The 72089-nt window shown below is 35.7% G+C and overlaps 3 protein-coding genes across 3 annotated transcripts; 1 reads left to right on the top strand and 2 right to left on the bottom strand.

Moving 5' to 3' along the window:
* The first annotated feature begins 35877 nt into the window (after positions 1 to 35877).
* On the top strand, positions 35878 to 38372 carry LOC141666467 (uncharacterized). The gene is made up of 7 exons (XM_074472501.1): positions 35878 to 36010; positions 36417 to 36439; positions 36529 to 36621; positions 36706 to 36817; positions 36929 to 37078; positions 37468 to 37531; positions 37626 to 38372. The coding sequence occupies exons 2-7, from the start codon at positions 36417 to 36419 to the stop codon at positions 38153 to 38155; spliced, it is 972 nt and encodes a 323-aa protein (XP_074328602.1). The 5' UTR covers positions 35878 to 36010; the 3' UTR covers positions 38156 to 38372.
* Positions 38373 to 39036: 664 nt separating this feature from the next.
* Positions 39037 to 52419, bottom strand: LOC141666466 (alpha-glucan phosphorylase, H isozyme). The gene is made up of 15 exons (XM_074472500.1): positions 52057 to 52419; positions 51765 to 51944; positions 44785 to 44961; positions 44611 to 44696; positions 44288 to 44477; positions 44092 to 44184; positions 43279 to 43460; positions 43000 to 43117; positions 42783 to 42911; positions 42250 to 42468; positions 41943 to 42146; positions 41358 to 41516; positions 40874 to 41137; positions 39955 to 40145; positions 39037 to 39399 (listed from the first exon to the last, which is right to left on the bottom strand). Exons 1-15 carry the CDS (start codon positions 52255 to 52257, stop codon positions 39273 to 39275), a joined length of 2520 nt encoding a protein of 839 aa, XP_074328601.1. The 5' UTR covers positions 52258 to 52419; the 3' UTR covers positions 39037 to 39272.
* An 8444-nt stretch (positions 52420 to 60863) lies between these two features.
* LOC141667588 (calmodulin-binding receptor-like cytoplasmic kinase 2) lies at positions 60864 to 66832 on the bottom strand. Its single transcript, XM_074474136.1, has 6 exons — positions 66499 to 66832; positions 65703 to 65938; positions 65302 to 65473; positions 64839 to 64928; positions 64395 to 64693; positions 60864 to 61429 (listed from the first exon to the last, which is right to left on the bottom strand). Exons 1-6 carry the CDS (start codon positions 66719 to 66721, stop codon positions 61106 to 61108), a joined length of 1344 nt encoding a protein of 447 aa, XP_074330237.1. The 5' UTR covers positions 66722 to 66832; the 3' UTR covers positions 60864 to 61105.
* Positions 66833 to 72089: the final 5257 nt, after the last annotated feature.

Raw genomic sequence — 72089 nt, 5'->3', positions numbered from 1 at the left:
TAATTGAACTTGTCGTAAGTTATAAAAATAAATATAAAGATGTTGAACAAAGGTTTCATTTGTTATGGTCCGAGAAGATGAAAATTGAGGAAATTCATCATACTCAAAATAAAGAATATACTCGGATGTTGGACTCAAAAGTCCAAGATGAGAATGAGATTACATCTCTAAAAGATCAAAACCATCTCATCAAGATTGAGGTAAATAAACTTCAAGAAAATATACTCAATCTTGAAATGGAGAATATATCATTAATTCTCAAAGACGAAGAGATGGAACGTGAAAAGATACAATTGAATGACAATATTTGTAAACTTCACGTTGATCTATTGAACTTAAAGATTCTAAATGAATCAAATGTTCAAGATATAGAAACATCTTATAAAAAAAATCTTGATAATGAAAAAGAGCTATTAGAAACCAATGAGCTTAAAAGTGAAGCTCTAAGGTTAAAAGAAGAAAATTATAAACTCATAGCTCAAGTTAAGGATCAAGAAAGAATCCTTAATAACAAGATTGATGCCTTAAAGAAAGAAAATGAAAATCTTGAAAATATCATTCAAAGATTTACAAAAGGCAATAAGATGTTGGATCCAATGGTGCATACAAAAACCTCATATAATCATGAAGGTTTGGGATATAATAAGAATTCTCCTCCTAAAGGAAATACTCGGAGATTTGTATCACCAATAAAGACTTCACCCGAATCACCATCTTATAAATGTTCTAATTGCAATAAAATGGGACATACCATTCAATATTGTAAATTCAAGAATGGTGAAATTAAGGGGAAGCATGTATGGATTCGCAAGGAATCATACAAGAAAGATGATAAACGTGTGCCTCACAAAAATATGGAATATAAAAATCCAAGGAAACAATGGTCTCATCAACCAACTATGTTTCAAAATAGAAACACACAATATCATGTAAATGGTAGTGCATTTAGAAGGCAACAACCTCTTAGTAGAAATGCTTATGCTAATTACCATGCTAATAATAGATATAATGTTTATCATGCTCCATCAAGATTTAATGATAGCTCTAGGTATTATCTACCTCAAACTAGGCATTATGCATCTAGAAATATTTACATGCCTAATGATAATTATACCATGCCTAGCTTCTTTCATAAATCAAATGTTATATATGATGTACTAACCCCGGGACCCTCAAGACAAAGGGGTACCTATAAATTTAACTAATCATGTATGTAGGTGTGTCTTGCCACAAAACAAGACATATGGTACCTTGATAGTGGATGTTCAAGACATATGACCAGTAATAAGTCACTCTTGAACAACATTAAAAAGGTTACCGCGGGGAGCGTAACATTTGGTGATAGTAGTAAAGGAAACATTGTCAGCATCGGAGATATCAGAAATGAGAAAGTTAAAATTTCCGACGTTCAATTGGTCAACGGGTTAAGGTACAATCTTCTCTCCATAAGTCAACTATGTGACAATGACTATAAGGTAATTTTCTACACTACTCATTGTTCTATATTAGATAAACTTGGAAAGTTGGTTCTCACTTGCCCTAGAAATAAAAATGTTAATACATGTGACATGAGAAAGCAAGTAAACGTATGCCTAATCACTATAAATGATGATCCATGGCTATGGCATCGAAGATTAGGACATGTCAACATGAAGTTGATTAAGAATATATCAACTAAAGACCATGTCCGAGGTATACCAAAACTAAACTATCATAAAGATCATACTTGTGAAGCTTGCGAAGTTGGTAAATAAATTCGAGCTTCTCACAAAGTAAAGTTTATGGTATCTACCTCGAGACCTCTCGAGTTACTACATATGGATCTTATTGGTCCGGTTCCTATACAAAGTCTCGGAGGTTGCTCATATACGTTGGTAGTTGTGGATGATTATTCACGATTCACATGGACTGAATTTCTCAAAGCCAAAAGTGATGCTTTTGAGTCCTTCTCATCTTTATGTAAAAGGATTCAAAATCAACAAAATAAAACCATAGTCTATATAAGGACTGATCATGGTAAAGAATTTGAGAATTCAAGTTTCACCAACTTTTGTGATGAACATGGCATCACACATAATTTTTCCACTCAATACACTCCTCAATCCAACGGAGTAGTTGAACGGAAAAATAGAACACTCCAAGAAATGGCTAGCACAATGCTAAATGAATATCGTCGACCTAAATATTTTTGGGCCGAGGCTATGTCAACCGCTTGCCATATTCTTAATCGGGTTTTGCTACGACCTATAAAACAAAAGACTCCTTACGAGTTATATTTTGGCAAAACTCCGAAACTAAGCTACTTTCGAGTATTCGGAAGCAAGTGCTTCATATTAAATTCAAAAGAGTACCTTACGAATTTTGATCCTAAATTAAACGAAGGTATATTTCTTGGATACTCAAACAATAGTAAAGCTTATCGAGTGTTTAACCTCAAATCGCTTGTGGTGGAAGAATCTATGAATGTCGCTTTTGATGAAAGTAAACCACCGGCGAAATATAAAGATCTTGTTGACCAAAAAAATGTTGAACAAGATGATATTAAAAAGGTTATTCGACAATTCAAAAATATGGATCTCGGGACTCCCGTACATAAAAATCCATTAGAATTGGACGAAAAGGAAGATGAACTTCCTCAAGCAATTCCCACTATAAAAAGTCATCCATTAGATAACGTACTTGGAGACTTAAGGAAGGAAGTTCAAACGCGGTCACAAGTTCAAAATGTTGTGAATCATCTTAGTTTTCTATCTCAAATAGAACCTAAGACCGCAAAAGAGGCTTTATTAGATGAGGATTGGATTTCTGCTATGCAAGATGAATTGCTCCAATTTACTCGTAGTAAAGTATGGAAACTTGTCCCTAAGCCTCATGATACTTCCATTATTGGCACAAAATGGGTATTTCAAAATAAATTAGACGAAAATGGAACGGTAGTTCGAAATAAAGCATGGTTAGTTGCACAAGGATATACACAAATGGAAGGTATAGACTTTGATGAAACATATGCACCTATAGCAAGAATTGAATTAAATCGAATGTTATTGGCTTATGCTTGTCATAAAAATTTCAAAGTCTATCAAATGGATGTGAAATCTGCATTCTTAAACCAGATTTTGCAAGAGGAAGTATATGTGAAACAACCTCTTGGGTTTGAAGATGCAACACATCCCGATTATGTCTATAAACTATATAAAGCTCTATATGGCTTAAAATAAGCCCCAAGAGCATGGTATGAAAGGTTGAGCAAGTTCCTACTAGACAATAAATTTAAGATGGGAACGGCCGATAAAACCTTATTTATGAGGCAAGAAAAAGATGATATATTGCTCGTATAAATATACGTAGATGACATCATTTTTGGGTCAACAAATGATGCACTATGTAAAGAATTCTCTAAAAACATGAGTAAAAAATTTGAGATGAGTATGATAGGAGAATTAAACTTCTTTTTGGGATTGCAAATAAGGCAATCTGATGAAGGCATCCATATCTCTCAATCCAAGTATTGTAAAGAGATGTTGAAAAAGTTCGAAATGAATAATGCCAAACCCATCTCTACTCCTATGTCTACATCCGATAAATTAACGGAAGATCCAAAAGGAATTCCCGTAGACACAAAGAAATATTGAGGAATGATCGGTAGCTTGCTCTATATAACTGCAAGTCGTCCCGATATTCAATATAGTGTTTGTAAGTGTGCTAGGTTTCAAATAGCACCTAAAGAATCTCATTTATCCGCGGTAAAAAGGATATTGAGATATCTTAAAGGAACCACCGATGTTGGTCTTTGGTATCCAAAAGGAATACCATTTGACTTAGTATGTTTTTCTGATTCGGACTATACCGGGCATTTAGTTGACAGGAAAAGTACTAGTGGTACTTGTCAGTTTCTCGGTGGATGTTTAGTTTCGTGGTTTTCGAAGAAACAAAATTCCGTATCCATCTCGACAACCGAGGCTGAGTATATAGCAGCTGCAAAGTGTTGTGCTCAAATACTGTGGATGAAGCAAACACTAGCTGATTATGATATAAAATTTGATGTGATCTCAATCTTATGCGATAATACGAGTGCTATTGATCTTAGCAAGAATCCCGTATTTCATTCTAGATCTAAACATATAGATGTGAAACATCATTTTTTACGTGATCATGTCAATAAAGGCGATATAAAAATGACTCATATTGATACTGAGATCAATCTCGCTGACATATTCACAATACCATTAAATTCCGAAAGATTCACTAAACTCCGCTTGGATTTAGGAATGTTGGAATTTATGAAATAATGGTTTATATAAAGAACAGTTGAGAATCATAAAGAAATCTCAACGATAAGGATATTCTCCCGATCAAGTTATTAAATTTATCTGAAACTCAGATTTGTCAATAAAGAAATTTATTGATCGGGTTAAGATAACTTAAATAGCCCAGATTAACCGGGAAAATAAAATTATTTAAGTGAATATTTATTATTCCATGAGATTTATAAATATTTAAAAATCCTTCTTATACAAACTGATAATTATGTTTCAATTAATTAATTATATATATATCTATATATATTTGTTTTGGTCTTAAATATATATATTCTAATTATTTCTAAATACATGTTATTTAAAGTATATATATATATATCTTTAATATTTATATATTTAAATATATCGAAATTTTTAAGGATAAATATAATCCAGATATATTTATAATTATTTTTTAGTTTTTCTTATTATTCAGCCCAAATCAAAAAAATTATTATCCAGCCCAAAAAGCTTCTATATCTAAGCCCATATATTTTAAATATAGAAACTATTTATCAAATCCAACCCAGTTTTTTTTGGCCCAATTTTATTAAGCCCAATGGTTGATTACATCTTTTAATTCTAGCCATCCATACCTTACCCTAATAAATCCAGGTCGTTCATTTCCTAAAATATAAAAACGTACATTGTTGGTACAGTGGACGCTCTAGTCTATCGATTAACCCTAATCTCTCTCGCCTCTTCTCTCAGTCTCTCTTCTAAAGAACCCTAATTCGTCTTCTTCATTTCTATCTTCAATTCTTGATGAAATTCATCAGATACTATGCTTATATTGCAATAATCGTAGTTAAGAATATACGATTAATAAATCGTGGTTGGGTTGGTGAAATCAAATCGATTTCCGATGATAAAAATCGATGATTTATACTTAAATCGAACGAGAATCATCAAATCAGACAGTTTATGTATATATACACTCAATTATCTTTGATTTGAATCATTGATTTAGCAAAAACTGACTCGATTTCAAGTTGTATGACAGGAGAAGACGGGAAAATGCTAATTTCTCTGGGAAAAGGAAGACTCTATGGTTGCATGCGACGGAGAAGACTAAATCGGAGGTTGACTCAATCCGCGACTGAGTCAACCAGGTAAGACCTACGAGTCAAGCCAGACTCTAGGCTCAGGTGTGAAATATTTGTCTATTTCAGTCCTATTGGTTTTGGTAAAGATGTGGTTTAATTTCAGTTTGTGTGTAATCAAATTGAAAAGAGTAGAGTTCGGATTATTGATGAACTTGTTGTCATTTGAGAAATTATCTGATTGGATTTGTATTATCTGGTGGAATTGGTGCTATCTGTTGATTTTGTAATTATTGGTTGAAATTCGGATTATCTGTTGGATTTACATTATTGGTGGAATTAGTGTTATCTGTTGTTTTTGTGATTTTCTGTTGGAATTCGGATTATCTGTTGGATTTACATTATTTGGTGGAATTAGTGTTATCTGTTGATTTTGTGATTTTCAGTTGGATTTCAGATTATCTGTTCAAACCATGTTTATCTGATGAATTGGTAATCATTTGTTTGAAATAAATATGAGTCAAGAAAATAGGGTGATTAATCTGGAATGTATGATTGTTTAAAATGATCATTATTAAGGGCAATTTGGTTAAGCTTACCCGGACTATAAAATATAAGTGTAATTATGAGCTGGATAGTTGAAAGTATACTTAACATGCTTGGTTATATTGCTGGTTTGAATTAAAATCTCAGAGAAATTGTTTAAAAATCAGGTCTCAAAATTTGCTTGGTTAATGATGGATTCTTGGTACAAGTTTGACTGATTGTTGATATACTTGAACTAAGTAAGTCAGTGTTCTGATTGTATTGAGTTGCTAGTTCCTTGATGATTCTGTGTAATATTTGAATCCCTATTTTTAAAATAAACCTACCAAGGTGTATTAAAGAATGTTGGTAATTTGGTTTTCAATGACAATTACATATATTTATGTCCTGAGTGCCTGTTAATCTCTGTAGAACTATTGAAATGTTTAAATGCTAGTGATCTATGTACTATTAACAGGATGTTATTTGTCTCATTTTCACAACTTATACACATTAGTTTTCAAAGAATTTTTTAAAAAAAAAAGGAATCTGTCTTGGATTAATAAGTATTAGTTGTGTTTTAAAGCCTTCTGCTAACACCTGATTATCTTGGTTTCTTGGAATACTTACCTGCTAAACTTTGTGTAATCTTACTGATTAGTATTATTCCATTTATGAGTGATTTTAGACTGTTGAAATGTTTAAATGTGTGATCAACTAAATGTGCAAGTTGTCCTGATTGAAGTCTTATACAATGAATCTGGATAAGAAATGTCTCCAACCCCTAGTTGCCTATCTGATAGAATGTACTTAGTCTATGCATGATAATCTGTGGACTATTAGAGCAACACTGTTTACTAGTCTGTGTTTATTTATAGTTAAGCATTTACAAAAAATCAGATAAGGTATTGTGTATATTGAGTTGTGTAATATAAACTAATATACTCACACACTAGCCCTCACAGTAAGACCTGGCAGGGGAACCTTTAGCATCCCTGTATCTGGATCACTGCTGTGATTAATGGCCACTTAGAAAATTAAGGTGACATTGTTTTTTAACTTACTGCATTTAAAGTGTTTTATCTGATATAAATGATCTGAGTATTGTATTTCCTTGAATGTTATTTGAATTAAATGACCACTGATTGTGTATGCTCTGTTATATATTTAATATGCATGACATTCCTTTGGTTGCATCTCATTAATAACATAATTTCTTGAGAAATAAATGTAACAGATCTTATTTGCGTTAAAAAATTCAGTTCTTCAATCAAATTCACTTCACACACAGCTCATCCTTAAATGCTTCTGCACTTAAAGTACAGTTCATGTGTAGTAGAGTAAGCTAGGATGTCAACTTTATGTCTCACAGTTTCCAAAATTTGTACTTATGTACTGTGTTGTTTTCTAAAGTAGACACAAAGACAAAGAATTAATACATTCTTTATTGCTTGCTGGAATAATTTATGAATCTATGTATATGTGCTGCATTATATCATATGCATCATCCTAGTATCCACTTGGATTTCTGTATAACACAGCCATGCATGCATTAAATGTGTATCACTATTCATGAACAGTAAACAATTTCTAAAAATCTTAATTTTTAATATCATTTCTCTATGCATCTGTGTTAAATGGTTATATATACATACATATCTTGTATGTTGCATTCACACACACACCAGTTGCATAAAATCCACTTCACTTGCAACATGAACCCAAATGCTAACCCTTTTTACCCTAAACCAAGACCACTGATTGAAAACCCATATCTTCTTGAAGATATTGAGAAAAATCAGTTTCATCACCATAAGACCTCTGCCTTCAAACCTGTTCAAAAATCACAACCTAAACACTATCACAAAAGACACCTCCCTCCAAGACAATTCAGAAAGGGATATAAAAACCATACCATCCCTTTCTATCAAAGCAGAAAATATCAAAACCCTAAATCCCCTAACCCTAGACCTCCTAAACCCTTGCAAGCCAAAGTATACACCAGAAAAGCTATCCTAAGACAAAACACAAACACCTCTATGAACACACCAAAGCCCCTTCCACCAAAACTGTCAAACCCTTCAAACACCAAAAAGTTTCTTGAACCTATCAAAAATGTCCAACCTGGTACTTGTGTTGATGTGAAGGGTGAAGTGGAATTCTTAATTAGAAGGGCTAGGTGGGATGGTCTCATGTATAACTTAGGTAAGCACCAATGCACACACCTCATGGGAGAGTTCTATTGTAACATGAATGTCATAAAAGGGGTAGATGGTATATTGCATTTCACTACATCAGTCAACAAAAAGGTCATTTGTGTTGATAACAAAAGCATTAATAGGGCACCGCATTTACCTTTGCATCTGTGTGAGTTGCCTTGTGAGGATATCTTCTCTCTGTTTGTTTTTAACAAATCTGAATTTGAACTAATGCTTGGCACTTTTTGTAAATCTGACTTTCCTGATGGTTTATGTGATGTTAACTGTGGTATTCATTTCAAACACTTCACTGGCACTTTTCAGCATATTGCTCTAATCATAAGGGCAAATGTGAACCACACTGATTATTGAGAAAACTTTTGGTAATATATCATGTCTTGTTTTGTTGCAAATCTGTCTTTATCTATCTTATACAGGAAAATGTGAACAATGTCCTGTGTCTCTATTCTAAATTGTGATAATACTGCTAGTATAAGGGTCAATAATGTTTATCAGATTCAGTCTAGTTGTACTTTGCCTTGTCCAGTATCTTGTGGCATTTAGTAACTTCTGATTTATATTTAAAAGTGATATTTATAAAATCAGAGATCAAACTATATGTTCTTAACCATTCTGCAGGATTTTCATAGTTAATAAACTTATATTGATTTGATGCATGTACTATGAACAAATACTTTATACAATGCATATGTAATCTGTCTTTGACATCCAACTGTGCACTATTAAGACTAACAGATTACCAAAGGGTAGTCCTTGTATTGTATCTAATTGACGTGCAGGTAGACTCACATGTCCCAGAATGAACTCCAGAAGAAATGATTGGCAAAATTGAGTCTTTTGCATCCAGCAAGAGCTTCACAAAGGTCACAAGGAACACCACTTGCATTCCCAAGCAATCTGACAAAATCCATAAGGTAAAACAGGTATATATTTTCAAAATCTCCTCATTTTACTTCACATACACACACTAGTTTGATGTATTGTGTTCCAGTCTCAAACCAATCCAACTGCACCTTTATGGTAATTGGCTGTGTAAAATTGTTAGTAATATGGATTTATATTTATTATTTTTCGGTCATTTTAGAAATGTGATTCTTCCCTAGAATGTATTAGATCTCCAAACTATGTAATCTGTTACTCAGACCTAGATTAGATAGTTTGTATTCGTGTTAGAATTTGTAAACTTACAATTTAGCCAGAATTGTCTAAAGGACAAAATAGTGTGTATTAGTGTTAGACTTTGTAGCAAGAACACGGTTTGTATTAGTATAGTTATTATACCTTGTGGTTATTGAATTATGTTCTCCAGAATGTAAAACATTTAGACTGTTATTTGTACTAATCAAGATATACTCCAGATTGCAAAAGAATAAAAATGGCTTAGTACAAGTTGTCTAAAAGTGATGAAGTTGCTACAATCTTAACTGACCTTTAAATATAAGTGGCTAAATTCACACCTTCTATAAAAACTGTTCTAAACTACATCTTTGGTAATCAATTTGGAAAGGGGTATTAACATTTACTTCATATCTTTTAAATTCAAATCATGCATGCTTAAAAACAGGTCTTCTATTTTTTATTTACAAAAACTATATTAACCGGTTTCCTCAATACATGCAAAGATTACAAATACCATGCATACAATGTAGAATTCATCCTTATATGCTCAAACTGCATGCACTTGACTAGATCTGTGATCACATTGTCATGCTTACCTAGTCAATTCTGTTAAATAAAACTCTTCCTCATTAATATATATACACTCTTTTTCGCATATACCAAACAAAAGGGGAAGAGAATTTGTGATCCATTTCAACAAATATACTTGCTATCTTCTAATATATAATGAACTATCTGTGTTCTATTATTGCATGATATAACTAACAAATTATTTTGCAGGATCTCAAGAAAGAGATTTAATATCTAAGTAAATAAATGGTTTATGTGCAAAATATTTTTTAAAAATTCATGCATACACCAAGGGGAAGCACACACTGATAATTTTATGTTTGTTTAGAAAATACCAAAAAGGGGAAGATTGAAAGAATATCTTTGATATATTATTTATTTTGGTATTTTTACGATTAAACATAAAATTAAAGAACACGTAGATTCTCTCCATTAGGACATGAATTTAATTGATCCAAATCAAAGTCAAACTAGCAAAATCATGTCTTTTAAACAGATAAAAGAGATATTCCATTCTTGCAAAATATCAAAACTATATCTTTATGGAATATATCTCTAAGGCAATATGATCGAAGAAGAAACATCAAGATATGATATTTCTTAGATCTGTGTTGCAACAGGAATATGGCAACAAGCTCGAATAAAGAATATATCAAAGATATTCTTTAGAAGTCTCATGCTATATCAAAAACATTTAACTCTTCGCTCCAAAATATATCTCTACATATAATCAAAAGAGTTTTTATTCAAAGATTATTAATATTCATGATTGGAATATTAATATCCATTTCTGCAACTCATTTCTGTATACTCATAGTAATTTTCTCCCGTTTCGTAAAATCAGCAATTCTCAGAGAAAATTATTCAAAAAAAAACTCAAACACATTTATTATCACCCAAATATATCTCATATATTAGGAAATATATTTTAAGTATTTATACAAGTCAAAACTTTGGTCAAAAGATCCATCTCCTTTATTTCAAGACCAATGGTATTTTTACTCGGAAGAAAGGCTGACAGAACAATTCCAATTTTAGATAAAATACTTCCACATGCTAGAATGACTTGAAATTTGGTATGGATCATTTAAATGGTATTTTCTAAGTATGGTAAATTTCGTAGCTTTTAGAGAATTTTTGTACGGGCACAAAAATTGAGGCAGTTGGTCCCACAGTTGACCAAGTTTGACCTAGCTATCATTGACTAAAGTTGACCAAAACTTGCAGGACATCATTTTATATTATTTAGGTAATTATCATATTTTTTATGATATTTATTTAAGTGTTTTTGGGGTGGTCATAATTAATGGTGTTTAATTCTTAATTAAAGTAATTAAGGAATGATTAAAAGAAAAGGAAAATATATATTTAATATATATATATATATATATCAGCTGAGATTTGAATGAGTACTAGCTTTTGCTTCCTTCCCACTTGCAAAGAAACACAACCTACTTGCCATGTCATCAATCCATGTGATACACTTCATCCACCATCCATTCCTTCTCAAATCTTCACCATTCATTCCACCCAACTTCTCCTATAAATAAACCCCCACCCCAACCCATTTTCAACAAGCAAAAGAGCCACAAAGTTGCTGGGATTTTTTCAAGAAGTTCTTCTCTTCATCTCTTTCAAATTTTATACACACACTTCTTCTCAAAAACCTTCTCTCTCTTCTATATACTTACATATATACAAGGTTTTTGAAACCCAGGCTTAGCTTCACCCAACCAAGCTTTATCCCACCAAGTGAGCTCATCCACTACCACTTCCCGGCCTCCCGAAGGGCTACCCAAGTTCGACCAAAGTGCCAAAATCCGGCCGAACCTCCGGCGAATTTTTCCGGCGAACTTTTCCGACCGTTTTTCAAAAGTGGTTAGTTTTAGCTTCTTATTTGAGTTCTTTGTATTTAAGCTTTGTACTTACCTTCTCTACTTCATCTTAAGCTCTAATACAAGCTCTCTTATAAAGGAAGTTCTCGGGGAGAACTTAGATTCGAACTCGGAATTCGAATAAGTACTTGATCTTCGTAAAAAATCATTCCAACGAGAAGATCTAAAAAGAAAAGTACTTTATCTCCAAGGGGGAGATTATATTTGACACAAGTACGAGTTAGCCAATTATTTCTTGCACTTTAATTGGATCTTGGCTAACATTCATTCGTGCTCATAAAATAATTACGAAGTAAAAGTGTAATCCCTCTTATCATCTTTAGTGTTCCGGGGGATTATTACTTGTCTCATATAAAACTTCGTAATTTGTCAAATCGTGTATATAAACAATTACGATTCATATCGTATAAGCCCCTTCTAACATATTTCAGTGTTTCGTGGGGTTATACTACGATATCTATAAAATACTCGTAATTATTCGTCCAAACTTCGAAAGCACAATCTTAAGCCAATTACTTGGACTCATAAATCTTATAAACGTGCTTGAATTTAAAAGAGTATACTTTGACCTTAGAATCGTCAATATACAAGTATACCTTAAAACCTTAAGTTGATATACTTAAAGGTAAAATTACAACTCCGAGGTTGTAATTAAAGTATTCTTCGATCTATAAATACTTAATCGAAAGAAGAAGAATATTAAAGAAGTCATAAGCCGTAAGTGCTTAATATAAAATGGGACTTCTCATATTACTCCACAACTTTATTTAATCTATAAAGGAGTAATCATAAATATACTTGACTATCTTGTTTTATTCTAAGTCAAGTATAACTAATTAGTTTTAATATTCCTATTTGGATATTATACTACTTGTGGGCTAGTACAGTAACATACTAGTTCAAAACAAATCTTTTCCTACTTGTTTTGTTTTGTAGATTGTCTTGTTAGTTTTGTAGTGAGGTGAAGTGACGTGAGGTGATTCTCGTTCTAAGACCCAAGTCCTAGACGTACTAACGGGGAGTTAGTAGTCTTCGCACCGTGAAGAAGAGGAAAGACCCAAGACCGGATCACTAAGATCCAAGACCGGAAAAAGCTAAGGAAGCCAAGTCCACACAAAGGCTCTACAACAACTTTGAAGAAATAGCGGGGAGTTATTGTCTAAGATAAGTTGTGTAGGTAATACAGTTATTTTGAGGTGGTTACCCTTGTGTTACGCACCAAGATAAATACTTGTAAAGGGTGTAAAGGCTTCTCCGCCTACTAAAGGAGCGAGTTTATTATAAGGGAAAATCTCGAGTCCGGGAGAGGAGCTCGGGGACTGGAGTAGGGGTGAGCGAATCTATTAGAGGTTGCGTCATCGCGAACCAGGATAAAATCACCGTGTGGTATTTTCTTTCCTTGCACTTTATCTTCCGCACATATAAACTGCATAACAACTCGGTAAAGTTTTAAAAAGGGATAAAATATTTTTAAAATGCCTTAACAATTTTTAAATTGATAATTAAGCTATTCAACCCCCCTTCTAGCTTAAAATAGCCCTCATACGGGACCTTACACATAGTTATCTCTTATGGTAGTAGACTTCAAATCCCAATTTTCAGGAAGGGCTAAAAGGAATTTTAAATTTGAATCTTCAAGATCATATTCCTTGTCCACCAGTGACAGATCATTCAAGAGTTTAACAAACCTGTCATATAAATCAGTTAATGACTCGTCAGCTTTTGAGTCAAATTGCTCATACTTTTGAGTGAGTATAGTCATCCTGCTCTTCTTGATTGCATCAGTTTCCTGGCATCTTATCTCCAGAGCTTCTCATATCTCCTTTGCAGTCTTGCAATGTATTACCCTGTTTGACATGATATTATCAATGGCACTATGCAGCAAATGCCTTACCTTTGTATCATTGGCAATAGATGGATGTCTTCAGCTGTGTACTCACCTTTCTCCTTTGGTATGGTCTTTGTTGGTTGATCAGCAACTACAACAGATAGCTTGGTAGGCTTATATGGTCCTTCATTAATTATGTCAAGGTATTCTTGATCTGTAGCTTCCAGAAACATAGTCATCTTCACTTTTCATATGGGATACTCAGAAGTCTTAGTATGGGAACCCTAATAGTCTAATATCGACTGTGGCTTTGAGTCTTTTGAGTTTCTTCAGTTTTGGTGGGCTTGGTTGGAGTTTGCGCTTCTTCTGACATGATTGTTTGGATCTTTACTGTATGTGTGTTAACAGATAAGCTCTGATCCCAATTGTTAGGTCACACAACATTGTAGAAGGGGGTTGAATACAGTGTTTAATACAATCAAATCAATTTTAAACACAAGTAAAAGTAAACAGATATATTCAATAAGATAAACTCTGTTACAATGGAACTGTTCTCTCTCAGCGATGAACAAATATCACTAAGAGCTGCTAGGTTACAATGTATAATCTTCTCGATAATGATAACATATATAGTGTAAACCCAAAGTCTGTGTTTATATAGTACACAGTTACAAGATAACTTCTAATTGATATGGAATATAATTCTGTCTCCTAAAATATATCAATCAGATATCTTCTACAAGTCTTCCAGTCTTCAAACTCTTTCCATGCATTTCTTCTTTTATTTAGTCTCGATCTTCTACTGTAAATCAGCTTCCTTCCTTAACTGTAAGTCCTCCCGCACTTAAGTTCTGATTTGACCTTAAGTTCTGATATTAAGTTCTGACTTTCAGTAAGCCCTCATTTCAGTAATTCCTGATTTGTCCTGTTGTTAAGTTCTGAAAACTAAACACAAATCATATTAGACATGACATCTCAAATATATCTAACAGTATATTTTTGGATTTTTGAATTATTCACAATTTTTTGGGAAATTTTGGCATATATTTTGTATTTATTTAAAATTAAAATTTCTAAAATTATTCCCCATAAATTATTAATTAAGGGATAATTAATTTTACTAAAAGATATAATTAAGGCATAATTAAGATTAGGGGTATTTTTCAATAAATATAAATAGGCTAAGTTGCTAAAAAAATATAAAAACTAATAAAAAAATCAGGAAAAATTCTGGAGAATTAGGGTTAGGGTTCTTGATTCAATATGCGGAATCAAAGCAAGATGTCTGGTGATTCTAGGGTTCAAAAGTTGTCATATAGGTAACCAAATTGAAATTCTTGAACTCTACTTTATGTTTATGCCATCAATTTCATGTGTAGATTCATAGATTTTAATTTTCAATTTCTAGGAATTATGTCAAATTTGGGGATTTTTTATTCTGGGGTTATTTTTTTGATTTGTTTTTATTTATAGTTTCATATGATGCTATATGATTGATTTGCATGATCAATTACATGGTTTCGTTGCTAGTAATCATAACCCTGCTAGGGTTCTAAAATTTTTTTGATTAATTCGTTTTTGGTTTTAAGTAATATGAGGTATCTTTGATGTTAGAGTTTAGATTGTACAGATTATAAACTTTAATTTGACATATTAAACTTGAAATTTCATGTACAATTTAAGCTGGGCAGTTTTTGGCAAGTTTTTGGATCGATTTGGCCGGAGTGGGAGATTCCGGGATATTTTTGGTTAATTGATAGTTGGAATCGATTGTTGATGTTGTGTAGAATGGAAACCCAGCAAAAAAAAATCACAAACGGTGTTGATTTTAGGCTGAATCAGGCTTGCCGGAAACCGGTGAAGTCGTCGGACTTTTCCAGAATCCGGCCGGCGACCCGGCTGTTTTTGGCAACCCGTTTCCAGACCCGATTTTGATCCAAAAAATCCCAGTTACTTTTCAGTCAATTATTTAAAAATAAGATTAATAATTAAATAATTTGAATAAGAATAATCAATTATTTTTAATAATAATTTGATTATTCTTTTTAATTAAATATTAATCGAACTGTTTATCCTTTTTAAATGACACAGATGTTCCTAAAAATATAAAAATGAAATTACGCACATAATCACATAACACAATATCTTTTGTATTGCCTCATAATGACTTAAATATTAATCGAACCTGTATAAACGGGTACAATTATTGTACAAAACAAATTAAAATAATATCTTCTATTTATGGATACGAGCCGGACGAGGCAATACAAGTCGGGATTAGCTAGCAGTGGTAATATTTGTCTTGCTTGCATACCAGGCAAGTTTTCTCTCATATTCTAATTTCATAATAATGAACTACTTTGTTTATCGTTACACCAGACACTGATTATGCTAGTACGCATATTCCTTGAGCTTTCACTATGATAATTATTGATATCTTGAGCATATGACCTTTGTTCTGGATTATTGCAATTCAGTTATCACTACAAGAAACAGAGAAATAGACATCGGTTATAAACCAATGTTAAAAAAAAATAAAAGCGATGTCTTTGCATGTGTAGAGAAAGGTCCAGTTTTATAGACATCGGTTTATAACCGATGTTTAAGATATACCTAGACAACAGTTCTAACTTAGAAACTGATTTCTTTTTATAATATCTTATATTTTAACGCGTGATCACCAATTTAATATTAGTAGCTCTTGTAATTTTTATCTATGTAAGCATGTGACACGTAAGGGAAAAAAGATAAAGACAGCCTTTATGTAAATTAGGACGTTGTAAATAAATACTTTCGACAACGATTACTTTTTGGACTATGTAAAATATAATATTAAACATCGGTTACGTAAGCCTGTATTTGGGATCAGTTTTGAAGTGCTCTTAAAAATGTAATATAACATCGGTTTTCTTAAATTGAACTGATATTTTGTCAACAAAAAATCTCCATGGGACATCAGTTATTTGTTTTAAAAATGATGTATTTTGGGAATTCAAACATTAACATTTTCATAAATGATATGAATCAAAATAAATAAAAACCATACATAATATATTAAATTAAATGAAAAAGGCCTACTATTCATTACCAAATAGCCAGTTTGTACACCAACTATTCAAACATCCAACAAAATTTTAGAAACCGAACAATCGGCTGCCATATATACCAAAAGTACAAAAACCTATCAAGGGACATAAGCGTAGTATATTACCAAAATGTAATTAACCTAATAATTATACTCTTTTGCAGTAAGTTCTGATACTGGTGTCATGTTAGCCAAAGCCTTTTAAAGTAGTCGGTTTCTCAAGGAGACATTCTCCCGGAATTTTGAACTTCGAAGGGCCTTTTTTTTCCACTGCACATAAGTACAAACAACACACACTTATATATCAATAAAGATATGCCTTCTTGTCAAACTAAAACAAGCAACATGTAAAGGAAGAGTTATAATTACGGGCTTAAATACCGTGCATCCTTAAATACCGTGTGATACAGAGTTTCTGTTAATATTTAATTTTATTTATCCCATCATTATATAATTTTAATATATTTATATAAATATATAATAATTATAATTTTTTAATAAAAATAATAGGATAACATGTGATCGTAGTTTAGTATGATAAGTGTACTATATCTAGTAGTTCAACAATTTAGAAGTTTAGCGGATATATACCACTATTTTTTTTAATAATAATATAACTATTTTTTTTAATAATAATATAAGATGTCATTGTAGTTTAATAGGTTAAGTAGACTATGTGTGTAGTAGTTTAATTTAGTAGTTTAGCGATTATATAACACTATTTATTTAATTTTTTTAATAACCAAAATTGAGAATAACTGTCGAACCAAATTATACTGATTATTATAATATAGTATATAGATTGTCTGCTTAAAAGAGAATATGGTTCGAGAGGAAGAGTCGTTATTTTTTTCTTGTTCTGATTTGGCCGCTTCTGATAACTCAGTGCTTTCAATGGCTTGCTCAGTGTTTTCTTCCTCCGAAATTATAGCACGAATTTTTTTCCAATCCTGCAGAGTTTACAGAAAAAGTATCAGAATACCACTTCATTTCATACTACTTTTGCTTAAAATTGGGGATGTTATTGCTACTCACGGTTAAGAATATCAGGTGCAAGCGTGTAGGTCAGATCGAGTAAAAGAATGGTTATAAAAAGTGTGTTGGAAAATATGGGTATAAGTCCCATATTGGTAAGTCATATTTTTGAGCATTATGACTAAAAGATGTGTGAGATATGATGATATTCTCTTAATAATGGAAATTATTATTTTCCATTAGAATTTGGCTCAAATATTATGGCATAAATCAATTTGATTTTGTTTCAGATTAATTGATATGGTGTATGTCTTGATATATTTAATCTGATTCTGTTTCAGATTATTTATGGAATAGAGTAGTTTGCAAGTATTACACCGATTCCATAATTAATGATATTTAATTATGGAAAAGAGTAGCGCACAAGTCTATCTACACCTATATAAACACCTCTAAGGCGTTAGAGTTAGACACACCAAAAACATATTCGCCTCTAAACACAAATCTCTCTCTCTCGGTGATAGTTTCGTGCCCGTTCAAGCTCGCTGAAGGTGCTCGTTATCCGTAACGCCGCCGCTATCTCGTTTTATCCTGGGAGGCTATCGACTCGCACATACGGTGAGAGGCGAAATAGCTTTAAGGAGACAGTTTCAACTGGACTCGAGGATCTCTCTTCTGTTTATATCTTTTCTTCCTCCGTTTGATTTCGTTTACTCACGCACACACTTGTTTGATTATTTGTATTAATCGCAGATTGTTTTCACAAAGTGCTCTGATCCCTATCCAGTACCAGCATGTATGAGGGAAGAACCTTTTAGACTTTAAGACTATAACTCCTAGCGTCTCAGTACCATTGACAGTTAAGTATAACATGAATATGATAGAAACGGCAGCCTATATTTTACAAGTATATATCAGATACACAAGAGTAATAATTAACAAAGAAACATAGTAGGAAAGTTACGTGGTTCCACTGATGCCCCATAAATCATAGCCATTGCACTAAGTTGAAAATGAAATAAGATGATTATTAGTTGTAATGATAGTAGACCAAGATTTAACATAAGCCTGTACAGGACATCAAAGTGTATTGTGTGTCTACTGCAACCTCGCTTGACACGATCTGAATGAGTAAAAAACTAGTTTCTCTTGATTAGAAAAATCTCTCTTGCAGTCAAAGTTTTCTCAAGCTCCTTCTTGTTAACACCATACTTCTCCGTTTTCAATGCAGCTGGATGCATTAATGTAGCTTTGACCTTCCCAAACCCTTTACAAGTTTTAAAATGCACTACACCATATCAAAGTGACACATATTGGACAAGCTAAATGAACCTAGAATAAAAACAACAATAATAGGCACTTGACAAAGACCTACTAGTTCATCACTCGGAAAAGCAAAGAAAGTAAGTCACATAAGGTATAAGGACCAAAAATAAGCATGCACAAGAAAAGAGACGACTAGAATAAAAATAAATCTGTTGGGAAAGTATCAACAATAGTATATAACTACTATACTAACACAATGAGACAGTTATATAATCAATAACAAGAACAAGGCAATAGTACCAATAATGAAAACAAAACACAAAGGTCGTAAATAAAATATAATCAGCAACTGTAAAAGAAAATTAAGAAGGGAAAGAAAGCTTAGCGTAATGAAGCTTTCAATCACAGCTGAGTCACCAATCACTCAAGAGGAAGAGGCTGTTCTTGAAGAGTTTATTGCCCTCACTTACTGTGTTCAGAGACCGCAATAACCCTCCCAGGATAAAACAGCAACAGCACACCGGTTCACAGCAACTCGATGTACAAACAGCGATCAGACCTCAGTCGCCAAAAAAACCTATGTTAATCTGTATAAGTTTGGAGGAGAGAAAAAGAGGAAGAAGATGATAGCTAGGGTTTTTACGTATGTATATTTCAACGTCAATCAACCTCTCTATTCCACACTGTTTTGTTCAGTATATATATTACATCCCAAAACATAACTGAATATATTACATTAATTAAAATAAATATTCTGACTTAAATTCCATTTAATGAATATTTCCAGAAACGTAACAGTCGGTATCAGGATTTAGCCCATCAGGATTTAGCCCATCAGGATTTACACTTAGCATCAATGGATAATGCACTCAGCAATTCCATCAATGGATAATCCATTTTGTGCATCAATGGATAATCCACATTGTACATCAACGGATAATCCACATTGTGCATCAACGGATAATCCACATTATGCATCAACGGATAATCCACATTGTGCATCAACGGATAATCCAAATTGTACTTCAACGGATAATCAAAATTGAACTTCAACGGATAATCCACATTGAACTTCAACGGATAATCCACACTGTTCATCAACGGATACAATATTCACATTAAAAACAATATAATAAGTCAGTAAATATTTTAATTAAACATTTCAAGCTACTAACTTAAACTCAATTTCTTTATGGATTACACTAAGAAAATGACTTAGATCCAAACATGAAAGTTTAAGTCCTTATAACAAGGAACTACTTCCAACAATTAGTTTTAGGAAATTACATCAAGAACATGTCTAAAACATGCCTCAAACTTTCCATTTTCTAACAATCCCCCACAAATCCATACAGAATTGCATATCAGATTTTATCATGATTTGCTTTTCAGAGTCAGTACCCTCCCGGGTTTGAACCCTCCTAAGTCCTCTACTTCGATGGCTACCGGATATAGATGGAATATTTCACCTTGAATCTTTATCCGTGAAGTGTAACCACACTCCATAGACGACGACAAGTCAAAGGCTATGGTCAGATCTACGGCTTAGAGACATTATGGTCTTGTCTCGATCCTGTTAGTCGAATGCTTCAAGGAATAACCCTTTCCTCTAATTGCGACCACACAATTGCATTCGCTTAGCTGGGCATCTCCAAAGATGTACTGCTAACATCTCGTCTTTCAACTTGACCCCATTCAGAGTTTACAAATTCTGACACAGTATTTGGTCCATCAGAATTTATTAAATCCTGATCCAAAACTTTTACAATCAGAGTTTGTTTAAAACTCTTGCTAACTAGCAGTCTAAGTACCTCTAAAGGTTTACAGGGGATAGACTTAGATATATAAGTATCTAAATGTATATGGTAGAGGTACTACCAATTCATCCTTACAACTTGTTATTACCACATTGAATACACTTCGAGGGATCTCCTCTCAGGTGTATTGGGTTCCCGCTGTTGATGAATTATGATGGGTTATCAGTCCCATCCCCAACCTAGACTTAAGGACTACAGCATGCTCAAGCCCTTTAGTCAGCGGATCAGCTATATTATTCTGAGTTCTTATAAACTCTATAGCAATAATCCTATCAGACACAAGACCCCTTATAGACTTAAGCCTAACTTGGATGTGTCTCTTTGTTTTAGCATTATACTTAACACTTCTGACTTTGTCGATAGTTGTACGGCTATCACAATGAACAGAAATGGCAGGAAGCGGCTTGCTTACTACAGGTAACATGCTCATGAGTCCATGTAACCATTCAGCCTCCGTCCCCGTGGCATCAAGTGCACACAACTCAGCCTCAAAAGTAGACCGAGTAATCAAAGTCTGTCTAGAAGACTTCCAGGACACTGCTCCACCCGCAAAGGTAAACACATATCCAGTCACTCCATTGGACCCGGATTTCTTAGCTATCCAACTTGCATCACTGTACCCCTCGAGTACCCCCGGAAATCTCCGGTAATGCAAACCAAGAGAAATTGTTCCCTTGAGATATCTAAGAACTCTATCCAGTGCCTCCCAATGAGTCTTGTTTGGACAGCTTGTATATCTAGCTAACTTAGACACAGAATAAGAAATATCTGGTCTAGTCACATTAGCAAGATATTGCAAACTCCCAATAATCTGAGAATACCTTAACTGAGACACAGGAATACCTGAACTATTCTTGATAAGGCCAACTTTAGGATCGAATGGAGTACAAGCGATTCTACAATTTGAATAACCATACTTCTCAAGTATAGATTTCTCTATATAATGAGATTGTGTCAAGGTTATTCCATCGGTTGATCGAGTCAACTTGATCCCAAGAATCACACTAGCTTCACCCATATCCTTCATCTCAAAATGCCTTTTTAAGAAACTCTTTGTCTCGTTAATAATCTCAATATTGGTTCCAAACAACAAAATATCATCCACATATAGGCACACAATCACACATTCATTTCCTCTAACCTTATAGTAGACGCACTTGACACTTTCATTAACTAAAAACTCAAAGCTCAAAACAGTTTCATCAAACTTCTTGTGCCAGTCTATAGGAGCTTGTTTTAGGCCATAAATGGATTTGACTAACTTACATACTTTCCTCTCGTTACCAGAAGCAACAAATCCCTCAGGTTGATCCATATAAATCTCTTCTTCAAGGTCACCATGAAGAAAAGCTGTCTTTACATCCATCTGATGGATGATAAGACCATGTACGGAAGGCAATACAATAAGCAATCTGATTGTTGTCATTCTAGCAACAGGAGAGTATGTATCAAAATAGTCAATTCCTTCTCTTTGCCTAAAGTCCTTAGCAACTAGCCTAGCCTTGTACTTATCTATTGAACCATCAGGGTTTAACTTCCTCTTGAAAATCCACTTACATCCTATAGTAGAACACCCAGGAGGGAGATCGACTAACTCCCATGTTCCATTAGAAACAATAGAGTCCATCTCACTTTTCACAGCGCCTTTCCAGTGCCTTGACTCCGAAGAATCCATGGCCTGACGGAAAGTTAAAGATTCGTCCTCGATATTGTAAGTGATGTAATCACTTCCAAAGTCCTTGACTAGCCTTGCACGCTTACTCCTTCTAGGTTCCTCTACTTCGTTAGGAGTAGAGCTACTACTAGGATCCGCCCCCACATTCGTCATCCTTTCCACATGATCAGGAATGGAACTCGATGTGCGAGTGGGATCATCATCAGAAGTATCTTGTGGTATACCAGTCTTCATAGGGAACACATCCTCAAAGAATGTTGCATCACGAAACTCAACGATCGTATTCGCCACAATACCATCTATGTCAGATTTTAAAACCAAAAATCTCATAGCAATTGTGGTTTCAAGATAGCCCAGAAAGACACAATCAATAGTTTTCGGTCCTAGTTTCTTTCTCTTGTGTTCAGGGACAAGCACCTTGGCCAGGCACCCCCACACACGAAGATAACTCAAACTAGTTTTACACTTTCTCCATAATTCATAAGGAGTCTTATCCATGTGTTTCAGAGGGACTCTGTTCAGAATATGGCTAGCCGTATTCAGAGCCTCTCCCCACATGTACTTAGGCAACCCCGAATTAATCAGCATACTGTTAATCATATCTTTAAGAGTTCTGTTCTTTCGCTCTGCCACCCCATTAGACTCAGGTGTGTATGGAGGAGTCACCTCATGAACTATACCATTGCTTGCGCAAAATTCATTAAATGAGGTACTCGTATACTCACCACCTCTATCTGACCTCAACCTTTTAAGTACTTTGTCAGTTTGTGTTTCAGCTTCATTTTTAAACATAATGAATTTATCTAGTGCTTCATCTTTATGTTTAAGCAAATAAATATAACAATATCTACTACAATCATCTATAAAGGTAATGAAATATCTACAATGATCCTTAGTCAACACACCACCAAATTCACATATGTCTGTGTGTACTAAATTTAACAAGTCAGAATCCCTAACAACATTATGAAATGGTTTCCTTGTTAATTTAGCAGTCACACATACTTGACATTTAGTTTTCTTATCAATGGCATGCTTTGGAATCAACTCTAAATTCATCATATTCTTTAGAGCACCAAAATTTAAATGACCAAGTCGTAAGTGCCACAAATCAGATGATTCTACACAATTAACAGAAGGTGCAACACTATCATTAATAAAACTGCCCAAAACAGGCTCCAAATTTATTAAAAATAAATCGTCAGACAAGTAACCCTTGCCATAAAAAGAACCAGTATGTGTAATAACTACTTTATTACATTTGAGAGAAAGTTCAAAGCCATTTTTAACTAAAATGCTTCCACTAATAATATTTCTACGAATAGAGGGAACATGATGCACTCTAGTGAGAGATAGAATCCGTCCACAAGCAAACTTCAGGTCCACATTTCCTATTCCAAGCACTTGAGCAGCACTAGCATTCCCCATCGTCACTGTCACTCCATGAGTCTGTTGATAAGATACAAACAGAGTAATATCAGCACAAATATGCACATTAGCTCCAGTATCAATCAACCATTCATTAGACAGATAAGTGGAAAGTAGTTCAGGGTTGTAGTTAACATACCCGTCGTTGGCTTCAGAGGCAATAACCTCACCAACAACCATGTTAGCCACATGCCCACTAGTAGTTGCAAGTCCAAGCACAGTGTTTGCTTGAGCTACCACTCCAGCTTTCTTTGCTTTCTTCATAGGACAGTCTTTACTCCAATGACCAGCATGTCCACAAGACCAACAAGGTTTGTTTGTCTTTGGTTTCTTAGCCTTGTTCTTGTCATTTTTCATTTTAGTGTTATCCTTCTTACCGACAGATTTCCTTTTCTGCCCAACAGTCACTACGTTCGCCTTCGAACTACTCCCATGTTCAACAGGCATCACATGTCCTTGTTTGGACTTGTGTTGTTCCTGCACAGAGATGTCCAGCATAAGGTTTGTCCATGTGATCTCTCCTTTCTGTCTTTTCAGGGAGAGAGCAGACTCCTCCCAAGACTTAGGGAGTTTTTCAATCACAGCCATCACCTTAAACTTCTCAGGTAAGTCCATTCCAGACTCACCCAAAGCATGCACCAACATCTCAAACTCATGTACTTGCTCAGTCATGGACCTGGTATCCACCAGCTTGAACTCAAGAAACCTCGCCACAGAATACTTCTCAAGACCTTGAGAATCAGTATTATGGGTTTGGTCCAGCTTTTCCCACAACTGCTTAGCACTATAAGCATCCGAAGAATAAACATCAAACAGAGTGTTCGCTAAAGCAGCCAGAATAGCAGCCCTAGCCACCCCATCCTTCTCAGCCCATAGCGCATAAACAGTCATAGATTCAGGCTTTTCTTGATCCACAACAGGAGGATCATACTGTACCACCGGCCATAGACCCTTAACAGTTAACCAGAGCTTCATCTTTTTCTGCCAGCGAGAAAAAGAAGCCCCCCCACTGAATTTATCCGGCATGCCCGATAAATCAATAGGTTGTGGAAATCTGTACTTGGTCCAATCTATGGTGGACGCAGTAACTCCAGAACCAGAACCAACAATAACAGGAGTCTCACCAACAGGAGTATCAGTTTCGTTAACCATCTCGTTAAATAGCTATATAACAACTAAACTCTTCAAGATTGTTGGGAAAGTATCAACAATAGTATATAACTACTATACTAACACAATGAGACAGTTATATAATCAATAACAAGAACAAGGCAATAGTACCAATAATGAAAACAAAACACAAAGGTCGTAAATAAAATATAATCAGCAACTGTAAAAGAAAATTAAGAAGGGAAAGAAAGCTTAGCGTAATGAAGCTTTCAATCACAGCTGAGTCACCAATCCCTCGAGAGGAAGAGTTTGTTCTTGAAGAGTTTATTGCCCTCACTTACTGTGTTCAGAGACCGCAATAACCCTCCCAGGATAAAACAGCAACAGCACACCGGTTCACAGCAACTCGATGTACAAACAGCGATCAGACCTCAGTCGCCAAAAAAACCTATGTTAATCTGTATAAGTTTGGAGGAGAGAAAAAGAGGAAGAAGATGATAGCTAGGGTTTTTACGTATGTATATTTCAACGTCAATCAACCTCTCTATTCCACAATATTTTGTTCAGTATATATATTACATCCCAAAACATAACTGAATATATTACATTAATTAAAATAAATATTCTGACTTAAATTCCATTTAATGAATATTTCCAGAAACGTAACAGTCGGTATCAGGATTTAGCCCATCAGGATTTAGCCCATCAGGATTTACACTTAGCATCAATGGATAATGCACTCAGCAATTCCATCAATGGATAATCCATTTTGTGCATCAATGGATAATCCACATTGTACATCAACGGATAATCCACATTGTGCATCAACGGATAATCCACATTGTGCATCAACGGATAATTCACATTGTGCATCAACGGATAATCCAAATTGTACTTCAACGGATAATCAAAATTGAACTTCAACGGATAATCCACATTGAACTTCAACGGATAATCCACACGGTTCATCAACGGATACAATATTCACATTAAAAACAATATAATAAGTCAGTAAATATTTTAATTAAACATTTCAAGCTACTAACTTAAACTCAATTTCTTTATGGATTACACTAAGAAAATGACTTAGATCCAAACATGAAAGTTTAAGTCCTCATAACAAGGAACTACTTCCAACAATTAGTTTTAGGAAATTACATCAAGAACATGTCTAAAACATGCCTCAAACTTTCCATTTTCTAACAAAATCTATCATGTTCACATCAAAAAAATTAAAAAAAATCTAATAGAAAAATATAGAACCATTTCCCCAGAAAGTTGGGTCCCGAGAAACCACAATAGATATGATAATTCCAATGTTAATAATCTGTATAGAAAAAAGGCTAATTCACAACAGATAACAAGAAAAAGTAAAAGGAAGAACCCAAGACATACGAACCACAATCTAGTTAAGTAAAAGAAATAATTTACCTCAATATCGAGGAGGGTACATTCCACAGTATGGCCCTCTAACTGCCGGAGATGCCGGTACCAGAGGCGGATACTCCGAGGGGCACGGGGTAATCCCTTAAATTTTTAATTTAGTTAAATATGTATATTCAAATTATATAAAAACTAAAAATGATCTCCTTAATTTTTGTAAAAAAAATTATCCCCTGCTTAAAGTTTTTTGATGTCAAAAGTCTTTTCATTGGGGTAACACTTATAAGTGAAAGTTATACATTTTTTGTTTTACAAAATTATGAGTTCCAAATGAAAGTTGCAGTTAGGAATAGATGATAAAAAAGGATAAGAATAGATATTAAATGAGAATTTCTAGTTAAACCACTTTAACACCATTAATTTTGATTTTGATATAATTATAATGAAGTTCATATGAAGTTAATTTCTTACTTATCATGTCTCAATCCACATAATTCTTTATCAGCTTTTGATTAAAATTCTATCATTCATAATTTGATCAAATACGTCTTATAATCACTTGTGGATCGGCTTTTTAACTATATAGTTGACACAAGAACTAAAGTTGATTTTCAAAATTTGAATGGTATTCTTGACCTTGTTCAAAAGATGGTTGAAAAATATAAAGATAGAGTCGGGTTTAATTAAGTCGAGTCAGCTCGTTTAGTTAAACGAGCCTAAACCTCTATCTGAACCCAACTCCTTAATTTTCACGAGTCAAGTCGAGCCGGCTCGTTTAGCTAAATGAGTCGGTTTTAATGAGTCGGGCAAGCCGGCTCGATCTACACTAAATCGAGCCTAAAACGCTATCCGAATTCAGCTCGTTTAATTCCACGAGTCGAGTTGAGCCGAATCGTTAAACTAAGCGAGCCAAAACCTCTATCCGGACTCGAGCTCGTTTGCGAAATGAGCCGAGACGAGCCTAGTAAAACGAGTTCGAGCCGGGCGAACTCTCGAGCCGGGCGAGCTCGCGAGCTACCCAGATCGTATAACAGCCTTACACAAAGATATTAAATATTATTGGGTTTATATGTTGGTAAAATTGTCAGTGATTTTAACGATTGTAACTGCAACAATTAAGAGAGGATTTTCAATCGAAAATATTCTCAATATTATAATATATAAGATCGTATTTTTAATTTTTTTCGAACCGAGCTTGAGCAGTCGAGCTTATTTCGAGCCGAACTCGAATAGAATATGCCAAATGTTCGGCTCGAGCTTGTTAAAAAAAAATTCTGACCCCCCTTATATTGGAAGCTGGATCCGCCACTGGCCCCTGCCGTCTGGTTATTTTGGTTCTGATATGTAGAGCCACCAGATAAACTGTAATGTACACTGTCAGAGTAAGATCCTACAACTATTCCGGCTGAATTCTGCTGCATTTCATACAGTAATGACATACGACTAGGCCCACACAAGCCAGCAGCAGCGCCTCCAGTGCAGAAGCAGAACCACCCAGACCAGAAACAGCTCCGCTAAGGCCAGCAGCACCGACACCCAATCCTCCACCTGAAGCAGCACTGCCTAATCCCCCAACCCCAGCACCTAATCTGATAGTTGCACCACCTAATCCTCCATACCCTGTAGTACCAAGGCCACCATACTGCGAGCTACTATAGGGAGCGCCAACATCAGCAACAACACTGTACCCACCATTATAGCCCATGGAAGTAGGTACTTGACCATGTAGTGAAGAATAACCAGGAACTTCAACACCCGCTCCACCAGAAAATGATAGATTTTGAGGATGCTGAACTTGTCCCAAAGGCCCAGCAATCCTCCCAGATACGCCACACCACCATAACCAATCACTCCATCTACGCCACCATACTGCCCCACTACCTTACAATCATTCTTATTATTCTGGTTAAGTTGAACGTTTCCACTGTAATTCCAATTTCTTATGCATTATCTATATCTAGATACAAATTGTTAAGTTAGAATAAAATCTAAGCATATCGATTATTCCGGATGCTTACCTTATGGACCGGATGGTTACGTAAAGCGCCAGGGATGGACTGTACCCTTCGTTTTATTAAGGCCAGAATAGGCCTGGGTACGCGATATGATGGTGGGTCTATGCGGATGGGCATAGGTATGTGCTTCATGACTGATCAGCGGGTTATAGTGCATATGTTGGTTCTCGTGTCTAGTCTAGTTTATTGTTGGTCTCCGTTAGCGGTATTCATTTTTATTGCAAAAGTAAACAGATATCTATTGAGATTACTTATTTATTCTTTATCAGATTCACTGTTTTACTTTTGTTGATACTTGTACATATATAATGTGGACTGGCTGAGCTATTATGGCTCATGCTCGTTGCTACTCCTTTTATCTTTCAGTTAAACTAGAGAATGAGGCATGTTCACACTCGAGTGGTAAAGAAGCGTGTGAAAAGATAGGACCCTCGGGCTCCTAGGGTGTTAACACCGATTAAGAAGGGCTTTGAGTTACCTACCTAGGTGTATTTTATGTAGTGTATGTTGTATGTTAAAACTGAACTAGTTGTAAAACTTAACTAGACTTTTGGGTTGTAGTGTGTTTCTTATCAGAGTTGTGTTGAGAGTTTAAGTTGGAATATAATAATAGTTATGTTGTGTTCTAGTTTCATACCATAACCTAAGATTGATCCTTAGTAGTTAGATGGGGTCAGATGCATGTTTATTCAGATATATTATAAAGGTTGATTTATGATTATAATTGGCAAGTAACCCCCAATTCTAGAACTCGGATTTGGAGGGCGTTATAGACTGGGTGTCCCTGCTATATGCCTACGCATCTCAGTATTGTAGAGAATCAAGCCAAAAATGTAGTTCTATGTTAAAGGGTAGAGCCATTTCTATATAGGATGAGTCTAGGATTAGACTAGGGTTGGGAGACTTGGCGGACAAGTCTCCAACTTATAAGGCAATTAGAACTCCTTTAACGCAGCAAATTCTAAATCCTTCCTTGTAGAAGTTAGTGCCCATGTTGGACGTCAAGTTTCTAGTCTTTAAGTTGGTCTTGGCATTGTCCGTGAACAACCTTTATTCGGGGACATTGAGGACCCGGGTCATTTTCAGCCTGTGAGGGCTTGACCGACCTGGTCTGTATTGGGCTTTGGACATGAATTTCAAGTGTAATTAAGGCGATATTTATTATATCTTTAGGGTATATTTTCAACCTGTATCATATACTCTGGCTTTTAGTGCTTGTGCAAACTATGGATAGCTTACCCCCTAATTGTGCAACCATATTAATGCGGTTTATAATCCATAAATTAATGCTTTATAGAAACATTCACATGAATGTGCATTTGTTTTAAAAAAAATTAATACACACGGACCGGAATGCCGATCCAAAAGTCAATTATCGTAACGGATCCAATATGGATCGGGCTGTAAAAAATTCGACCAAAATCCGATCCAAATCCGATAAAATCAAATGGATCAGGATATGGATAAAGTTTGATTCGATACAGATCCGATCCATTGACATCCCTACTTTCAGTGACACATGAGGATAACTGTAGATAGCTCGCGATATGCAGTGTTATAGAGAAATCACTGTGACGCCCTCCAAACCCGGGTCAGAAATTTGGGGTTCACAACACATACACACATAGACAATATATAAACCTATTTATGAAATAATATATGTAATGACCCTACTTAACATAACCACGGATCGCAACAGGTTAAAGTATGCACACAAGCCATAACCTTAATTACAATACATCGTACCAAATCCCAACTAGTTTAACTTAAATCTAGATAATAAACATTCTCACAAACTTTCAAGATCAAAACTAAACCAAAGTCTTCAGCTAGCTTGATCCAACTCAACTTGGAATCCTAGCTCGCACACTGGTCTGGGGATCCTCACTACCAACAACTTCTTTCTTAACTAGAAAAGAACATAAAAAGATTCGCAAGCGTGAGCTAACTAGCTCGGCAAGTCACAATGACAGTACTGAGATTAAATAATGATCAAATGAATTGATTTAAAAGGATCAAGTTTTTATTAAGCAATGATTAGAACTGGATATTCACTTTTATTTTAAAAACCAAGGTTAGGCCGCTGATCAGTCACAAACTAACCCGAGCAAAGCACACAACGCTGCTTTATATACTGGATCCAAGGCACATATTGGCCTAATACGACCACGAATCTGGTCTGACCACAAATCTGGTCTATATTTAGAAAACCATCCAATTCTATAATAACAACATAATAAACAATATAATTCCATAAACAGAATCATAAACAACAGTGACAAGATATTCGTCTCAAAGCATAGGGTAATCCATGGGCACCATAAAGGTTTAACAAGGTATTGTAGAAGGTATGAATGCTTGTACGTTAAATAAATCCATTTCGGTAATCGGTGTATGATGTATTTGTGGAGTAGTATTGTATATATGTGGTTCGTATTTGGGAATTCAACAATCAATGGTTTATCAATAATAAGGCTTACTGCTCAAATATCAATTGAGGCGATCAGGGTTCAAGGGTAAGTAATTCAAAGAACTTTCAATATAAAACATGACTATTTTGAATATATATCACAAGAAAGTTCAGAGATACTTGTCTTATTTTAACTGACTTTCACTTCACTTGCGCTCGTCTATTGATTCTTATTCACCGACCACTTGTTTTCCTTTTCTACGCCTTGCTTCATCTGCTAGACATTACAAATATCTATCAATACTCATTCTCATCTTATTTTAATCGTTACGTAGACGTTGCAAGTTTCTATCTACCCTTCATTTTACCCAAATCCGACTTACGGATTGAAAGTTATGATGAAAACCGTCAAACAATGAATATATAGGCATATAACAAATCAATTAGATTACACATAGCACACAGTACGTAAGGTATTCGATAAAAATAACCCTTCAAAGAAGGTTCAATTTAAAATAATTTTTCGTATATTTAATACGAATTTTTGAATATTTTTCGAAATTAAAACGGGTAATAGAATCATTTTATAAATAAACAACAAGGTTCGAATACCCGAATTCGACTTTAAAATCATTTAATAATATTTATCGAGCCTTGAACATAATTTAAAATAATATTTTAAAGCTCGAAACTAATTTTCAGAATTTTTAAATCAAAAGAAAATAATTAAATCAAATTACATAATCAATTAAAATCAATTAATAACTAATTAAATCAAATAATCAATTAATATTTAAATTAATTGATCAATTAAGTAATAATTATTAACTTAAATTAATTAACTCAAATTTATTTTTAAATTAAAAATAATTTTTGGAATTAAAATAATGATTTTTTGGAATTTTAATATAATAAAAGCCATTTTTTGAAATTAAATAAACAAAAATATGATTTTTAAAAACAGAAATCCTATTTTTATAAGTTTTTTTAAACAGAAATCCTATTTTTATTAGTTTTTAAAATAGAAATATAAAATTTGTAAATAAGGGAAACTTCCGAGGGTCAAATTGCAATTATCCCCCCGATTGTCTTCCCCGACCTCTCGCCGGTCGGACTCCATGGCTACCACCATGGAGTTTTTCCGGTAGCCGAAAAACTACCCAGATCAACGTCAAATTATCATGAAATGATCAGAAAATGATCCTGAGTGTCCCAGAAGCACAACTATGCTAACAATTTGATTAAACATTTGATGAATTGTTCCGACGTCGCGTGGCGACGTTTTGCGGCGAGCCCCTTCCGATCACCCTGTGTTCATCACACTTATATCATTCAATTCCCTTTTAAACAATCTATTCAATAGTGTAAACCAATTAAGCTAATAACCCCTAGGTTAAAAACATCTAAATCTCAATCATGAACATTCAAAGTTCTATAAACCCTAATTCTTAAATTCGAGAATCACACACAAATTTGAACATGTTATTGAACTCCAAATCAAGCATATGATATACCAAAATGATCAGAATTCAATTCTCTATAACATGCAAGCATCAAATCATACAAACAACATTAAAATCAAAAATTTATAATTTAATCATAATTAATTTGAAAATAGATAAAATTATAGAAAAATACTGATTGATTCTGTAGTAGTATGGATTATGGAATCTGATAGTAATTCTCAAGACCTTCGTTTTGGTTACTTGACCACAAAATCTGATTTCGATAACGCCTTCAAATCTCCGTTTGATTATGAAGAACATAATGAATTCTAGGGTTTTTCTCTGGAAATTATATAATTTTACTTTTTAATTATGTTTATCTGTACAAAATAAAATACTGTAAGGGCTATTTATATTTACGGAATATTGGTAGCCCGTTGGATCATTTCGGATATAAAAATAGAATAGTTAATCGCTAAGTATTAACAAAACTGATCCAATTCGGTACCGGTTTTAGGATATTATCAAAACCAAGTTTTTTTGTAAATACAGTCATGGTCTCAACGCTTTGGTTACACGAATTACGAGAAGATAATATAATAGTTTAATCAAAATATCATGTTTCTCGAAAATACAGGTTTTTATTGATTTAGCGAAAGGAAAATTATATCGTAAAATTTGTATGGGGAACCGTACAGGTAAAACCGTACTCTGGATCGAAAAAGTCAAAACATGAAAAATACTCGGAATAATCAAATTGGGTTAGAAAGGAGTTTTTCCGAGACTTCCGGGTTGTAAAAACGTAAAAACGGTTAAAGTTGGACGATTCCCGATTATTCAAAATAACCTATAATTAATTTGAAAAATAATTTATTAAATAAATAAATCCTTTATAAAATCATATAATAACATATAAATTAATAGAAAAATATCAAAATTACCTATACTTTATTTGAGACATATAAAAATTAAAATTCTCAAATTTTACCACATATAAACACCCAAACACAGACACCAACTAATAGATATTTCACCAAAATTCATATAATAATCACATGATATTTATTTATTGACAAAAATAATTACACGTTATATCCTGAATATTACAATCACAATTTTAGGTAATTGAATATCTAGGAGTATTTAAGATGAGAAAATTATTAAATATGTAATGAAGTTCGAATTACTTATAAAAAATTTAGATATTTCAAATTCTTGTTTCATACCCTAATCTGTAATATATACAGATTTGAGGAATCATCAATATATTTATATTTTTTATACATATTCATATTATCTAAAGTTGTTCAGTGACTACCAACCCTGACTCCGGATTTTGGCTGTCACATTCAACATGCACGTTACTAGAAGTCTGTGTTAGTTACTCTTCGATTCTCAATACTTCATTGAGAAATAACTACCAGGCAAACTAGTGTCGGACTGGATTAGTTTTTAATGATATATTTTAATATAAAAAATTAATATTATAAACATTATTAAATCTTGGGATTTTTCAAAAATACATCATTTTTAAAAAAATATTTTGAAAATTATCATTATTTTTAAACTTATTTTCAAAAATACAATCTTATAAGTTTCATTTTTTAAAAAAATATGATTTGTAAATTCTGCGACTTGTTATACAATTTTTATTATATTTTTTTAAAAAATATTGATTTTAAGGTTGATTCGTTTGCAAACTTGAAACGTAACTAATAAAAACATTAAAATCAACATTTTCAAAATATGAAGCTAAGTTACATAAAATATTACAAAAATTGCCAATCGCAATTTTGAAAATGAAAGTTAAAAAATTATATTTTTAAAATTTACTTTAAAAATAATATTAATTTAAAAAATAAATTTAAAAACATAAATATTTTAGGTAATTTCCCTTAGAACAAGTCCAATGCAAGATACGAAATAGCTATGACACCAAAAAGTGTGTTTTGATACTAAAATAAAACTTCGAGACTCCAATGTTATATGTATTTTGAAACCAAATACAGTATTTCCTAATTTACCTAAATTTTGTCATTTTCGCCTAAGTTTTATTTAAAGCACAATCATTTGTAGTAGTTTGATGATGTTGCTAGATGCATAAGTTTCAAATTTAGAACCAATGATGCATATACGCATATTTACATTCAAGTATAGAACTTCTTTGGAGTTGAAATTTTTGACATTTAATTTTAATTTATAGAAATTGCACCACTTATAGCATTGTATTGCACTGCACTTGCTCTTACATTTTTCCTCGTCCGGATTAGTTGTGATTCAAAATGCACAACCATATTGTTTGAAAGAGAGTTGTGAATATATTAAAAAAATGAACGGGGGAAGAGAATAATTACCCACCGTAAAAAAAAGGAATAATGGGGGTGGGAATTAGGCTTGTCAACGGGTCGGATTTGGATAGGATTTAAGTAAATCCATATCCAAATTCATTTATTTTTCGAATCTGATTTGGATCGGATCGCGTGTTGGATAAATTATAACTCAATCCATATTCGCCTCATTAGGATTTTCGGATTTCGAATCGGAGTTCCGATCCATTTAGATCTAAATATATAAAATTTCTTAAATTAAATTATTCTTGCTACATGCTGATTTCTAAAAATGAAAATGAAAAATATTTGAAAATTAAAACTATCTAATATTGCAAATATGCAATGACATAGTCACCAAAACCATCAATTACGGTATTTGGTGGGAGTTATAACTCTAAGACTCAATTGTTATTTAGAATTTAGAAGGATTATTAGATTATAGAATAATTTATGATATAAAATATTTTATTTATTTATTAATTACGCAATTTAATTGCACAATAATTTTGTAAGTTTTTTTTAAATTACCAAAAGTTACGAAGAGTAACTTTAAGAAAATTAAAATACTTGTAAAATTAAGTGTATAATGTGCGTAAAATCAATTTATTATCTAATGAAAAAAATCTCTCGAAATAGAATAAACTAATTATTCAACTTATAACACGAGGAACATAAAATATGAACGAACAAAGAAAAATATTTGTAAAATAAAGTGTATAAAGCTAAAAATGTGAGGAAAAAACCTGATATCATCTTTTTTGTCAGGAGATTAACATTAAAAAAGAATGAACGAAGAAAAATATGAAATGATACAATGTGTGTTTAGATAAATCTGCAATCCATTCAAATACTTGTGTCATCGAATTTCAATTTATTTATTTTTGCATATTAAAACGAGTCAATCGAAAGTTATGAATTTTAAAATATAGCACTGATATAGTTACATCACAAAAAATTGCACATAAATTCAGTTTTGAGAATTCATGTAGCGAAATTAAATTATTAGTAAATTGATTATGTAAAATTTCACTTTTCTACGGTTAAATATAGATATATTCTGAAAGTTGCATAACACGGAAAATATATGAATACATTAGAATATTTATTGTATCAGGTTCAATATATAAATTGCAAGGAAGAAATATTAAGAAATTTAAATTTAATGAAATTTGGTACTTAGAAACTTAAAATATTTAAATATATAGATTTTATTATATATATAATATAAGCCGGATCAGATTTTTAACAGATCGAATCACGTAAAATCCATATCCGCTTCTTACGAGATCGGATCCTTATCGGATCGGATTTTTAACGGATGAGATATTTTTTGATACAATTCATATTCATTTATCAAGTTCCGGATCGGATCGGATCGGATACCCGCTCCATTAAAGCCCGGTGGGAATGATTGAAGCAGATATAATAAAAACACCTGGCGTCCGATTCTCCAGAAGCTTCTCAATTTCTTTTTTCTTATATAAAATAAGATATATGCCTTCATTCACTTGTTCAGTTGTACAAAACCAGCACAGATTTTGATTTCGCAAGCCAAAAAATTGTTAATCGTCAAGGTAATCTCCTGCAATCTTCTATTTTTATCTAATTTGTTTGTTTTGTTTGCTTTAAATGATTTTTGATTTAGTTATTATGTTCAATCCTAAGTGTCTCGTTCATTATATCATCAAAAAAATTCTATATTGAATTGATTTGTTATAGGAATTTAATAAAAAAGAGATTAAAAGAATTGATAGTCTTTATTCTTGTGATGATTTAACTGGCGTGTAATTCAACTCATAAGAGGTTTGTTATATGTGTATCTTCTAGCTATAATAAGATCGAAGAATTTCGCGTTTTTCTCTCTGAATTTATTTAATCTTTATTATTTCTATGTGGTCAAGTTTCAACTGATTTAATAATTTATGTTTCACCTTGCCAAATGTTGATATGTGTTAGTTTCCTCTCTTTGTTTTTCTGCAGATGTCCTACTCCAGGAGATCCAGGTGTGTTTCCGTGTTTAAATTTAAAATGTGTTTACGAGATGATGTATTTTAAGAAGTTGTACTTTGTTTTGTTGGCTTTGATATATTAGGTACTCTCACTCTCCCTCACCATACAGGAAGTACAAAAGATCAGTTTCCAGGTCTTGGTCAAGGTCTAGGTCCCTGTCTAGTACCAGATCAAGGTAATGACTTACATTTTTTATTGTGATTTAATCTGTTTCGATGATATATTAACTCATCAATTATTTATATTATCAACGTTGCAGGAGCTATGATTCCGGTGAAGTTGAGAATCCAGGAAACAATCTGTATGTGACAGGATTATCTCCTCGGATTACTAAGAGGGATATAGAGAAGCATTTCTCAACTCAAGGAAAGGTATATATTTAAAGCTCGCAGATTCCTTATTTCGTGAAAATAGAAATTACATTTTTGCTTTTTGGTATGGGTTGTTTGTGTGATTATGACATTCATGGTATGACATGTCAGGTGGAAGATGTCCATCTTGTAGTTGACCCATGGTCCAGAGAATCCCGGGGGTTTGGCTTTGTGACAATGTCGAGTGTGGAGGAGGCTGAGCGCTGCATCAAGTATTTAGACCGATCTGTGCTTGAAGGTCGTGTCATCATGGTGGAGAAGGTATAAACTCTTAATTCATCTTTTGCTGATTGCATAAGGCCTGCGCCTCCTTTTCCCGGTTGTTACTGGAATTTGTATGGGACACTTTCTTTCCCGTATAATTTAAATCCTTTTGGTATCTTGAGTTTAAAAGTTGTTTGTGCATGAAGTGTTTTTGGCAGCAGGGTAACTGAATGAGCAGCTCTTCATCAAATTTCAAATTAACAAATCAAATCAAATCAAATCAAACAACAGCAAATATCAGACTGTTAGAGGGTTGTATGCCCTGCATTTCTCTCTCTTGCAATTTAACATTGTATCATTTAATTCATCTATAACTCTATATCAATTAGTCATGTCTGAAGAATTTATGGTAACCACATAGCCTAAATACAACATATATGTCCCAGGCCAAAAGGCGCAGGGGTCGTACACCAACACCGGGGAGGTACCTTGGGCTGAAAGAAGTTCGTGGTAAGTTTACTGTTATTATTGTTTCAATAAAAATCATGATTAAAACTGTAAATTGAAAGCATCAATGTTAATCATACTTTTGATCTTTTGTTAGGGCATCGTAGAACTCCAAGTTATTCTCCTTATCATAGGAGCCGTTCATCCAGCTTCTCATCTGGACGGGGTAGGTGCAGGAGCAGGTCATACTCCCCCCAGTACTCCAGTAGGGGACCGAGATCCCATGGGAGGCGGAGGGGATCATACTCACCCTACTACAGGCGTCGTAGATCAGTCTCCTACTCGCGATCTTGCTCCCCATACAGTAGATCCCCAGTAAGCAAAAGTGGTTATTACAGGGGCTATTCTCCTGATGACCGCTACTACAGGAGAAGCCGCTACCGCTCTTCTTCACGAAGCATTTCCCCAAGAGGGTATAGGTATTCAAGAAAGAGATATTCCCGCAGCATTTCTCCTAGGCACTCTTTGAGGAGGAGATACTCACCAAGTGTCTCTCCTAGCATGTCCCCTCCTAGAAGGAGAAGCTATTCATATAGGCGAGGAAATTCTCAGGACAGCTGTTCCTCTGGTAGCCATAGTTTCAGTCCATCTTATGCATCCTCATACTCAAGGTCGCCCTCACCTTAGGTGTGGATACCTTGCTTGTTAAATCTGTAGTAGTGTTAAGGATTTATGATCTTGGGTCTGGTACCGGAAAGTGACGTTACTTATATTAGATATATCTAATTGGTTGCAACCTGTATGGACCTGTTTGACTTCGTGCGAGTGGGTGCTTATGTTGATGATTGGAGGTTATGCTTACTGTTGGTGTTTGTTTTATATTGATAATATTATTGTTCCAATATGGAATGTTCTCATTAGATTCATATTTTATGTATCAATTTATGATTCTTATTTGAAACTTATATTGAACTATTGAACTGCTGTGGTCCTTTTTAAGATTGTGATTAAGGTTTCTGCAATAACAAGTTTATTGATATGATCATAATCATATAAAAAGTGGTTATACGTGTTGCTTATGTTGAGCATGCTTAGCAGATTACAGGGTTATATCAATGTATTTGATAGTTTTATGTAATGAAATGAACCTAAACATTATATTTTACTAATGCTATACTCGAACAATCTGTAGACATGGTATTTAATCTCCGGCTATTGATATCAAATGGGACGTAAGGTTATAACAAAATCTCCTTAAGCCAGCGAGAAAGCTAAGTTTGAAAGGTTCAATTCGTACAATAAAAAAAAATCCAATCCCGCAAAGGATTGTTCATGGAACTACTTTCAAGATTCTTCAGACCATATTTTCTAGTATCATCCCGATTTTCATTGCTATACCATCATTCCGCAATTGGCGCCAGCTTGAAAAGCATAGATGGTTTCAGCTATTACTCAATTTTGTCAAACTCGTCCTATCCTAGTTCAAGATGCATTAGAAGAATTTTGTTATTACATTTGCCCTGCTTTCTTCACTAATCACTTACAGTTCGCAAATACCACGCAACAGCTAATTGAAGAGGCTTTGGTATTGAAATATAGCTTGTATCCCGAGTATAAGTTGGTAATATAAAGGAGTGATTACGTTTGTGATACAGCTGCATAAAAAAGAGGACTATCTTATTTTATATTCGTAAATGCATGACTTGCATTGCTGAGCTCGTTCATTCTGACCATGGTTTTGCACTCTCTCTAGTTTATTCATCAAGTCTCTAGGAATTTTATGAGACAGAGTTGGTTACCATATCTATGGTACACGGCACTCCTCTATATTCCAGATTTCTTTAGCATATTGACCAATTGTTCTATCACTGCTGAACTTTCCACTCCCAGCTGTGCTTAGAATGGACATCTTTGTCCATCTTTTCCTGTCCCTGCGAGTGGGAGGTCAGATTACAAGAGTTAGTATCATAATTAAATAAATTTATATCAGGAAGTTATCCATTGTAAACATACAAAAACATTTTGCAAGTGTACTGTTTCTGTTGTAATAAAGTCGTACTTTCAGAATGTATTGGTGGTAATAAGTAAATACATTGATGTGATGTAAATAAGCAGCCAATTAGATGACTGAGCAAGGTTTGGTGGTACAAACCTTGAGTTGAAAGTAGTTCATCTACCTAACGTAGCAAAAATACTTCTTGTATCAAGCAAAAACATTACTTCTAAGGAAAATAAGACGACCTGCAATTTAATTTGAAGTAATTTCTCTAACTATTTCTTTTTAAGTAATTTGAAGTAATTGTTCTGATATCTGTTCTTTTGTATACAAATTTGTACAGGATATTTTAGCTTATGCAAGAACTATGATATTATGCAAAGAAGTTCTTAAAATGATAATTTACACCGTTACTGGCAATCATCTTATTACTAAAATCTGCAAGCTTAAGCTTAGAAATTTATAGATTAGCACGAGAACAGTGACTTACTTGTAAGCTTCATCCACTTTTGTCTGGGCGTCGATGTAGCTGGGAAAATCATAACCAACAAGGAAATAATCACCACGACCATATCCAGAGTTGCCCTCTAGTGAATCAAGGAGTGGATTGTAGTCGTAGCTTCCAAATGCTCCAGACCTAATAAACTCTTTGGCTTCTTCAAATCTAGGATCTGGTTTAAACTGCATAATCATCAACAGAAGACAGCTATTTAGACAGTGAACTGAAACAAAATGTACAGCTAGATAGCATGGAAGAATTAGCATTATTAGATGGACATGAGAAAAAGACAGGGAAATGGAGACCCGGGGAAATGGTAATCCTGTATTGGAAACAAAAGGCAAAAACACATATATAGTTCCATTTAAGAAGTAGACCTTGTTAGTTGTTAAGTTTCCCTAATAAACCCACTTACAGCTTCACTCTTGACCCATGGTCAACGAGGAGGCCAAAATGGTGCAGAATTAGAAGATTACAACAAAAGATAACGTGATAATTTTTACAACACATAGGCAACTCAATAATCACTGATCTAGCCTGCTATTATTTAATTGTGAATCATATAATCCCTTTGTAGATGGTTGTCATTGATTGATATTTGACCTAGTCAATGCAAGTATTACGAACCTAATTCTCTAGAACCTCGTGATTATTCCGTTTTAAGAAAACGTGAGCGATAATAACCAACCTTTTTAATTGCCACATAAACGTGATATGTTCATATTAATTCCTTCCGGCAAAGTTAGTAAACCAAAAGAAAAGTCCTTTTGACATAGGACCATGGATCCAGTAGACCTAATACTGAAGAGAACATGTCTTCATGACTTCATCTCTTTGTTAATTTATATATATTTTAACTTTGACATAAAAAAGTTTGTTTATTAAAGGGCAGAAAGGCTGAACATCCTACCAGTCCATCTTCTCTTTCTTGACGTAGTCGTGGGACCTCATCCGCAGTTGCCCCAAAGAGGAAGAAATTATCCTCCCCGACTTCTTCTCTGATTTCCACATTTGCCCCATCCAACGTTCCTATAATGAGACAACCATTTAGTGCAAATTTCATGTTGCTTGTCCCACTTGCTTCCATTCCTGCTGTGCTAATATGTTGTGATAATTCACTCCCCGGAATAAGCATCTCCGCTACGGATACATTGTAATTAGGAACAAAAACCACCTGCAATTTTATTTGTAAGTGATGCCAGTGAAACCAATGATTTTATGTCATCTTAAGGATAAGCAACAACTGGCGGAAGCACAAATGTGATGAGACATCATTGTAAAATTTGTATACAAATTTAGTTCAAATAAGATTGCACATCAATGAACACGTACTTCAGAATGAAAGAACTTATGGACTAGTTTTATCATCTTATAAAGCCCGATTACAACTTTACCTTTAGGTAAGTATTAACCTCAGTATCACTATTGACAACAGCACCAACATCATCCACCAGCTTGACTATTCTTTTAGCATTAGTATATGTTGCAAATGCTTTCCCCCCGATCATGATGGTGCGTGGTGTGGTACTTTTCCGTTCTTCAGGGCTCATCTCCTGTCAAATGGGCATTCAAAAATTAATAACAGAATTAGCATAATCTAAAATGAAGTTTAAAGTAATCTATTCATCAATTTCAAGCCATGCGTATACATAAGAATATTGGGAAAGAGTCTTACCCGTTTATCATATAGGAAATGGGAAATAGTGTTATCAAGGACTATAGCATACAAGGTACGAATAGCAATATAATATGCACATATTTCTAAAGCTGGATTGTTAAATTATTCAGATATTATTCAGGTGGTTTCCTTCTTTCTAAAATATACTTCCTAGTTCCACCCCCTGGATACTTGTACATCAAACAAAGTGTCAAGATGCATGGTCTAGTCAAACAGATAGTTGTATATTTTAATATGATTTAAGTTGATCATGTTAATAGCCTGAAATTGAAAAGAGTATTGACAAATAAGTGAAACCTACCTTTAATTTCTTGTATCTGTAGACCACACCTAAAATGTTTAACAGCTGCCTTTTGTACTCGTGGATGCGCTTGACTTGTATGTCAAAAAGACTATTGGGGTTGATGCTCACACCTGTGACACGCAATACGTACCGAGCCAGCCGCTGCTTGTTAGCCATCTTGGCGGATTCCCATTCAGCATGTAGGTCCGCATTATCAGCAAACTGTACAAAGGAGTGTCAATAGTGCTGTCATTGCACAGCAAGGAAGCAACAGTTTAGACACATAATTTTTAATATGTTCTGAAGCATATTTCATGTAGCATACTTTTCGAAGATCCGTAAGTAGGTCAAGGTTTGTCACCCATTGGTCAGTTTTCAACCATTTAGTAATCAGCTGACTTAGCTCAGGACTACAGAACCGTAACCAGCGACGTGGAGTTATGCCATTTGTCTTGTTCTGGAACTTGGTAGGCCATACCGAAACATAATCTGCAAATAACTCATTCTTTAAAATATCACTGTGTAACTGGGCAACACCATTCACCTGCAAAGAAATGCAGAACAGGACGCCTTAAGCCCCATAATGAATATAACCATATAAACAGGCCTAGCAGCAAATTAGATCGAGTGCAAAGGAAAATATTACAACTTAAACGTTAGTGTTTAAGTATGAATGATTAACAAGCACGATGAGATAGCTCAACTAGTAAGGGCTTATCTCTTGTCGTCCCAGGTACTGGGTTAGATTCTCGCTCACCCGGTCACCCCCGAGATTTATTAGAAGAGATTTATTAGAACAGATAATCACTTTGCAAGGCAAATAAGTCAAATTATTCAAAAAAGTTATGAATGATTTACCGTATGTGCCGAGACCACACATAGATTAGCCATCCTCACAACTGGCTTTTTAGGATTATGATCCAAAATGCGCATCCCAGAGATTTTGCTCTCAAGTTCAGGATGTTTTGACTGTATCATTGCTACAAACTGCAAGCGATTTGGAAAAAAAAATTAAATAATAACAATTCAAAATGACGCATATCAAATTTTGTGATGACATAGACTGAGTGATTACCCTCTTATCAATTTCTTCTATTATTTCCATATGACGTGGAAGAAGCTTAGACATTACAGCCTGCGACCATTTCTCTAGAGCTTCAGGAAGGACAGTGTGATTTGTATAAGCAATTGTCCTAAGTAAATAAGCCCATTGTTAATTAGATTCTTTGAAATGATGAATTATAAAACACCAGAAACTTGCAGGGAACAAAAGTCAAAACATTAAGCTCATACGATCATTGGACGAATCAATATTTTACTAAAGAGAAGAGAGAAGGAAAAAGCTGAACAGTACTTTGTCATAACATCCCATGCCTCATCCCACCCAAGTCCTTCATCATCCATTAATATTCTCATTAGCTCGGGTATTGCAAGAGTTGGGTGTGTATCATTGAGTTGCACAGCAACCTTGCTAGGGAACTCTGACCATGGTCGCGAAGATCCATCTTTTCTCTCCTTGAATCTGAAAATTATGTCCTGAAAAGGCTTCCGGAATTATAGATAGCATGACAATTGACAAATAATGATTATGTTCCCTTCTACACAATTTACCCGAGTGAACATATGTGCACTACCCAGGGCAGTAAAGTAGTCATATTTGTAGAATAACCATGATAAAGCTAAGAATTATGCTTTTTTTAAATCACTCAATTTTGGGCATTTGCTCCCTATCCTACATGATAGCATGATGATATCATGTGTATATCCCTTCCACTAAGTGAAGTGTATACGGAATTGTTTCCATATTAATCGCTGCTGAGTTATATATCTACCACCATTAGCATAAGTTATCTATCCTGCATAACAGATCCGGTGTACTGAGTGGATTGTCTTCATTGACAGGTAAACTGATGCACAAAAATGCAATTGTAGCATAGGGAGCTTCTTTAAATTATTGATACAGGCAAAAAAGATTTTAAATTATAAACAAAATAGTGGGACTATATGTGAAACATGTGTCTTTCTCTTAGCACCTGTATTTCTTGCATACTTGATTACAATGGCATGTTATAAGGTACATTATAGTTAAAAAGAATATAAAGCTGAGATACGTGTCCACAGTAAGAATGGGGGAATGTAAGAAACCACACAAAAGTCAATAAGCAACCTGAAGTGATGCACTGCACAAAAAATATTGTTGCTTCAATCGCAGAAGCTTCCCATTTTCTGTAGCATCACCAGGATATAAAACATCACAGATCTGCATATAAATGATCCTAGATGAGTTACCTTGGTTGTGTACATTTCACTGTTGTATATCAAATGTGCAGAGTATTATATCAGAACAATGACTGACAACCGACCTGCTGAGCTCTAGAATGGAGTTGTGCAGCAGCTTCATACTGTCCATCATTAAATTGGAACAGGTTAAAGTCTTCAGAAATTGCTTTTGCTTCCCAAAGGCGAAGACTGTTAGTGTTCTTTGTCTTATATCCAGGAATTGGCACATCATATGCTAAAGCCTGCAAAACTTCTCCACCAGCCCATTTTCGGCTGTAGAACATTTGAACACGGAGAATGTATAAGTTATAATCTATAGGAATCAATATGTCATATACACCACAATAGTTTTCTGAACAGGTAAAATGATTCACTTGAAGCAGAAAAAAAATATGCAATCACTTACGATCCATCAGGCTGAACTTCAACATGACCAAAGAATCTGACTGGGAACACGACATCATGCCTGACAACTTCCCAAGGGCTAAACTTCTGCAAGAGTTCCCACAAAAATTCCCGTTACAAATATATCAAAAACGCAAATAGAATTCAGAAAAACATTTAAGTAAAGTATTGTAACCTCTAGCCAGTCTTCGGCAGTTTCTTCCTGGCCTGCTTTTGTGATCCGCTGTTTGAAAAGTCCATACCTGTACCTTAAACCATATCCCCATGCTGGCAGACTTAGTGTTGCCATAGAGTCCAGAAAACAAGAAGCAAGTCTTCCTAAACCACCATTTCCGAGTGCTGCGTCCTTTTCCTGCAAAATTTAACTTCTTTTTGTTATCAATGTACTGCATGTAGACATACATACATACTGTTGGAAAATGTGGGTATTGAGCCCCACATTGTCAAGTCATTTTGAGCCGTTATTGAGTGGGTGTCGCTTGGAGTATGTTCTCCTCCATGAGAGCTTTCCGAGGCACTTTGAAACACTCAAAATGGTTAAGGGATGAATGAGATACGATCATTCAAAGTTGGTACATTGAAGGTGGAATTATAGATATGAAAACTTGTATCCCACATTGAAATGGAAAAGGGGTTTCCATTGCTTTATATAGCACAACACTTTAGTAGTTTTAAAAGTGTTAGTAAGGTGTTGCTCCATCTCCTACATGCACGCACCGAAGCCTTCGGGTTTGCCCGCGTGTGCGACGTGCGGACACGAATGTAGCAGAAAATTGGCCCGAATAATCACGGACTTTTGGGCTTGGGCTCTTAGAATAATCACGGATTTTTGGGCTTGGGCTCAGTGTTTATTTTATAAATACGAATATGAATTGATTTGACAGTTATAATTCGATTCAATTACGGATAATAATTGACTCTCGGATTAAATTAAATAAGAGGAGTAGTGCACACGTTTCTCGAAACCTATATATTTTCGCTATAGGGTTTAGGGTTCACTCACTCAGAATACACAGTCGTCCTCCTAAACACAAACCCTACCTCTCTCTCGGTGATAGTTTCGTACTCGTTCAAACTCGCTGAAGGTGCTCGTTATCCGTAACGCCGCCGCTGCCTCGTTTTATCCTGGGAGACTATCGACTCACACATACGGTGAGAGGCGAAATAGCTTTAAGGAGACAGTTTCAACTGGACTCGAGGATCTCCTTTTGTTTATATCCTTTCTTTCTCTGTTTGATTTCGTTTACTCACGCACACACTTATTTGATTTATATGTATTAATCGCATATTGCATTCACAATCTTAAAGCTACGTTATTTTATACATTTGTGACTGATACATCTGTATCTACTTGTTTTGTTGAGTAACAGATCGATGGAGAACCAAACTGTGAACGATCCGATGAACATGATGGCTGATCCCAACGCACAGATCACTGGATCTGATGGGGTTCACCAGCAGTCGATTAACCCTAACACACAGATCGTACGATCTGATGGGGGTCAAAAACCTGTTGGACATGTGCCTTCGGGACATGTGCATGTGGGACACACTGTCATTGGACAGTTTAGTGTTCCTCTTGGACAGATATCGGCAGGATTCGCTCCTCCGATCATACCTGCGGTGCCTACTGGTGTGCATACACCTGTAGTACAGACGCACGTACCATATGTTCCACCTGTGGTGCCTGCTGCACCTGTTATGCCAACTGTGCCTGCTGCACATGCTGAAAAACCTGAGAAGTTCAACGGAACGAACTTCAAACGTTGGCAACAAAAGATGCACTTTTATCTGACCACGTTGCATATGGATCGCTTCCTTAAGGAAGAACCATCGTTGCTCACTGTTGAGAGTAACATGCAGACTGTGTATGCTGCTCATGCTTGGAAGCACTCCGACTACATCTGTCGAAACTATGTGCTAAATTGTTTGTCTGACTCGTTGTATAACGTATACAGCGCGAAGCTAACAGCTAAGGTCTTATGGGAGTCACTTGACCATAAGTATAAAACCGAGGACGCTGGGGCGAATAAGTGGATTGTTGGCCGCTTTCTTGATTATAAGATGGCAGACTCTAAGACTGTGGTCAGTCAGGTGCAGGAACTGCAGGTGATCATTCATGACATTCATGCTGAGAGAATGGTCATAAGTGAGTCTTTCCAAGTCGCTGCTGTTATTGAAAAGCTTCCACCTGGATGGAAAGATTTCAAGAACTACCTTAAGCACAACCGAAATGAGATGTCTATGGAGGATCTTATTGTTAGACTTCGTATTGAAGAAGACAACAGAGGGTCCGGGAAGAAAGTTAATGTTGCCACTGAGAAGGCAAACATGGTGGAGCATGCTCAAAGCTCCAAGCCCAAGAAGACTAATTCTGGTAAAGGGGCAAAACTGGCACCTAAGGGAGGGATTTCGAAGTCGAAATTTCAAGGGAAGTGCTACAACTGTGATAAAGTTGGTCATAGGTCTTCTGACTGCAAGAAGCCCAAGAAGCCCAACAAGAAGAAAGAAGCAAACATGGTAGAGAATATCTCCAAGGAGATGGGTGATATAGACCTCTGTGCTACGGTCTCTGAAGTGAACCTGGTCGGTTCTAATCCACGTGAATGGTGGATTAATACTGGTGCTACTAGGCATGTTTGCTCAGACAAGGCGATTTTCTCTTAGCCTCAAAGCTTCCGATGCTGGTGGGAAGCTCTACATGGGGAATTCAGCAACTTCTACCGTTGAGGGTGAAGGCACGGTGATCCTGAAGATGACCTCTGGGAAAAATCTGACTTTGAAGAATGTACTTTATGTGCCTGATATTCGCAAGAACCTTGTGTCTGGTTCCCTGTTGAATAAGCATGGCTTTCGCATTGTAATAGAGTCAGATAAAGTTATTTTGTCTAAGAGTGGTATGTTTGTAGGCAAGGGTTATTTAACCGATGGGCTTTTTAAGCTTAATGTAATGTCCGTTAAGGACGATAATGAAATGAAGAATTCTTCTGCTTACTTGCTTGAGTCTCCTAATTTATGGCATGCTAGATTAGGACATGTAAATTATGACACTTTACAACGTTTAAGTGCAAAAAAATACATACCTAAACTTACTATTGATTCAAAACATAAGTGTGAGACTTGTGTTGAGGCAAAATTAATGAGATCATCATTTAAACGTGTGGAAAGGAACACCAAAGTGCTAGACCTATTACATAGCGACATATGTGATTTAAAATTCGCTCCAACAAGAGGAGAAAACAAGTATTTTATTACATTCATTGATGATTGTACAAAATACTGCTATGTATATTTGTTGAAAAGCAAAGACGAAACTGTAGATAAATTTAAAATCTATAAAGAAGAAGTTGAGACACAACAGACTGAGAAAATCAAAACGATACGAAGTGATCGTGGAGGTGAATATGTTGAACCATTTGGGGAATTCCGTTCACAACATGGTATAATCCATGAGGTCACTGCACCATACTCCCCTCAGTCAAATGGTGTGGCTGAAAGGAAGAATCGCACTCTGAAAGAGATGATGAATGCGATGTTGTTAAGCTCTGGGCTTCCACAATCGATGTGGGGAGAAGCCATCTTAAGCGCAAATAATATTTTAAATATTACGATGCGCAAGAATAAGGCTGTAAGTCCTTACGAAATGTGGAAGAAAAAGAAACCAAGTTACCAAGACCTGAAAGTGTGGGGGTGCCTTGCAAAGGTACTGATCCCTACACCGAAGAAGGTGAAGATAGGTCCTAAGACTGTGAATTGTATCTTCATCGGATATCCTCCACACAGTACTGCATATCGGTTTCTTGTTCATGAATCCAAGATTCCTGATATTCAAACGAATACCATTATGGAATCAAGGAATGCCTCATTCTTTGAGACGATGTTTCCCTGTAATCCAGGAAACCAACAACCTACGACGTCTAAACGATCCCATGAGTCTGTAGATGACGATAATGAGAGTGAGGAAAGTGAAGACGAAAATGTGGGGTAGTGAGAAGGAGCAAAAGACAACGAACGGAGAAATCTTATGGGTCTGATTTTATGACCTATTTGCTCGAAGAAGGTGACCCAAAAATATATAAGGAGGTGGTTACCTCACCTGATGGGCCTATGTGGAAAGAGGCCATCAAGAATGAAGTTGATTCAATTATGCAGAATCAAACTTGGGAATTAGTGGACTTGCCAACTGGTTGCAAACCATTAGGTAGCAAGTGGGTTTTCAAGAAGAAGTTGAAAACTGATGGCACTATTGATAAGTATAAGGCCAGACTTGTGATTAAAGGATACAAGCAACAAAAAGGCCTTGATTACTTTGATGATACATATTCTCCTGTAACGAGAATAACGTCCATAAGGATGATGTTTGTTATTGCTGCAATGCGTAATCTAACTGTACATCAAATGGATGTGAAAACAGCTTTCCTAAATGGAGACATAGATGAGGAAATCTATATGGAACAACCCAAAGGGTTTGTTGTCCCAGGACAAGAAAGAAAAGTCTGTAGATTGGTGAAATCATTGTATGGTTTGAAGCAAGCGCCTATGAAATGGCATGAAAAATTTGATGAGGTCGTGCTGGCCAATGGCTTCAAAATTAATGAATGTGATAGTTGTGCCTATTACAAAGATAACGAGAGTGGCTATATCATGATGACACTATATGTAGATGATCTACTTATTGCCGGAAGCAATGATAAAGTGATCAAATCTACCAAGGACATGTTGAAATCAAGATTCGACATGAAAGACATGGGACTAGCAAATGTAATTCTAGGAATTCAAATTTCTAGAACATCAGAGGGTCTCGCATTAAGTCAACCACATTATGTTGACAAGATCCTTGAGAAGTTTCTTAAGGATGACTTTGAGAAAGCTAGGACACCTGTGGATATGACTTTGCACCTATCCAAGAACAAAGGTGTAGTTGTTTCCCAATTGAAATACTCGAGGATAATTGGTAGTCTGATGTACCTCATGAGCTGTACAAGACCAGATATTGCATACTCAATTAGCAAGTTGAGTAGATTTACGAGTAATCCGGGAGCTGATCACTGGAAAGCGATCATAAGGGTACTAAGGTACTTGAGGGGAACTCTAGACTGTGGACTACACTATGGAAGATACCCAGCAGTATTAGAAGGATATACTGACGCAAACGGGATATCTAGCAAGAAAGCACTTAAGTCTACGAGTGGCTATGTGTTTACATTAGCTGGAGCGGCAATGTCATGGACATTCTCAAAACAAACGGTGATAACTCATTCCACGATGGAAGCTGAGTTTGTGGCACTAGATAAATGCGCCAAAGAGGCTGAATATCTACGTCAGTTTCTGGAGGATATTCCAAGATGGCCAAAGCCTGTAACTGCAATAGGGATTCACTGTGATAGTCAATCCGCTATTGGCAGAGCACAAAGCACGATGTATAATGGAAAGTCTCGTCATATACGACGACGACACAGTTCCATTAGACAATTGATCTCAACCGAAATTATCACTATTGACTATATACCGTCAAAAGATAATATCGCGGATCCACTAACCAAAGGGTTATCAAGAGAAGTGGTTGAGAAATCATCGAGAGGGATGGGCCTTAAGCCTATTGTTTAACGGCATCATGGTGGATACCCAACCATTGCTGACTGGAGATCCCAAGAACTTGGTTCAATGGGACAACTAAATCATGATGACCAAATCACTGTGGGGGTAACCCCTGGCCTGTTCCTATGATGAGGAAACAGTGAGACCCGTAAAGTACGAGGTTGAGCTTTGAGCTTTTAATGATTTTTGATGAATACATGGAGTTCAGGAGTGAACGCATGGAATTCAGTTGAGTAAACACGGGTTACTCTATAAGATAAAGATCACCTATGTGGGAGAGAAGTGGGGCCGCTTCAAAGGAGAATTACGAGGCACAATTCTTTAGAAACTCCTGCAGAACCAGGACGATGTTCCATGGACAAAATGGACATACTCATGAGAGCTGAACGAGTCAGAAACGATATAGTGTAAGTATATCATCGTTTACACAAACGGTCGAACAGTTCAAGGACAAGCACATCTACTGCCTACGAGTAAAGTCGGTATGCTTAGTCGAGCGAATGTTCAAGGAGCATTCTCTACCTATCGTATGCTATATCTGATCGAAGAAACTATCACCAAGTCAAACTCCGTGTCTGTCTGTCTGGTGTGTGCTACTGAAATATCAATCTCATCCATGTGGGGGATTGTTGGAAAATGTGGGTATTGAGCCCCACATTGTCAAGTCATTTTGAGCCGTTCTTGAGTGGGTGTCGCTTGGAATATGTTCTCCTCCGCGAGAGCTTTCCGAGGCACTTTGAAACACTCAAAATGGTTAAGGGATGAATGAGATACGATCATTCAAAGTTGGTCCCTTGAAGGTGGAATTGTAGATGTGAAAACTTGTATCCCACATTGAAATGGAAAAGGGGTTTTCATTACTTTATATAGCACAACACTTTAGTAGTGTTTAAAAGTGTTAGCAAGGTGTTGCTCCATCTCCAATGCGCGCGTGCAGGGGGGTGCAAATTGTGGGTAGCACAAAATTGGCCTGAATAATCACGGACTTTTTCCACTGGGCTTGGGTTCTTAAATAAATATTCATTATTCAGTGTTTATTTTATAAATACGAAAATGAATTGATTTGACAGTTATAATTCGATTCAATTACGGATAATAATTGACTCTCGAATTAAATTTAATTAACGCGTTTAATTAAATAAGAGGAGTAGTGCACACGTTTCTCGAAACCTATATATTTTCGCTATAGGGTTTAGGGTTTACTCAATCAGAATACACAGCCGTCCTCCTAAACACAAACCCTACCTCTCTCTCGGTGATAGTTTCGTACCCGTTCAAACTCGCTGAAGGTGCTCGTTATCCGTAACGCCGCTGCTGCTGCCTCGTTTTATCGTGGGAGGCTATCGACTTGCACATACGGTGAGAGGCGAAATAGTTTTAAGGAGACAGTTTCAACTGGACTCGAGGATTTCCCTTTGTTTATATCCTTTTTTTCTCTGTTTGATTTCGTTTACTAACGCACACACTTATTTGATTTATATGTATTAATCGCAGATTGTATTCACACGTACATATATATTACTTTATAACTTTGGAGGTACTTTTAAGTTGGATTACCTGTTCAACAATTTGCTCAAGTTGATGACCTAGTTCGTTTAAAGCATCAGCATATGCATCTTGAATGTCCAAATTCCCAATTGCATTGGTCAAAGCTCGGCCTTGGAGAAACTCCATGGACAGATAGTATGTCTGCTTTGGGTCAACTTTGTGATAATGGAGATAGGTCTCATTCCATTGCTACAGAAGAAAAGAAAAAGGGCAAGTGTTTTAACAAATGAGAGGTGTTTGGCAGCTGATATTCTAAAATCCAAATTAAAAAGAAAGAGGGTAGCAAGCAAGGATTAATGACCTGCACAAGACGATCTCGAACACTGTGAGCAGCAGCATAATAGGCTTGTTCAGGCTCAAACTTGAAAGCCGAAAAATGAGGAGTGTAGTGAGCATGATAAGTGATATTGGATGCAATATCCACTGGGTTTTCAGCTACTGGATTAGCAACACCTGGGATTTTCTTAGCAGCAGAACCATTGTCTTTTTTAGTACCCTCCATTACTACAATCTTCAACAAACATAAAATAACATTAAAAAGTTTAGCAATACGGAAAAAGCAAGCACCTTTCTTAATTCAGATACAAGCTTATCAAGAGATCTAAGAAAATGTTAGAATATATAGAAAAAGGTGCGATATTTTTTATATATTTTTTTATGGTGAAGATGAGTGAAAATGACGTGGGTGGGCTGTATGTATGTGTAAATGTAACGTACATACAGAAATTAAAAAAGAAAATATCAGGGAAGAATGATCTACATTGATACAATACAAGAGTAATGGAATCACATGTTAAATTCACATGGGGTCTGTGAGATAATATTGGGAACAGCGTGGAGGAATGGACGGCACACAAAACTTTGCAACTTTTTACGACTCCAACTCAATGTGTCAAGGTCACGGTTCGCGTTCGTTTCGTAAAATATGTAAGAAAAATGGATTTTAGATCATAATTTTATTATGTTCTTAATGATAATCCTAATTTCTAATAATTGAAAGTTGTTTCATAATATATGAACTTGAACTTTTATATATGAATTTAAGTATTTTCTTAGAGAAATAGAGTTGAAACTAGTAGTTTGTAAAAGTTTGAAATGGAGAATGTATTATTTGTCCCACATTAAAAATAAATAAAGTGAGGATATTATTTATTTGTGATTTATTTTTTAAGTAGAATTAATTTATCAGTTAGGCTGGGTTATTGTTTATGTTGGGCTTGATCACTTTGTAAGTGGGCCGAGTCAGATTAAATGAATCTGAACATGTAACTGATAATATATATTCATAATTGAAAACATTAAAATTGATTTAATGTGTGGATTAAATAAAAAAAACTGTTATATTTTATTTAAATTCAAAATCAGCAGTTTTGATTTATGTATTAAATGAGCAGTTTTGATTTATGTATTAAATGAGCAGTTTTGATTTCTGATATTAAAGTCTATTAATGTCAGCGTGGTCAGTTACACTTAACCTCTACTATAAATAGAGGTCTAAGTTGTTGATGAAGAAGGACCACACCTACATTCTCTTCCTTTCCTCTCTGCTCTCTTTTCTCTCCCCAAAACACAAGTTCTGAGCTGTTGATTTTTTCGGCGACTGAGGTGTTAGTCGAAGTTGGATTTGTTGTTGCTATGCACATCAAGTTCGGAGTTGTTTTATCCTGGAGGAGGCAATGCAAGCATCCCAACGCAACATGTGAGGCAATTATCTCTTCAAGAGCAGTCAGGGTTTCGAGTAAGGCTTGACGACTCAGCTGGTTTCATTTTGGTTTCTTGTTGCATTGCACCAGTTGCACACCACTGCTTTCTGTATTTTCTTTCTGTGTTAAAACTATGGTTACTGGTACGCTCTCTTGCTTTACTTTGTTCCTTCAGTTTCTGATTTGCATGTTGTTTACCTACATATTTTGTTTTGTTAACTGTTATCTTGGCTTTCTAAATACGATATATAATTGCATATGTGTTGTTGTAATAGTTAGTATTATTTCCAACATTCTTGAAGAGATAGTTGGTTATATATTATTCAGCGTAATAATGGTTAGCGAAGCTGAGGTTCCCGTTGGTAGTAGTTTTGGTGCAAATTTTGGGGCCATAGATTGGACCACTTATAGTTTTCACAAGCCGTTGAATTAACTGGTTTACCAGAGAAATTCAACGGTGGCATCGGCTTTTCTCGTTGGCAGAAAAAGATGAAATTGTGGTTGACTATGTTTGTGGCCGGTTGTGGAATATGAGAAACCGGTTGTAGAACAAGAGAAGGTTGTAACGGTTAAGGCTTTTGCGAAGTGGGCTGAGAAGGATGGGGTAGCTAGGGCGGCCATTTTGGCTGCTCTAACAAACACTTTGTTTGATGTCTATTCTTCGGATGCCTACTCCGCAAAACTCTTATGGGAGAAGCTGGACCAAACACATAATACTGACTCACAAGATCTGGAAAAGTATTATGTGGCAAGGTTCCTTGAGTTTAAGCTGGTGGACAATAAGTCCATGACTGAGCAAGTGCATGAGTTTGAGATGATAGTGCATGCTTTGAAGGAGTCTGGAATGGACCTCGCGGAGAAGTTCAAGGTTATGAGCATGATTGAAAAGCTCCCGAAGTCTTGGGAAGAGTTCTCTCTCTCCCTGAAAAGACAGAAAGGAGAGATCACCTGGACCAACCTTATGCTGGACATCTCGGTCCAATAACAACACAAGTCCAAGCAGGGACATGTGATGCCAACTGAGCACGGTACCTCGAAGGTAAACGTAGCAACTGTAGGACAGAAAAGGAAGGTTGTTGCTAAGAAAGTTAATAGTAATAAACCTAAGAGTGACAAGGACAAGGCCAAGAAATCCAGGGCAAACAAACCATGTTGGTCTTGTGGGCAGGTTGGGCACTGGAGTAAGGACTACCCTACGAAGAAAGCGAAGAAAACCGAGGTGGTAGCGTAAGCGAATGTTGTGCTTGGAACCGTAAGTGGGCCCGTAGTGAACATGGTTGTTGGTGAGGCTACGGCTTCTGAAACCAACGATGACCGGTATGTATCCTACAACCCTTTAATATTTTCCACCTATCTGTCAAATGAATGGTTGATAGATACTTGAGCTAATGTGCATATTTGGGCTGATATTAGTTTATTTGTATATTATCAACAGAGTCATAGCTTGACTGTGAAGATGGGGAATGCTAGTGTCGCTCAAGTACTTGGAATAGGAAACGTGGATCTGAAGTTCCCTTCAGGACGTATACTATCTCTGACTAGAGTGCATCATGTTCCCGACATGCGTAGAAATATAATAAGTGGAAGCTGTTTAGTTTCTAGTGGTTTTGAAATTTCTTTCAAGTATAATAAAGTAGTTCTTATTCATACTGGTACATTTTTTGGCAAGGGTTACTTGTCAAATGGTTTATTTGTTATTATTGTTGAACCCGTTTTGGGGAATTTGAATAATAATATTATTCCTTCTGTTAACTGTGTTGAATCCTCGAATATATGGCATGCTAGACTAGGTCACTTAAACTTTGGTGCTCTTAAGAATATGATGAACTTAGAGTTGATTTCAAAACATACCATATAAAAGAATTCTAAATGTCAAGTATTTGTGTTTGCTAAACAAATACGGAAACCTTTTCATAAAATTGTTAGGGATTAAGATTTGTTAGATTTAGTACACACTGATATTTGTGAATTTGGTGGTGTGTTATCCAAGGACCAGTTTAGATACTTCATTAATTTTATAGATGAGAGTAGTAGATATTGTTATGTTTATTTACTTAGACATAAGGATGAAGCACTTAGTAAATTCATTATATATAAAACTTAAGTAGAAAAACAAACTAGTAAGTTACTTAAACTATTGAGATCTGATAGAGGTGGTGAGTATACGAGTAACGCTTTTGATGAATTTTGTGCAAACAATAGTATAGTTCATGAAATTACTCCATCATACACACTTGAGTCTAATGGGGTTGCTGAGCGAAAGAACATAACATTTAAAGATATGATTAATAGTATGCTGATTAACTCTGGGTTACCTAAATACATGTGGGGAGAGGCTCTAAATATGGCATGCCATATTTTGAATAGAGTCCATCTGAAATACATGGATAAGACACCCTTGGAGTTATGGAAAGACAGGATGACTAGTATTAAGTATCTTCGTGTGTGGGGGTACCTTGCTAAGGTGGTTGTTCCTGAACACAAGAGAAAGAAACTAGGTCCGAAAATTGTTGACTGTATCTTTCTGGGCTATCTTGAAACTACTACAGCTATGAGATTTTTGGTATTAAAATCTGACATAGATGGTATAGTGGCAAACACGATAGTTGAATTTCGAGATGCTACATTCTTTGAGGATGTCTACCCTATGAAGACTGGAATACCTGAAATGACTTCTAAGGAAGATCCTACTCACACATCGAGTTATATTCCTGATCATGTGGAAAAGATGACAAATATGGGGGCGGAACCAAGTAGTAGCTCTATTCCTAAGGAAGTAGATGAACCAAGGAGAAGTAAGTGTGCAAAGGTAGTTAAGGACTTTAGAGGTGATTTTATCACTTACAATGTCGAGGACGAACCTTTAACTTTCTGACAAGCTATGGATTCTTCGGAGTCTAGGCATTGGAAGGGCGCTGTGAAGAGTGAAATCAACTCTATTGTTTCTAATGGAACATGGGAGTTGGTTGATCTCCCTCCTGAGTGTTCTACTATTGGGTGCAAATGGATCTTTAAGAGGAAGTTGAACCCTGACGACTCAATAGATAAGTACAAAGTTAGACTGGTAGCTAAGGGTTTTAAGCAGAGGGAAGGAATTGATTACTTTGTTACATACTCTCCAGTTGCTAGGATGGTAACAATCCAAATGCTTATAACATTGGCTTCTGTCCATGGTCTTATTATCCATCAGATGGATGTAAAGACCGTTTTTCTTCATGGTGAACTTGAAGAAGAAATTTATATGGACCAGCCTGAGGGATTTGTTGCATCTGGAAATGAAAGGAAAGTATGTAAGTTGATCAAGTCCATTTATGGCTTGAAACAAGCTCCCAGAGATTGGCATAAAAAGTTTGATAAAACTGTATTGCCATTCAGTTATATGGTTAATGAAAGTGACAAGTGTGTCTACACCAAAGTTAAAGGTAGTGAGTGTGTTATCCTGTGCCTATATGTGGATGACATCTTATTGTTTGGAACCAATATTGAGATTATTAATGAGACAAAAGACTGCTTGAAAAGGCATTTTAAAATGAAGGATATGGGTGAGACTAGTGTGATTCTTGGAATCAAACTGATTCAGTCGGCTGAGGGAATAACCTTGACTCAATCTCATTATATAGAGAAATTTATACTTGAGAAATATGGTTATTCACAGTGTAAATCGCTAGTACACCCTATGATCCTAAAGTTGCCCTTGTCAAGAATACTTCAGGAGTGCGTGTGTCTCAGCTAGGTATTCTCAGATTATTGGGAGCTTGCAGTATCTTGCTAACTGTACTAGACCAGATATTTCATATTTTGTGTCTAAGTTGGCTAGATATATAAGCTGTCCAAACAGAACTCATTGGGATGCTCTTGATAGAGTACTTAGATATCTAAAAGGCACAATGTACCTTAGTTTACACTACAGGAGACTTCCTGGTGTGCTTGAAGGGTACAGTGATGCAAGTTGGATAGCTAAGAAGTCTGGTTCCAATGGAGTGACTAGATATGTGTTCACATTCGCTGGTGGAGCAATATCTTGGAAGTCAAGCAGACAGACTATAGTGACTTGGTCTACTTTTGAGGCTGAGTTGTGTGCACTTGATGCCACATGAACGGAGGTTGAATTGTTACACAGACTTATGTCTGCAATACCTGTAGTAAGCACACCGCTTCCTGCTATTGCTATTCACTGTGATAGTCGAACAACTATTGACAAGATTAGCAGTAAAAAGCATAATGCTAAAATTAAGAGACACATCCAAGTTAGACTTAAGTCTATAAGGGGTTTAGTGACTGATAGGATTATAGCGATAGAGTTCATAGGAACTCAGAATAATATAGTTGATCCTTATGACTAAAGGACTGGAACCTGCAGTGGTCCTCAAGTCAAGGTTGGGGATGAGACTTTCAACCCATCATTATTCATCAACAGTGGGAACCCAATACACATGAGAGGAGATCCCTCGAAGTGTATTCAATGTGGTAATAACAAGCTGTAAGGATGAATTGGTAGTACCTTTGCTACGTAGATGATACTGTTGTATCTGAATCTATCCCCTGTAAACCTAGAAGGTAATGACACTGCTAGAAAAGTAAAAGTGTTAAAACTCTGAATGAGATCAAGTCATTTGACGAGATAAAGGCAGTATATCTTTGAAGATGCCCAGCTAAGCGAATGTAATTGTTTGGTCGCAATTAGAGGAAAGAGTTATTCCTTGAAATATTCGACGAACAAGATCGAGACAAGACCATTAATGTCTCAAAGCCGTAGATTGGCACCATAGTCGTTGCCTTGTCGTCGTCTATGGAACATTGTTATACTAAACGGATTAAGATTCAAGGTGAAACATTCCATCTGAATCCGGTAGCCATTGAAGTAGAGGACTTAGGAGGGTTCAAACCCGGAAGGGTACCGACTCTGAAAAATAAGTCATGATAAAATACCTGATCGCATTTCTGTATGATTTTATGGGGGATTGTTAGAAAAATGGATTTTAGATCATAATTTTATTATTTTCTTGATGATAATCCTAAAATCTAATGAATGGAAGTTGTTCCATGATATGTGAACTTGAACTTTTATATATGGATCTAAGTATTTTCTTAGAGAAATCCATAGAGAAATAAAGTTGAAACTAGTAGCTTGTAAAAGCTTGAAATGGTGAATGTGTCATTTTTTCCACATTTAAAATAAATAAAGTGAGGATATTATTTATTTGTGATTTAATTTTTTAATTAGAATTAATTTATCAGTCGGGTTGGGTTATTGTTTTTGTTGGGCTTGGTCACTTTGTAAGTGGGCTGAGTCAGATTCAATGAATCTGGACATGTAACTGATAATATATATTCATAATTGAAAATATTAAAACTGATTTAATGTGTGGATTAAATACAAAATCTGTTACATTTTATTTAAATTCAAAATCAGCAATTTTGATTTATGTATTAAATGAGCAGTTTAGATTTATGTATTAAATGAGCAGTTTAGATTTATGTATTAAATGAGCAGTTTTGATTTCTGATATTAAAGTCTATTAATGTCAGGGTGGTCAGTTACACTTAGCCTCTACTATAAATAGAGGTCTAAGTTGTTGATGAAGAAGGACCACACCTACATTCTCTTCCTCTCCTCTCTGCTCTCTTTTCTCTCCCAAAACATAAGTTCCGAGTTGCTGATTTTTTCGGCGACTGAGGTGTTAGTCGAAGTGGGATTTGTTGTTGCTGTGAACATCAAGTACAGAGCTATTTTATCCTGGAGGAGGCGTTGCAAGTATCCTAACGCCGCATGTGGGGGCAATTATCTCTTCAAGGGCAGTCAGGGCTTCGAGTAAGGCCTGACGACTCAGCTGGTTTCATTTTGGTTTCTTGTTGCATTATACCAGTCACACACCACTGGTTTCTGCCTTTTTTTCTGTGTTAAAGCTATGGTTACTAGTACGCTCTCGTACTTTACTTTATTCCTTCAGTTTCTGATTTGCATGCTGTTTACCTACATGTTTTGTTTTGTTAACTGTTATCTTGACCTTGGCTTGCTAAATACGATATATAATTGCCTCTGTGTTGCTGTAATAGTTAGTATTATTTCCAACAAAATATACGTAAATTATTAGTTATACTTCTATACTCCTTCTGTGTTTGATTTTAAAATCAAGAACCAACGACCAAATTTTAATATTTCGTATTTAATATTATAATATAAATAAATATGCTCATAAATGAAATACATCGATCCAATATTTAGTGAATTACCGTGTTTCTATTTATTTAACAATTTTTACTTCAATTATTATTTTTCTATTTTAAATTTATATACTTGATATATATAGGATATAAATTATAATACACGCCGAATTGTAAAATATAATTATTTTAATTTAACTTCTATTTATGTATTCAACTAGTGTGTCTATATCATTATTTTAAATAAAAAATAACTTAATTTAATCAAACTGAGAATACTAAACACTCAAATTTATTTGTTTGATTTGCAAGATTTTCAAAAAATTTAGGTGCGATCAAAAGTTCATTAGTTGTTTATTGAAGTATATAGTCATAAACATTTCTCGAATAACCTTTTTACTAATAAACATTTCGCGAATAACCTTTTTACTAATAAGTCGATATACGGAACAAAAAATTTTAATTGATAAAAGTTTGATTTCGAGTTCAACTTCAATATATTTTTAATAAATTGATACATAAATATTTAAAAATTTGATTAGGCTCAACCCATTTACTGCCCTTAGAGCAACTCCAACAAGTTAGCTATATTCAAGATCCTAAACTAAAATTTAAGGAATTTTGTATAAAATAGAGCTCCAACATCATCCTGTGCTTACTTAAAAAGTTAGCATCCTCCACACATGCCTTATTTATAAGTAACCATTAGTAGTTTCTTACCTTCATTTTAATAATAAAAAATTCATTTCTCTCTCCTTCCCCATATCAAATGTATAATTAGAGTTTAAATATAATATTAAAATATTACTAGGATACATTTATAAGGAATGTTGTTAATTCATTTCTCTTCATTTTGAAGAGATGAAGAGAAAAGAGGTGTGGAGAAAAATAGGGGTCGAACCTCCAACCTCCTTGTGGTTAACAGCCACACGCTCTAACCAACTGAGCTATTCCAGCATTATATTAAATGCTGTGGTGTTGCCTCTATTTTTGGTGGCCGCTTTAATAACTTATAAATTGGATCATACAAGGTACTGTTAGATATATATTTAGTGGTCATGTGCTATGCTACAAAGTACAAACTCTACCAATTAGACAGAAACATGACAATGCTGTTACCAGATCAAAATTTTAGTTTTATGTCAAACTCTACTTTAAATTCAATCATACTAACTCCATTTCTGGTGCAATAGTGCTTGCCTAACATGTGCATCTTTAGTACACTCTCAAGTCTCAAGCATAAAAAAAATAAGTAATTACACTCCAAACTTTGATGAATAGTGTACAAGTTATATACACTTGCAGAGATGCAATTTAGACCATCTCTGGATATTGGGTACATCCAAAAAACATGTTTCAGCCAAAAAGAATGAATCGAGATACAGGAATTTGATTTTCAAAACTTGCAAAGAAATTTGGTATATATTTATCTACAAACATAGATTGGAAAAAAAATATATTCTAATTTCATCCTTTGGCAAGTCAAACAGAACGAAATCCATAGCTATCGCTATCTTCGATTCCAAAGTAATTATGTCGATTCTTCCTAGCATCCCCCTGAACTATATTTGCAGAATTAGCAAAAGGTGAAGCACCAATCTGGAGACATTTCTCATTGTATTCTTTTCTGATTCTCCATAATATTTCCGCACATTTCTGCATTACAGGCCTTGCTTGTCTCGAAGGTGCAAGGCAATGACGAGCTAGTTTTAGAACCTTCTCCACCACCAATATAGATGCTGGATTCCTTCGTAGTCTTGGATCCATTGCCATTATAGTGTCTCCGTCTTTTAATTTCTTTAAAGCCTGCATATATTAATGATCAGTATCCCTGTCTTCTACAATTTAATGCAAGAAGAGAAGAACTTGAAAATAAAAAACAAGGACCACTGATTTATTGGACAAACTTACTGATTGTAGATTAGTGTGCACACCAAAGAAGAAAATTCTGACTAAGTTTTAAATAAAGGCTTCTTGTATACTTCTAGAACTACCTAAGTCACCACATTAGATTGAAAGAAAGAAAGGAAATCTCTTAATAGAAAATTACAATATAATATCCTTAAATATAGGTGTGTCAGCTGGACTCAAATATGCATAATCCGATTAGTGCTGGTTATCTTAGTTAAACAGTCATTCACACAGTTGGATCCCAGCAACAACTATAATAGAACTCCAAATAATTTATCTAATTAATTTGAGCAATCTTATACGATTTCAGAACTTAAATGAACACCACAATTAATCATGGTATTGGTTAAATACTAATTAGCATTTGAGGGTGTAATGGTTTAAATGCTACAGGAAGTTATCTTTGTGCCTATGTTCACAAACATAACTGGTTTCTAAAGCAGCAAAAACTGAAGCCACATTAAGTTGTCACCTCCATTTAGCATCAGATAAAATCAAAATGTGTAAATGCTAAGGAGGAAAAGATGAACGTTATATAGAGACTAAGCAATATTTTGTGTCAGTAATTTTCCAGCCTATTTCTGTATGCAAAATTCATTTCCGATCTTCAGTGGCGGATCCAAAGCCCAACCTCTACGGGGGCATTGTGTACTTAAGTGACTATGTTATGCGTCCTGGGTCCCAATTCATTTTTTTTATCATTTTCACTAGATTTTTTGTTTTTTTTATATTTAAGTGCTAAAAATTAGTTTTTCAACCATTTAATATCCAATTTATGATCATATCACTATAAATAAAACTAAATATGACTGAAATTATGAAAGATTTACTGGCATTATAGGGGCGCTTAACCTTTTTTAGTTGTGACACTTTATAAAATATACATATTTATACCTTCAAATTTTAATAAAACACCGCTAATTTTTGGTTCCGTGGGGGCATGTGTTCCTGTTGGCCTCTACATGAATATGCCCTTGCCGATCTTAATGTTTTTATTAGTATTATGTTGGCAACTCTTCTGAGAGGTTAACAATTATATGAGGAAGGATTTATTGTGAGAACAACCTTAAGAAAATGAACTACTAGTGACTTTGTTACCCGGACTATTCAATTTTGCCTTCATACCCGTGTCGATCGGACATGATATGGGCATTGTATGGGTATGGAATCTGAGTCGGATCCTTCATATGAAACCAGACACTTTGACTTCAATAAATCTAGTTCAAAATGATTTACAAGGCCTCACAACAACTCAATTCTAAAGAGGCATGGATGTCCATAGATTACTATTTTCATGTTATCACTTGATTTATGCTATAAATATAACATAAACAATTATATATATGTTTTCTTATTTGGTAGAATACACTGATTTACAAATGTAAAGTATACAAAGTAGGTATAGTTTTACTTATGTGAAGGTTATATTGCAAATCCCCGCACTTTTGTCCAATTTCGGATCCATATCCATAATCCTAATTTTATTAAAATTAAAAAGTTCGACACTTGGGTCCGCACCTGTGCAACACCCGTACCCGAGTCCTGGTAGCAAAGCCAGTGACTGTATTAGCCGATAAATATCTAGCTCAGAGAGATTTATGTTAATGAAGGAACCAATAATGCTACTTCTAGAGAATTATACCGAGACCTACAACAGCATTTCACGAGAGAGAGATTAACTTTGGTGAACACTTAAAAGCAAGAACTTTTAAAGCAAGAACTGCCCCTCCAACTAACTTCCCATGATTTATTGATGTATAGAACTTAGAGTAGATGTTGAGCTTTATAAGGTTTTATCATCCAAACATTTATGGTCTCATATTGGAAGTCATTTTACTTCTTTTGGTGTCTCGAAAAGGATCTAGGACTTTTTACTAGGGGGCAAATAATTTATATTTAATTACAAATAAATAACTTATAACTTAAAATGAATAAGTGATTTACAAGTGATAAATTGATGAATGCTTATAAATTATACAAGTGTTTGGATAATTTTACATATAAGTCAGAATTATTTTTTACATAAATGAACTGAGATAAATAATTTTTAAATAAAATTATCTTAATTCTTATATTTTAAGTTAAATTAATATTTAAAAATAAATAAAAATAAAAATAAATTGAGAAAAAATACGTCATAAAGTTGTAAATTCAACTTATAATTTGGGTCGACAAACACTCGTCGATAAACTGTTGCGGACTTATAAGTCATAAAGCTAACTTATATGATTTGCCAAACAGGCCCTAAATACTTTTGCAACCTGTTTCTTCAAATTCTGATAGGGGGATATGAGTAAGATTTTGTCTCAAGACAAATAATAAACGTGCGTAACGTACTAGCCATCACCCGCCCCCAATCTCTTCATTTTGAAAACAATGTTCAATCTATAATGTCTAGGAAACCCACTTCATCCTTTATATTAATCATTTTTACTACATTATGTCAATAGTAATCTTGAGATCTTCATGTGCTCTTTAATCATCATATATTTAGCTGGGTAAGACTTGTTGTCTTAGAAAGGATATTGTCTCCATTTGCGAATGCAGCACAATTTACAATATTTAGTTCTAAAAAATATACCCTTTAAAGCTTAATGACACGGCACACATTAAGAAAATTTATATACTTTGCCGTTTACTGAAAGAAGCCGCATAATTGGTGCAAGTATAAATATAAAAATCTAAGACTACTAATTTGAATGAGAAATTCTGATGATTATGGAGGAACTCAAGAAAACATTACTGGTCTAGCATAGAAGGACCATATTCTAATATACTGGGCTAACAAAAAATTTCTTCACCTGAAAATTAGTATATACTTAAATGTAAAAGTTACCAGCTTTGGATTCTTGAAACTAACCCATTTTATGGTGAACCTCTCATTAAGAGATCTATTGTGATTTATTGGTTGTCTTCCTGTTATCAGCTCAACAAGCAGTACCCCAAAGGAATAAACATCACTTTTCTCCGTAAGTTGATATGTCATCAGGTATTCGGGATCCAAGTACCCTGCCGTTCCTCTGACTTCTGTAGAAATGTGAGTTGCTCCTAGATCTTGAGGAGCTAATCGTGCAACTCCAAAATCTGCCACTTTAGCCCGGAGCTTATCTGTGATGAGGATGTTTGATGCTTTTATGTCTCGATGAATAATTGGAGGATCTGTGAATTTAGATAGGCAGAGCTTTAAAAATGTTTCTAATATACAACAATACCAAGGATTACAAACTCCAGACCCCATACAGTTAACACCGAGCAGAAAAGTGTACTAGACAGATATTTTTAAATAGTAGTTTTATATTGATACCTGTATAAGTGTGCAGATACGTTACTGCATGAGCTACATCAATTGCAATGTCCAGGCGCTCTGCAATTACAAGCCCTTTCCCAGAAATTCCTGAATGACAGATTACTATCTTGAGCGAGTGGATATCTTAAACAGCATTATTAACAACTAAAGCTAGAAAAATCTATAAATATACTTAAAATTTACTACAAGAAGGTTATTTGCGTTTATCACTGGATTAGGAAAACATTAAGAAATTTTCCAGTAAAAACTGATGTAATTAAGTACATATTTTATATATTCGACGAAATAGTATTATTTGTTAACAATAATACCTATATACCTATAGTTAGCCATCATTATGAAGTATATATGAAAGATTCTGTATACCAAATATAAGTTACATGCATTTGATGTTCAACCACCAGTCAGAGCAATTTTTATCATTTAAATCATAAATGACACCAATTTATATTTCACTTGCCATCCAAATGTTCTCGTAATGTTCCGTTCCCAACATATTCAACTATTATGAGATGTTCATCCCTCTTCTCTACAAAACCAAAAAACTTGACCAAATTCAGATGTTCGATCTTTGATAGGGCAAGGATTTCATTTTTGAACTCCGCCTTTGATGCTGTCCTATCATTCAAGTTCTGCAAAATATATAAATAAATAAATAAAATTTCTTAACTCATGTAAATGTACAGATATTCATTGTTTCTGACACCATAAGACGTTAGGCCTTACCATATCTTAACTCTTATTTCAAAAATTAGACCTTGATTTAACTACATGCGAATTTCCCATGTATAAACACCGAAGTTCAGTTCATCACAACTTGTCAGTGATTTTACTTAATAGAGATTAGACTTGAATGCTTACATTTTTCTTCATCCGCTTTACTGCAACAAAAGTCCCATCTTTTAGCTCAGCTTTGTAGACAGTACCGAAACCCCCTTCTCCAATTTTGTTAGCTGCTGAGAAATTTCCAGTCCCCTTGAAAATCTCTTCTATGGTATATTCAACCCTTTGAAAATTCTCACTTAAGGCCTTCGTGTTTTCAGGGGAATCAACGAATTTGTTTCTGCTACTGAATCTTGATGAAGTATCTTCTGAAGCTGCAGATCATAGGCATTGACCATTAATATAAACCAATTAATAATTAATTAAAAAACACCACTTTTACAATTCAACTACACAGTTTAAAACTATAGAACAATTACTTTCATCCTACATGAAAATTAAACCATCTCATTCATATATTTTGTTACAATCTCCGCTCAACAATCACCATTAATAAAACACAGTAAGTCCAAAGATGTATACAAGTATTGTAACACAACGAATCAACGCAGAATCATTAATTAGTTAAAATGGAGCTAATACCACAATAGAGTCCATTCTTCAACCAGTATTCCTAATAAAAAGAGGAAAAAGTTACTCCTCACTAGGGGTCAACACAATTCACTAATTTTGCAGTACAAAAGCCTACAAACACCTGAATTTCGAACTCTAATCATTTTAGCCTCTTACAATAATTACAGCTTTAAAAGACAAGACAGGTCACGCAATCAACAAAAATAGTAATCAGCATAACTGGAACTGGATCATTGATTTTAAGGAGCAGTAGATGGTAAATACGCAGAATAAAAACACACACATAACAAAAGGGTCTTACCGGAAATATCTGTAGCAGGACCATGATCATCTAAATGATCAACTTGAAGTGTAGTTGAGTTAAGTTTTTTGTTACAGAGAAGAAAGTTGAAGAGTTTAGGAAAGATAGAGACATGGGTTGTGTTTTGCAAGTAGCCTTTTTGGGAACTTGAGTTTTGTGTCTTGATTTGAGCATGGCTCGTCATTTCAGGACCACTGCAACTGGGTGTTTGTGTTTTATTCATGGGCAACTACACATTTGTAACATGAACGCCTGTTTTTTCAACTCTTTTGTTAAACAAAACTAATAACAAGGGCATTAAATTTGATGTACACGGGGAACATGGATCAAAAGAGTTAGATGGATAAACTAGCCGACATATGTATAAATATCTACTCCCTCCGTCACTTGGGATCTATTTGCCATGAGACTTCTATCAAATATAGTTTTATTATAATTTTTTTTAATAAAAATTTAAAAATAGAACTTTTATTCAAAAAGTGATGTATATAATTTGATGAGACTAAAGGAGTAGTATTCAAGTAAACAATTCACCAATACATCATTTATTTTTTTATTTCTCTCTTTTTAATTTTGGGTCCAAGTTTGAATTGTGCAATGCGGCGTGATGCCTTAAAAAATGTGTACTTCACTTTCAATTAAATTAATATTGAGACTGCTGTTAAAAATTATTGTCATGTTAAAAAATATGCTCGGGGAGAAAAATATTGTTTTAAAAATCAAATCTCTGTTTGATAATATTTTTTTATATGTATAAGTTTCCATATAAAAAGTAAAAAAATAATAATTTTTTTGATAAATTTTGATGATAAAATCAGCATCAGCTTCTAGAAAAAATTGAAAAACAATTTTTTTTTCAAACGTAGGGACTTACTTTTTATAACATCAGCTTTCAAGCCAAAAATACTTTTCAGAAAAAATAGCTTTTTAGTTTTATCAAACAGTTTTTCAACTATTTTTCAATAAAAAAACTGTTACTGCTATTAAAACATTGATACTAACCCAATCCAAATACAGATTAAAGAATGCTATCTATGCTAATTCGTGATTGTCAAATTCTTCTAAAATGATATAAGGAGATTTTTTATCCACGGTTAACAGTAACATATAGATATATAGAAAGAAGTCCTCCTCACTTTGAGGTATAAAATCACAAAAATAATATTTTTCCGCCTGCGGGCAGGAGAAACAATTATAATGTGAAGATAACGTAAAAGAAAAATAGTCTAAAAATTATCTTCTTTCAGAAAAAATCATTATTTCTGCACGGATAAATATATCTCGAAACTCGCATCAATACCTAATAACGTAGTGCCACGTGAGACTCTCTCTTAGACACTGTATAAACCCTGGTGTATTTTCTCTCATTTTTATCTCAAGTTAACAAATTTCTGTCATACTTTTCTCTGTCAGACTTTTTTAAGAATCAGGCGACGCCGAATTTATAATCTGTTATATCCAAAATTTGACCTTGGATTGACTTGGGTCAAACGCGGGCTTGTTACAAGTCAAACTCAGTGTTACATTGAAGAGGACTAGGACGCGCCTGTTTTGGGAAGGATATGTTACGAGGCAAGATGAATGCATGGTCAAGAAAGGACGCGCCCGGGAAATATGGACGCGTCGATGTCTTTGAAAGTGCTTAGCAGATGAAATCTTATGGCGATGGAAGCTGTAGGACGCGCCTACTTTAACGATGACGCGTCATAGGAAGTGAGATGCTGTGCACGATGATTTAGAGGAGACGGTGCAAGTCTAATAAGGTTGAGGACGCGCCCTAAGTTCTAGGACGCGTCCTGTGTTTGTTCTATGTGTTCTATGTGTTCTTAAGCTTGCCTGGAGAGGGGTAATGGAGGTTATTTTTACTAATATATTTGTTGCAGGTACTCTTTGAAGAATTCCCTCCTTGAGACGGTCAAGGAGGGGGATGTCCGTGAAAAGCTTGAAGGCCTCCAGGGGTATGCCTGATGATTGAAGGCCTCCTCCTGTATTCAACGGGTGTCCTCGTTGGGGATGCGGGGTTAACTTTGGTGTGTGTTTTGGGAGCTCTGTTCTTGTATTCAACGGGTGTCCTCGTTGGAGAACTTTGGAGTTATCCTGCACTTTGCACCCAAGAGCTTGGGATCACCTGTCCTGCTATCTGGTGGGTTATCCTCATTCGGGGGACAGGGACGCGTTTGGCACTTGGGGTGAACCGTGGCTATACCTGCGTTCGTAAATCAAGGGAGATAGCTGTAGCGGAGTGTTATCCTAGCGCAGGGAGATGCACTATCCGCGAAGTCCTTTGGTTACGGACGAGCCTTGGGCCTTCGCGGTTGGGCCTCATAGTTGGACATTCCTAAAGCTAGCGGAAGACGGATATTGGATGGGCTTCTACTGGACTTAGGAATAAGAAGTCTAAACCCATCAGACTTCTTGTTCTACGAGAACTACGTCAGGCTTGATCCCTATATAAAGGGTACGTAGGCACATTGAGAGGGTAAAAAGTTGAGAGCTGATAAGAGAGCCACCACTTACTCTGATCAATCTCAGCCTAAAACAACCACAATCAACCACACACCGCTTAAGTTTCCGGCAAAGAACCACCGTCACAGATCTTAGTTCCAGCGAGAAACCTCAATCTTTGTTGTTACCAGATTCCTCCGTCAACAAATTGGCGCTAGAAGGAGGGGGGGTTAATTAAGGTCGCAATCTTAGGAGGAAAAGATGTCTTACAATCGTGATGGAAGTTCTCATGATGGAAGTGACAGCAGGTCTGAAGGAGAAGGCGGGGGCGCTATACTCGCCATGAACCTTACGTTCCTATAAACATGGCGGATCCACCAAGAGCTCCGGATGTGGGGGGGACACCTCCAGTTCTCATCAGCAACGCTGATATCTTGGAGCAATTGTATCGCATGGGGGATACTCTTAATAGTTTTAACTCAAGACTGAACACGGTGGAGCGTCGAAGGATGAGGAGAGGTCGTCGTTTCCCCCATCACAGTCATGCCTTGGGAAAAGCCCCTGTAGTTGAAGGAGATACCCAAGAGAGCGGGGAAAACCCGCGAATCACTCCACAGCGCTTGGAGTACTCTGATGATGTAGAGCCTATTGTGGAGCTTGCGGATGAGGACACTAATGGCAGAGAAAGGCCTCGCCTGGGTAACCAGGTAGTGCCACACCCACATAGGTCTGGGCGTACGATGGACGAGCGTCGTCGTGCGGAGAACACCCAAAATCAAGACGAGGAAGGAAGGGATCTTTCAACCTTGAAAAGGAAGCTTGGCATAAGGTTGGAAGACAACGATTTGAGGATGTTGCTGGTAGAATGGCAAAAAGAAGGAAACGCCGGAGAAGCGAGGCCCCGTGACACGACGCGTGTGCCCCCCGCATTCCAAAGGGATGACGGGGCGCGGCACCGCGATCACGAGCGTGCCCCTCCGCGAGGAAAGCCCGGGAATTACTACCGGGGATATGAGGAATGGACGAGGAAGAATGGGATATCAATATGGAAGAGCACCCTACAATGGTAGGAGAGGTGGAGCATACTCCGCTAGAGAAGCCCCCGCCGTTGTTCCCGTAGCTTCCCACAGTGCTTCTGGTAATGGGTCTGGGGCGCGTCCTCATGACCAGGACGGCGTGCGAATTCAGGTAAGAATGCAGAACAATGATGAAATTCCGCGACGCGGTCAAGATGAACCTCGCGTGCGGGAAAATATTCAAAACCAAAATGGTAACATGCTACATCCGCAGCCTCAGGGCGAGGGGCGGCGAGATCCTCCGCCACACCCGGGGGGCAATCAAGGGGAATTTCAGCAAGTCGCAGAGCAACCCCAACAACCTAATGTTCAAACCATTCCTGGGGTAGGGACGTTTAATGTGAACGACCTCAAGAGGTTGCTCAACCATCTTGAGGGAGGAAGAGTAACGGCGACTGCGCAAGCTCCTTCTCCTTTTGCTGCTGTCGTGAGGGAGGCGCAATTGCCCGCAGGATACAGGAACACAACCAATGACTTGCGTTTCCATGGGAACTCTGATCCTGTGGAATCCCCGGGGCGTTTTAACATTGAAATGGACGTATATCAAGTACCTGATTTGGCTCGATGCCGTCTCCTGGTAGCCACTTTTAGAGAAGGTGCTCGGCAGTGGTCCCAAAAGCTTGGTCCAGGTGTGATCACATCCTGGGAACAGATGAAAACTTTGTTTTTGACACAATTCCAAGCCGCGGTGAAGTACACACCACCTGTTACCACGCTGGCTAATGTGAAACAAAAGAAAGGAGAAAGTTTGACTTCGTATTTTAAGAGGTTTAATGCAGAATCCACTTTGGTGAGGGGTGCAACTGATGAAACACTGAAAATACTGCTTATAGCTGGGTTGCATGTGGGGACGGATTTCTGGAAGCACCTGCAAGGGAAGGACCCAGTGTCACTAGCTGATGTGCTTGCGCAGGCGGAGTCATTCAAAGCAATCGAGTAGTCGCTTGCAGAAACAAAAAAGAATGACAATACCAATAACTCCAAGGGGCGATCCAAGAGAAGGGACAGATCTTTGAGCCCAGATTATCGGCGAAATGCCAGAAGCCCTAACAGGGTGAATACTGTAAGCTCGCGGAGAGAATGGAGCCCACTGTCGAACTACGAGAGGAGGGTCAATAATTATACACCACTGGCAGCGTCCATTGATCATATCTTCGAGGTAAATAAGGATAGAGGAATCTTCAAGAAGCCCGACCGTCTAACTTCATGGCAGAGCAGAGACAAAAAGAAGTATTGTGACTACCACGAGTCTTCTAGCCATGACACCCATGAGTGTCGTCACCTGCAGGATGAGATTGAGGAATTGATCAAGGCTGGATACCTAGGAGAATGGATTAACAAGGTAAAGCGACGCAGGGGACTTGATGACAAGGTTAAGGATGAAAGACAGCCCCCGCGGGCGGAGGATGTTGAAAAAAAACATAGGTCAAGTTTCAGAGGGCTGGCAGTATCAGGGCAATTTTTGGAGGACACCCTTTCGTTGGTGATAGTAATCGAGCACTGGAGAGAAACGCGAGAGAAGCGCGACATCCCCCGTTCACCAACATCCACAGCTTGGAAGATAGACCCCCGAAGGTCTTTAAGGGAGAGTCTGCTGATATTACGTTCAAGGAAAAAGAATCTAGGTGGGTGCATCGTCCTCACAATGATGCGCTGGTGATTACCATGCTTATTGGCATAATGAACGTACATCGAGTCTTCTTGGATAATGGGAGTTCTACAAACATCTTGTACTAGAACACCTACAAAAAGCTGGGTTTCCCAGATAGCGATATGTATTTCGAAGATGCGCACGTCTATGGCTTTACTGGGGAAGCAGTAAGAGTTATGGGTTCGGTCAGGCTTCCCGTCACGCTCGGGGAAGGAGCTTTGTCGGTTACTCAGATGATAGATTTCAAGGTGCTAGATCAGGATTCCGCGCATAATGTGCTGGTCGGCAGACCTTGGTTGCGAGCGTTTAGGGTGATAACCTCGATACACCACTTAATGATAAAGTTCCCAATGCCAAACGGAGTTGGCAGTCTGAGAGGGTCACAGTATGAATCACGCGACTGCTATCACAAGGCTGTC

The sequence above is a fragment of the Apium graveolens genome, chromosome 6 (genome assembly GCF_009905375.1).
Source record: "Apium graveolens cultivar Ventura chromosome 6, ASM990537v1, whole genome shotgun sequence".
NCBI lineage: Eukaryota > Viridiplantae > Streptophyta > Magnoliopsida > Apiales > Apiaceae > Apium > Apium graveolens.
The sequence above is the reverse complement of the archived record's forward strand: the minus strand, read 5'-3'. Positions and strand labels throughout refer to the sequence as shown.

Bases quoted from the DNA above. Each gene is read 5' to 3' on its own strand.
- LOC141666467 (XM_074472501.1), top strand. From the start codon at position 36,417: ATGTCCTACTCCAGGAGATCCAG. The intron at 36,622-36,705 runs GTAATGACTTAC...TCAACGTTGCAG, and splicing joins CTGTCTAGTACCAGATCAAG to GAGCTATGATTCCGGTGAAG. The intron at 36,818-36,928 runs GTATATATTTAA...ATGACATGTCAG, and splicing joins ATTTCTCAACTCAAGGAAAG to GTGGAAGATGTCCATCTTGT.
- LOC141666466 (XM_074472500.1), bottom strand. From the start codon at position 52,257: ATGGAGGGTACTAAAAAAGACAATGGTTCTGCTGCTAAGAAAATCCCA. The intron at 44,962-51,764 runs GTAATCCAACTT...TAAATTTTGCAG, and splicing joins TTGAGCAAATTGTTGAACAG to GAAAAGGACGCAGCACTCGG. The intron at 41,517-41,942 runs GTAGGTTTCACT...CCCATTTGACAG, and splicing joins ACAGATACAAGAAATTAAAG to GAGATGAGCCCTGAAGAACG.
- LOC141667588 (XM_074474136.1), bottom strand. From the start codon at position 66,721: ATGAATAAAACACAAACACCCAGTTGCAGTGGTCCTGAAATGACGAGC. The intron at 65,474-65,702 runs GTAAGCATTCAA...TATATTTTGCAG, and splicing joins TAAAGCGGATGAAGAAAAAT to AACTTGAATGATAGGACAGC. The intron at 64,694-64,838 runs GTATCAATATAA...CTAAATTCACAG, and splicing joins GTATCTGCACACTTATACAG to ATCCTCCAATTATTCATCGA.